At 48.9% G+C, this 71,294-nt stretch overlaps 1 protein-coding gene across 2 annotated transcripts; it reads left to right on the forward strand.

The window, feature by feature from the left end:
* Positions 1–35,974: 35,974 nt before the first annotated feature.
* IRX6 (iroquois homeobox 6) lies at positions 35,975–41,470 on the forward strand. 2 transcript variants are annotated; one of them, XM_042969558.1, is made up of 6 exons: positions 35,975–36,029; positions 36,991–37,248; positions 37,958–38,067; positions 38,267–38,574; positions 39,447–40,070; positions 41,009–41,470. In XM_042969558.1, exons 1-6 carry the CDS (start codon positions 35,985–35,987, stop codon positions 41,014–41,016), a joined length of 1,353 nt encoding a protein of 450 aa, XP_042825492.1. In that variant the 5' UTR covers positions 35,975–35,984; the 3' UTR covers positions 41,017–41,470. The 2 variants fall into 2 exon arrangements, with proteins under 2 accessions (XP_042825492.1, XP_042825494.1); XM_042969560.1 differs by having other exon boundaries at positions 41,012–41,470.
* Positions 41,471–71,294: the final 29,824 nt, after the last annotated feature.

Below are 71,294 nucleotides of genomic sequence, written 5' to 3' on the forward strand. Positions count from 1 at the left end.
TCTTTTGATTTCTATTTGGCTGGCAAAGTATTACCTGCAACAGAGCACTGGAATGGTCAGCTGAATTTAAGACCTAGCCAAACTATTAACTTGCTGTGTGACCTCAGGCAAGTGCATTCCCCTCTCTGGGCTTCAGCTTCCTGAATTAAAAGGAGACAGGGGACTATGCCACAGGGTTTTCCATTTTCCTGTGCAGTCTTTTGCTCCCATGAGGTTGTTCTTGCAGAAACTGCTAGTGCAGGTTAGGGAAGGGAATGAGGATTGACCTGGAAGCATAAAAGCACCCCCCACAACAATTCTGCTTTTATCTGCTTTGTTCTCCTGCAGGGGTGCCTCTCAAAGTATTGTCTTTTGTTTGATTTCCTTCTGTCAGACCCTTCTCACGGGCTACTTTTCACTCCCCCAGTTGATAACTAAAGCAGAAAAAGATTCCTGGTTTGGGGGTACATTTTTCCGCTCTAAAGACTAAAGAAGGGGTGGGGGAAGGAAAGGAGAAGCCAGATGGTGATTCAGGTAGAAGGTGTTCACTTGGGGTGTCTGGGTGGTTCAGTCGGTTGAGCGTCTGACTTTGGCTCAGGTCATGATCTCGCCGTTGATGAGTTCGAGCCCTGCGTCAGGCTCTGTGCGGACAGCCCAGTGTAGACACTTCCACCCCTAATACCCCCAATATCTGCCACCCATGCAGAATCCCAAACTGAGGGTGGAGAACTCAGCCCCTGTGGGCCCCGGGACATGAAGGGAAAGCTTCACCCCACACCCAAGTGGCCCTGATCTGAACCGGTTGGAGATTTGCCCATAAGCCTGGGCAACTATGAGTTGGTATTGAACTTCCCTGTAAGACTTAATTTTAAAAGGGTTCCCTGTACCAGATAATGTTGATGTTGTGTGAGATGCTCTAATTGAGTCATTAAATGAATTCACCACTTGACCAAGGAATTGAAAAACCAGAGGCATAAGATTCTGTTTCTGAAATTTTGGTTTGTTAGATTGCACAAGTTTCTTCTCCCCTCTGATACACAAAGGTACATAAGAAAACATGCAGTTTTTCCTGAAGCAGTTTTCTCTGAGTGCTTTCCTAGAGAGCAGTCACCTCATTACCCAGGTCTCTGTTTTCACATGTGAACATTAAGTAAACATTAAATAACCTCAAAAGTTCTTCCCGGCTCTGAAGTTTTGCAGACTTTGAGAATGTTGTTGCTTTGTCACTTTGCTAGAAAACATCTTTAAATTTTAAAATTTATGAGTAGAGAAGCAGCACACTGAAGTAAAAAAGTAAAACGAAACACTGAGAGAAGACTGGGCAACAGAGTAATGCCCTTAATATGTAAAGAACACCTACAAATAAATGAGAAAAGCATGAACATAACATAAAATCATTGTCAAAAGACACGAACAGGTAACTAACCAAAGGAGCCATGCAAATGGCTTAAAGATACAGAAAAATGTTTGGCTTCGCTATACAACAGAGAAACAATTTTTTTTTAATAATTTATTTTTTAACTACTAAACGGCAGCATGTTAGAGGAGTTGAGAGTGTAGAATCAGACAAGGCTGGATTCAAATCAGTGTGTGACTTCAGGCATACAATTTAATCTTCCTGAAGTCTGGTTTCCTTTTATTTATTTATTTATTTATTTATTTATTTTAGATTTTATTTTAAGTAATCTCCACGCCCAACATGGGGCTCGAGCTCACGACCTTGAGATCGAGTTGTGTGCTCCACGACTGAGCCAGCCAGGCGCCCAAAGTTTCCTTTTTGAAGAAATAGACCCGATCGGGGGGGGGGGGGGGGGGGGGGGGGGGGGGGGGGGGGGGGGGGGGGGGGGGAGGCGGCTGGGTGGCTCCATCAGTCAAGCATCAGACTCTCGGTTTCGACTCAGGTTATGATCTCATGGTTTATGGGTTCCAGTGCCTCAGGGGCCTCTGCACGGGTGGCGTGGAGCCTGCTTGGGATCCTCTCTCTCCATCCCTCTCTGTTCCGCCCCTGCTCGCTCGCCCTGTCTCTCAAAACAAATAAATAAACTTCAAAATAAAACCTAAAAAATAAGTAAAGTAGACCCAGTGATTAAATGGACGTCCTTGAGTTGTTAGCCTGACAGTGCAAACATGAGTCCTAAAATCCCATCACTGATGCACAGTAGTGGCTGTGACATGGATATGAATAATAACAATATTTATAGCGCAGAAAATTTGGAAGCCAAACTAAATATTCAATATGAAATTGGTTGCCTAAATCATAGTCTATCCATAACACGAATTTTCGGTGCAACCACTAGAAGTCCCGTTGAAAAAATGTTTTATCACATGGAAAAGGTTCACGACGTACTCAGTGAGAAGGACAAATGACACAGCAGGAAGCCCAGGATGATCTCAGGTTTGTTAAGAAAAAGAAACGGGGAAAGACCTGGAGAGACAAATAAAAAATATAGTGGTAAGCTTTAGGTAGAAGACCATTTCTTTTTTGTGCTTTTTTGCATCCTTCCAATTCACTATGTTGATATTGATATACTGGTATAAATCAGAAAGAAAGAGGGAAGGAAGGAGGGAAGGAAGGAAGGAAGGAAGGAAGGAAGGAAGGAAGGAAGAAGGGAAGGAAGGAAGGAAAGAGGGAAGGAAAGAAGAAAGGAAAGAGGGAAGGAAGGAAGGAAGGAAGGAAGGAAAGAGGGAGGGAAGGAAGGAAGGAAGGAAGGAAGGAAGGAAGGAAAGAGGGAAGGAAGGAAGGAAGGAAAGAGGGAAGGAAGGGAGGGAGGGAGGAAGGAAGGGAGAAAGAACATAGTATCCAGAGGTGCTATGCAGTTGAGTTTTGGTTATCTGCATGGCACATTTCCCTGGAATTTAAGGACTTAAAACAACATCCAAGTTATTACTGCGTGTGGTTTTATATGTCAGCAATTCAGGCAGAGCTCAGGCGGGAGAGGTTTCTGTTCCATGTGCCATCGAATGGGGCCCGTCCATGGCACTCAGCTGGCAGCTGGATGGTCTGGAGGGACCGAGGAGCGTGACTGTGGAGTGTGAGTGAACACTCACAGGTCTGGCCCTTCGCAGGGTGGTTGCGAGGCTGGTGCAGCCCGACCTGCCCCTCTGCATGCAAAGTCCAGCTTCTCCCCATGTCCTGTCTCCAGCTGGCTGGTCAGACGTGTCACAAAGCAGCCCAAGACTCCAAGAAAGAAGAAGCAGAAACCACCAGTCCACACTTGCAACCCCCCCCCCTCCCCGCCCCAGAGCTAGCCTGGCGTCAGTCTCACTGCGCCCTGTGGGTCGGAGTAGTTCCAGACCGACCCAGATGCGGGGCGAGGGGGAGAGGGACCTATCGCTGATGGGAAAGGCGTCCCCAGATTTCCAGCCATCCCCAGTGCCCCGCGGTTGCATATCCAAACGGCAGAGAAGAAACCAAAGCATGTTCCGCTTGGAGAAAGAATTTAGGCTTGGGATTCCCGCCCCGCCTCTTTTGACCACACAGGTAGTCGCTAAATAAGCTCATCCTCGCCTGTAAAACGAAAGTGTTCCCTGCGCCTCTCGTGTTCCCTGCGCCTCCCACGCGACCGGGAAGGCGTATTTGTGTCACCGGGCCTCACACCCCACCTAAGGGGGCAGACCGTTTACAGATGTAAATGCCAAATAGGTATCAAGTTTTGGAGATCGCTTTGATGATGGGGAAGAGCGTTTGCAAACTGCGCCTCTAGTGGTCTCCGGGCATGTTTCCTGCGGCTGTGGCATCACGGGAAAGCTCCTAATTCCTGCCTGGGCCCAGCACATTCCTGCCTGGGGGCCGCTGACCGAGCTCGGCAATGGTTTGTTCTCCGATGGGGAGGCAGGGCCTCCTGCTTGGCCAAGGCCCCGCCTCCCACGAAACGCCTGCAGGTCCTGAAGCCCGGCCCACTTCACCCCCATTACTCGATGGCCCCGTGGGCGTTTTCACCAGAGACACCTGAAACGTAACATGCCAACGTCATTAATGAGTCACAGGAAAGGAGCAACGCCGGCTTTCTCCTGTATCATAGTTGTTTTCAGCGTTGGCCCCGCTATCTCGCGGCGGATCCGTTCCTCCCGCGATCCGGGACTTGTTTGACGAGTCGGGTGATGTGGCTCCAGGGCTAATGGAACAGAAGGTGCGAGTGGAAAATGCCGGCCGCTGTTCGGCCGATTGGCGATCTAGGAACCAAGGAGAGAGAGGCAAACCAGCCTCCAAGAAATCCATCCGCCCAGATCCTCCCGTGAGTGGCGGGGGGCTTCCTGGACCCCGCCTTGGCCGGCACGGGCCTCCGTGGCACGTGAGATGCCGCCCCTGCCTAGGATTCTCCCCGCAAACCTGGAGGGCAGGGCCTGGCGTATTTGGAAAAGCTTCAGGATATTTTCCCTCCCAGATGTTAAACATTAAATGGCAGAGCTGATGGAGACGGACGCAGGGTGACTTTGATTTTTTGCAAGCGCCCGGATGCTCTGCTGGAAGGGGTCCTTGGGGAAGCGGGTCCTTCGCGGGATATTCACGAGCCCCCCCCCCCCCCACCCCCCCATCCGCCCAGGAGAAGCCCATGACCCTCTCAACAACCAGCCGGCACAACTGCTTTTAATTCCAATGGATTGTTTTCCTTTATCATTAATTTTGGCAGTAGAAAAATACGCCTTTGATATCAAAGAAGGCAGGCCTACTAGAATGATTATTAGATTAGTAATAGTGGTGGTAATAAATTGGACCAAACAAGAGTTGATGTAATGGATCCTCTTGACCCCGAGCACAGGGCTGTCAGGCCTACTTAGCTCTGTCTTCTTTCTGCCCTGGGTTAGAAGTCCTTGTGCGTCTGTCTCTCTCCCCGCTGGAGTTGTCAGCACCCGCAGGGCACAGGCCTCCTCCTGCTCACTTTTTTTACCTCCCAGCCCTCCGTCGCGGCGCAGAGCATATAGGGGCGCTTAATCAATGCATCACATAGGATAGTCAGGAAAGCCTCAATTAGCTGGAAACCTTGTTGGGCTGAATTTTACAAACGACCCTCTATGCGAAGGAGGACAAGGCGAGTGAGAGGGAAAGAGCCTGAGGACGAGACGCTTTCTCTTCCGTTTCGGCCTGTGTCTCTGAGGCGTGTGAAAGGGCTGGCCTGGGGTCTGCTCTCATTCAACTCCCTCTCCACGCTTCGGACTTCCCCGCCCCAGGCCTGGAGAGTAAGTCAGAAAGAAGGCCCCATCGAAACGGGTCTCCAGTCTCCGGGATGGAGATTCATCCTGAATCATGACGGGCAGAGACAGGGAAATAATTGCAGACGTTGAACAAATGTTATCCTGGGGCCCAAGCATTCGTTCGTGCGTCCCTGCCTTCCTTCCTTCCTTCCTTCCCTTCCTTCCTTCCTCCCTTCCTGCCTTCCTTCCTTCCTCCCTTCCTGCCTTCCTTCCTTCCTCCCTTCCTCCATCCCTTCCTCCCTTCCTTCCTCCCTTCCTCCCTTCCTTCCTCCCTCCCTTCCTTCCTTCCTTCCTCCCTTCCTTCCTCCCTTCCTTCCTTCCTCCCTTCCTTCCTCCCTTCCTTCCTTCCTTCCTTCCTCCCTCCCTTCCTTCCTTCCTCCCTCCCTTCCTTCCTTCCTTCCTTCCTTCCTTCCCTTCCTTCCTTCCTGCCTCCCTTCCTGCCTTCCTTCCTTCCTCCCTTCCTCCCTCCCTTCCTCCCTCCCTTCCTCCCTCCCTTCCTCCCTCCCTTCCTCCCTCCCTTCCTCCCTTCCTCCCTCCCTCCCTCCCTTCCTTCCTTCCTTCCTCCTTTCCTCCCTTCCTCCCTTCCTTCCTTCCTTCCTCCCTTCCTTCCTTCCTTCCTCCCTTCCTTCCTCCCTTCCTCCCTTCCTCCCTTCCTTCCTTCCTTCCTTCCCTTCCTTCCTTCCTCCCTTCCTGCCTTCCTTCCTTCCTCCCTTCCTGCCTTCCTTCCTTCCTCCCTTCCTGCCTTCCTTCCTTCCTCCCTTCCTCCATCCCTTCCTCCCTTCCTTCCTCCCTTCCTCCCTTCCTTCCTCCCTCCCTTCCTTCCTTCCTTCCTCCCTTCCTTCCTCCCTTCCTTCCTTCCTCCCTTCCTTCCTCCCTTCCTTCCTTCCTTCCTCCCTCCCTTCCTTCCTCCCTCCCTTCCTTCCTTCCTTCCTTCCTTCCCTTCCTTCCTTCCTGCCTCCCTTCCTGCCTTCCTTCCTTCCTCCCTTCCTCCCTCCCTTCCTCCCTCCCTTCCTCCCTCCCTTCCTCCCTCCCTTCCTCCCTCCCTTCCTCCCTTCCTCCCTCCCTCCCTCCCTCCCTTCCTTCCTTCCTCCTTTCCTCCCTTCCTCCCTTCCTTCCTTCCTTCCTCCCTTCCTTCCTTCCTTCCTCCCTTCCTTCCTCCCTTCCTCCCTTCCTCCCTTCCTTCCTCCCTTCCTCCCTTCCTTCCTTCCTTCCTCCCTTCCTCCCTTCCTCCCTTCCTCCCTTCCTTCCTCCCTTCCTGCCTTCCTTCCTTCCTCCCTTCCTCCCTCCTGCCCTCCCTTCCTCCCTTCCTTCCTTCCTTCCTCCCTTCCTTCCTCCCTTCCTCCCTTCCTCCCTTCCTCCCTTCCTTCCTCCCTTCCTCCCTTCCTCCCTTCCTGCCTTCCTTCCTGCCTCCCTTCCTCCCTCCCTCCCTCCCTCCCTCCCTTCCTTCCTCCCTTCCTCCCTCCCTTCCTCCCTTCCTCCCTCCCTTCCTCCCTTCCTCCCTTCCTCCCTTCCTCCCTTCCTCCCTTCCTTCCTTCCTTCCTTCCTTCCTTCCTTCCTTCCTTCAACAGTGGTCATCCAACCCTTACAGTGTATACCTCTCTAGGCAGTGAGCACGGAGCCCCCATATCCTAGTGAAGAAGTCAGGCAGACAATAAACAAGGAAATTCTAAACATGTACTCTGCCAAGTGACTCTAAGTGCTCCGAAGAAAAATAAAACAGCTTCGGGGCACAGGGTAGGGAGAGGCATTCCCCGGGATGGGACTGAAAGTGGAAGAGAAGGGGAAGAGAGCCCCAGGCAGGGAGGGAAAGGCGCGTGGACAGTGGGCGAGTGCATGCGAGTTTGAAGGAGACCCGGACCCTAGCCAGGCTGCCCTAAGGACTTAGGAGTTCGCTCTGAATGAGATGGGTTTTGTGCAGAGGCATAATGTGATCTGATTTGCATCTAAAAACACCACTCTGGCTTCTGCTCCGGGGACTGGAGGGACCAAGGGGAACAGAGTGAGAAGGGCAAGGCAGGTGGGAGGCTACCGCAAGATCCAGGCTGCATGAGGTGGCAAACTGGAGGCTTGGACGGGGCGGGAAGTGGTCAGCTTCCAGACAGACTCCCGCGGTGGGGCCAGCAGGATTTGTTGATGTGTGAGTGTGGGTGCGGGGGTGGGTGCATGCTGGGAGGGTGCAGGGGGAGAGACAGAGTCCAGGATGATGGCCAGGTTGGGGCGCAAGCACCTGGAGACCCAGTGCGGGACGTGGAGGTGCGGGGCGGGACAGGGGAGCTCACCTGTGATTCGAGGCAGCTTCCCTTATAAAATAATGAGGCTATTCTTGACCTTGAGGGGCTGCTTGTTGAATAAACAGACGTGGGTAGAGGCAGATTTAAAACGTAGCAGTTTATCCCTTCATCATTTTTGTTGAGAGTCTGTGCCACATTCTTTCAGGATTTCTTGCCCGATTGTTTTAGAATCCTAGTTTTAGAATCTCGGCGGGGAGTGGGGGGACAATCAGAATTACAAGGGGAGCGTTTTCGTGACACAGATGCCAGGGTGCGGCCCTCAGTTGTGCAGGGGAGTCCCCCGCCTAGAGCAGGGAGCTTGCGTTGGTCACAAAAGTCTCCAGGTACATCTCAGGCATGCTCTGATCCAGAACAGGAGGTGTGGAAGGAAGCATGCAGAGGTGTGAAGGTAAGAGACGGAGAGGAGAGGCAGTGTCCTGTCTTAGAAGGATCTCTGACCTCGGGGGTTGAGACCTGAGCCGAAAGAAGTATTAGTATGTTTATTATCATTAGCGTAACTTACTAAGTGAGAGTTACCCTAATTCTCCAGAGAAGAAAATTTGGAGGAAGATGAAGAAATTGAGTACTTTTACTGTTTCTATATTAAAAGTGAAATTAAGGGGCTCTTGGGTGGCTCGGTTGGTTAAGTGTCTGACTTCAGCTCAGGTCACGCTGTCCCGGTTTGTTGAGTTCAAGTCCCGCATCGGGCTCCGTGCTGACCGATCCTCTGTCTCCCCCCTGTCCCCCACCCCTCCCTGCCTTGCACTCTCTCTCCCTCTCTCAAAAATAAATACTAAAGTGACTCTACAAGGGAGGGAATATTTTTATAATTTCACTGTTTTGTGTGTTATTATCACACAGTAGACTGCGTATTGGAATCAGTAGAAAATCATAATGTCTGGATAGTCAGCAATGGTCAGCTCTTTCAAAAGTATGAAATGGCACAGCTTTAAGAATTACATATACACGTATACACACACATATATGCATTTGTATATATTACATATACATATGTGTGTACACACATAAATATTACATACACATATATAACATATATACATATACGTAATACACATACACACACATCAGCGAATCCAAAAAATAGCAGAAGCAATTCGAACTCCAGTCAGCCATATGGCCTGAGGTCGGGTTTTTTCTTTGTTACGTTGTTCTGTTTTGTTTTTTGTTTTTTAAATTTATGAAGTAAAAATTTACCAACCACTACCGCTGTCAAAAGGCAATGGCGCACTCTCTTATCTTTGCTGTGAAGTTCTGAATTACCTAACTCCACCACTAGGGGGTAGCATCTTCCATTACTTTCTTCAACTCTCATTTCTACCTGGATTATGGGCACATTGGACGCAGGGTTTTAAGAGCGTGGCGGAAAAGGGGGCAGACGTATCTTCCATGCCAGGACATTTAGTGGGTCTTTTTATCATCTCCATTGGAAAGACCAGGAAAGTGATGCTCAGAGAGGTTACGTGATTTACAGGAGGCCACACAGCTGGAACTATGCAAAGCCAATGCTGAAATTCAGTTCTAACTGCAGGAACCAATTTGCTAACCACAGCACTAAATACCTCTCTGTGTCCAATGAAATTATTTCAATCTACTGTCAAAAGAGTCCTAAGGGATCAGTGGGTCCCACAACTTGAAAAGTTTCTGTAAACTACAAAGTGCTATACAGATAGAAGAAGTTTTATTGGTAATAAAATTGTATCCTGCCTGTTCCAAATTGCCCTACAACGTGACAGACTCCTTGAGAACGAAGAGCTCTGCTTTTCCTCGTCTTTTTTTTTTTTTTTTTAAGGGCCCCACTGCTGGAGCCCAGCACCCACCGGGCGCCCCCGCACATGCTCGCTGAACTGTTCATCTGAATTTGTCTGCTCTGTGAAATCAGAGAAGCCACAATTAATTTGGTTGCACTGTATTATTAATGTTGCTGAGATTGATATCAGTGTTGAATGCCAGAGAAGCATTCCAGCTGCCTGTCCTCTTGAATAGGCAGAGAGAGAGAGAGATGAAAGTTTCAAGTTTCCCCAGTGAGGCCCCGCGCAGCTCTGATTCATGACTTCTGTTCAGACTCCGTACCGGAGCGGGCGGCAGACGCCAGGCGCGGTTTCCCACCAACAGCATCTATGGCAACAGCCGACGCTACGGGGCGTCTACCGGATGCCAGACGCCGTGCTAAGCATTTCTCACGCACGGGCTTCCTGAGTCTCGCCCACCGCCCTGGGAGACAGGAACTACCAAGTCCGATCCTCATTTGACAGCTGCGGTTCAGAGAGGTCAAGTAACTTGCCCGTGGTCCAACAGTTGTCAGGCACAGGGCTGCGTTTCAAAGCCTAAATCGTTGTTCGGGACGCTTTCTGACCTCTGAACGTCAAGGGCGAGTCAGCGCACGGTACCTGACCAGTTCTCCAAATTCTGGCAGCACAACAGGAAGCCCACGATGTAAAGCAATATGCGACCCCTTAAAAAAAAAAAAAAAAGTCAAGGGAGGGAGAACTGATACCACAATCAGTCAATCAAACGGTCTCTCTCTCTCTCTCTCTCTCTCTCACACACACACGCACGTGCACACACGCGCACACAATCTCTTTCTCCTTCAGACACAAGTATTTCTTCTATGTCTTCTGTATGGGGACAATTTGATACATCGAGTCCGGCGCTTTCTGCAGGGACGCCAGGACAGATAAATCACTGTCGGGCAGGCAATCACTGTGACTTCCACAAATAACAAATTAAAAAACATGGGACGTCCTTTGGGTTGCCGGGGTGCAAAAGTATCCCAGAGAGCGTTTACCGTTGAGTTAGGCCTCAGCCCTCTTGGGAAACAACGCCCAGGTAATTATTTTAAATGAGCATTAATTATGTCATTATTAGAAATGGGGAGAAAATGCAATTTCCTTCTGTCACTTCTTGATATCTTAACTAGAAGAATATTTGCCGTGCTATTATAACAAGCCACCGTGCGCATAATGGTGCCCCGGCAATAACAGGAAGGCATGTACATTTTCATATGAATATATCATGCCTAACTAATGAGATTGCTCATTTCATAACTTCAGTTCCATTTTTATTATTTCATAAAACTGGAAGTCCTTATCCATTTTATGAAAAACACCAAACCTTTGTGAAATTCATTAAATAAGCATAAAAAATTCATTAAACAAGTGAATTGCATTCAGGGCTGCTTTGATGCAAATGCCCTTTAAGCAATGTAAAACTCCATATTGATTTAACCTTTCATGTTCTGATATTTCCGTGTGGATATAAAAAAAAAAATTCTTTATTCAGGGAATGAAATTAAGTGCTGATCCCTTGATCTCCAGCCGGGCAAGATAGATTGGTCAATTTAAGTAGAGCAGAGCTGCTGATCAGCAAACAACTGAATTTAAAAGTATTAAGGCATGTCGATATTTTAAGTATTGTCACCTGCACATCAAGTAAAGGGGGAAAAATTATTATTCCAGCTCAATTAACTTTGTGTTTGCTGTGAAGCTGACCTTGAAAGGGCTAGCCCATCGGGCCATGGCTTCATGCCCTTGGAAGTTGACAAGGGCAACTGTGGCAAGATGTAAAACACCAACAATAGCCTGAATATTTTGAATGGTGTGGTCAGAGCAACCACAAAATAATTAGCCTGGAGACACAGTCCCCTTGGGTTGTGTCCCCTCATTAGTGGGGGACAGCCAGTAAAGCAAACACTAGTTCAGAGGAAGAGAAAGGGGTTTGCCCTTCACCCAAGAAATCTTCTGGGAGCCCTCATTAGGCTAAGAGCATAAGGCAGGTTTCAAAGAACTTTAGGGCCGCGTGAGCTCCCGAAATTCATCTCGCCACTCATTCATTCATTCATTCATTCATTCAAACAATATGTATTAGATGTCTACGTTTTGCCGACTATTACGCTTGGTGCTGGGAGAATAAAGTATGAATGACAGCGGTGGCCCCAGCCCTCCTAGACCATGAGAGGGGTTTTACCATGAAGAAGCTGGTCTCTAAAAAAGAAAAAAAAAAAAATCAGGGTCCATCGTGTTAGATGCCTGAAGTAAATCTCAGCTCTGTTATTTACCGGTTGTGCTGCGTGGCCTTAAAGAAGTGATTCAATCTCTCTGGGCATCAGCTGCCTCGTGTTACCACTTCCTGAGGCTGCTGCCCCAACTCAATGAGATGTTGCATATACAAACCCTCAGCAGAGCAGATGAGCAGGTGGCAAGCAGAACATGCCTGATAAGTGGTAATCGTGACCATCATCCTCATCATTACTGCCATTTCTATCTGAATGTCTCATGTTACAGATAAAGAAACTGAGACCTGGAGAAGAGAGGTCACGAAAAGACTGTGTGGCAAACTGGGACTCGGAAGAGACTTTCCCAAACCACCAGTGGCCCCCGCAGCCTCCTGAGCTATAAGCTCCGTCTTCCAGTGGACGCCTGACTCAAACTGACTTTTGTGACTGTAAAATCCAGGGCTGGATCTGCTTCAGGTGAGGCATGATCCAGGAGCCCAGTGAGGTCACCAGGATCCGGCTTCTCTCTTCGCTTTTCCGCTCCATGTGCCTGGTGATGACTCTAACGTCAGCAAACATTTCCTCTCCCAGTCCCAAAAGGACTTTCAGCAGCTTGGACCGCTTCCTGTGTCTTTGTTCATGCCCCTGAGGGGAAGAAAGAGAATCTTGTGTTAGCACTCCCAGACAAAACGTGAAAACCAATATGATCAGACCCGCCGCCGTCCCGGAGCTATAGCCACAAACGTCCTCGTCCTCGCACAAACTCAAAAACCACACACCGCTCCAGGTAACTGGTATTCATAAAACTGGTGTTCTCACCTAACTGGTATTCATAAAAACAATGGCACGAGAAAGAGTGAAATCTACATTCTTATCAACACACACTGGAGTGTGAGCTTCGGAAGGGCAAGGGTCACTTTTGTCCCAGCCTCTCCCCAGGGCATGGCGCTGTGCGTTGGGAGCCACGATGTCGATGTCGCGGTAATGAGCATCAGATGACTTGGCAAAAGTCGGAATCCCAGCTCTGCCACTTACACACGTGAACTCTCATGTGAAAGGGGAACGAATTCAGGATCTGTCTGCAGAGTGCCGGGAGCATCCAACGAAGGAGTATCTGTAAATCAAGTAAGAGAATTCTGGCAAATAAGAACTCGAGTAATGTTACGTGTTATTACTATCAGTAGGGACAGACCCCAATCTGTCCCTCAGTGATGTTGCACGTTGAACATGCTCATACAGGGATGTCACTGCCTCCAGTCTACCCGGCACTGTCCTGACCAGAACCTCTGTCACCGATGTGCCCTTCTCCTCGAGACCCAGAGCAAAGCCACCTTCCCTGTGAACCCTTTCCTAAGACCCCGAGCTGGAAGCAATCCTCTTTCCTTTACAATCCCCCAGATCTTTCTCTGCCCTCTCTTTAGGAGCCCTCGATAGGCTGTATTGCTGTTTGCCTCTTACTTTGCTAGAGGCACTCAGGAAATGTTTGAGACAATGAGTTCTTTTCTGCCTACAGATCAACCTGATCCAACGTGGTATTTCAGTAAAACATGGTGGGGTGGGGGTGGGGCAACAGGGAAGGGATCCATCTCTGGTGTTGGAATTAGGGAGCAGATGTATCTAAATGTAGGGCTCCCTTGGTTACAAAGGCTAAAACCCCAACTCAAACTAGTTAGCAGGGGGTACGGAAAGAAAATAATAGCATGCTTGTCACAATGGGAAAGTGGTATTTTTTTTTTAAGTTTATTTATTTTGAGAGAGACAGACAGTGCAAGTTGGGGAGGAACAGAGAAAGAGGGAAAGAGAGAGCATCCCGGGCAGGCTCCATGCTTCTAGCACGGAGCCCGACGCGGGGCTCAAACCCACAAAGTCGTGAGATCATAACCTGAGCCAAAACCACGAGTTGGACGCTTAACCGACTGAGCCACCCGGACGTCCCAGAAGGTGGTATTCTGGATAAAAAGATGCTCACAGGTTCAGAGACTGTTAAGATTTCGTAATACCAAGGGACTCGGGAATGTGTAGAGACACTAGGCCGAGCAGAAGATAACAGGGGTGCATTCACTAGGGCCCCCAGAGTCCCCAGCCCCGGACAGGAATCCACCTGCACAGAGTACTGACCAGGTAGAGGGAGCTCCATTTGGCATTTCCACACGGAATGAACTGGGGTCAAGGTGAATACCCTCCTGGCCCTCATCTGCCCTGACTCTCCTGTAGCCTCTGGCCCCCTCCCTGCTAACAGCATCACATTCCTGAATTGAGAGACGGAGTGAAACATGAAGGATGATTTTCCAGGACCAAGTGCTAGAAACTCAGCTCTCCTCAAGCTCTCTGAGACAAGTACCGTTATCGCCCTCCCTCGATCGATGGAAAAACTGAGACATAAGGGGCAACGGACTGACTTGTTCTAAGTCAAGAGTTGGTGGTGACCCTGTCTACATGATTCCAGACCCCAAACCCTCCACTTCCAAGCCACGGTGCCCTGTTGATTGCGCACCACGGAAGGAAGGGTAAGACGGATGGACAAGTGAGGGTTCTGGTTGCCGGTGGAACTTGTCCGCAGTAAAAGCTGAACAGCTGGATCCCGGGGCTTACTCTCTCCTCCTCAGACTCCTCCTCAGCAGGTAGAATTCATTCTCTCACAGCAAAGTGAGTCAGTCCCCCTTGGGGTGGGATACGGCTGAGCCACACTTTCTGCATTTCGTATCTGTGGTTCTATCCGGTGTGAAGGCTGGTCGACTAAGGTCAGCGGGCTGGCGTTCTGCAAGAGCTGGGCGGCCTGAGCCACACGGCTCGAGTGGGGTGAAAGAACTGTGGGGAGGCGTTGAGCCGAGAGCACCACGGAAGTCCAATCGGTAGCCGAAGCCCCAGCTTCTCTATCCTTAAGGGAAACCAAAAGGATGAAACAGACATGGCAAGCATCCAATGTTTAAAAAAAAAAGTGATAGGTGCAAATAGTCACTAGGGCTATTTTTCATCTTTAAATCTGCTTAGTAATAAGTGGTCCTGCTCGCTGCCAGGAAGAATAAAGCAAGAGACGGTAAAGACAGAACGGCATGGATATATATGCACAGCTTCTGCAGGTGGCAAAGCATGGTCGCGGGCAAGGCACCGGCCACCAGAACAGGTTGTCTGCTCTGAATCTTAATAACTAGTGCATGCAAAGCCCTTGGGGGCATTGCCAGTCCCCCTCTGCCCTTAGTGAGCTGTGTGACTTTGCACAAGTCGCTCCCCCTCACTGAGCCTTCCCTCCTTCCTCTGTGACTGGGGGCAAGGGAAGTTAACGGGCAGTGGTTTTAAAATTAGGTTCTGCTGAGCCCTTAGGCGCCCTTCAGAAGCCCTCGTAGGAGGAGGGTCGGGGGCTCGGTGGGTGGGATTCCGAGCCCCCCGAGCCCCACCTTAACCAGACCATCCTGCTTTTATCTCTTTTATAATCAGGGTTCTGCATAATATTTTGAGGGAAGACACAGTTCTGAGGCTCAAAGGAAAATGAAAACCACTTTGCCAACTGATCTCGGAGGCCTTCCAGCGCTCACATCCCAGCAGCCCGGGGAGATGATGGTCTGTGTTTCCTAGTCCTTCGGCCTCTTGCAAATGATTCCGGCACCAAAGAGAAACCACACCCAGACGCCTGTCTGCATGCTGCCTGCTGGGGGGACCAGATGGCTGTCCCCTCCACCACCCACCCCCCTGATGGGAAAAGCTCTCCCTCCGAGTGTGAGACCCATCACAAAGAAAGGGCTTTCTTCTTTGCCAGGACCTCACCCTCCACTGCCTCAGAGAGAGCATCTTCCCTTTGGCCTTTCCTGTTCACGTTCCCCTTAGAAAATCCAGTGGCCTTGCGGTAAGACGGGGCATGGTTTTCCCTCTTGGCTAAATAGTTTCATGTGCCATCTCTTGGTGTCCGTGAGATTGAAACGCAGCTCGTCGAGGCCTGGGCAAGACTATCTTTTCATTTGCGTTAATCACAACTGCTGACAAACAGTATCTTTCCCATCTTGCTGATACATTACGCCTTTCGTGACGGACATTTGATTGCAAAAGCTCTTGACGGTATTTAACTTGAAGGCATTTAACTTAAAACCATTATTAGATTTTTGTTTAGCTGTCCCTTGACACTCTCCCCATCCAAAAATAAGGCCTTCAGGTACCTCTGAGATATTTAAGTACACGTCGTCTTCCGAGACCACCCTCACACCAAAGGCAAATACTTTAAAAGTTGCTTTGTAATATTAAAAGAGAAGAGAGAGCGAGAACGCGCGTGAGAGAGAACCGGGCGGGTTTTCCATGATTACTAATTTAGCAGACTCTCTGTTATGTTTTATTGATAGTTCTAAACATAAATTTGCCTTTGGTATACTTTGCTGCTGATGCCTAAAATAAGACATGTAAGAACACATAATCCTATGCCTACGGCTTTGCAGAATATTGTACAAAGGCTCTTTGTGGTAACCCAAGCAAGAGATATTTAAATGGCGAAGTGCAGGGCTTAGGCGGTTCAGATTTGGGCAGAAAGAGACGTCGCTCGCTGCTCGCTGGTGTCGCTCTGAAAACCCCAGCGTTCATGCAGTTTTAAATACAACATTTCTTCTGGTTTATTCTTGAATTAGGAATCCTGATCTCGCCCACATTTTATTATTTGCAATGGAAGAATCGTGTGTGGGAGGCCCCAAGTTCACAGGAGAAAAATAATACATATCGCGCCGCTTAAGAGGGTGGTTATTTACGACTCCAGCCTGCCGAGGATATCGGCACTGTATGTGTTATGAGATGCCTTTACATGCTCAGAGAAACACAAAACTCTGTGCACGGAGCCCATAAAAAGCAATCCCTTTAAAGGATTTGCTGTCGGGGTTTTTTCTCCCTCCCCCCCCCCCCGCTTCTTCTTCCTTTTTTAAATCACGAGGTGCCGAGGGATAATCAGATGTATACGTTTTAGCTTCCAAATACGAATGGGTTTGAACACGGGGTGAGAGATGGAGGAGGTCATGATGCCAGGATAGACACTATTTTCTTTATAAATAAATGATCTCGATGCAATATTTTATCCACGAGGAGTGCTACCGTGAGCCACTCGGTAGCATCTTCAACGAGAGATGCCGACACCCGGGCATCATCTTCATTCTGGGGGATAACGCTGTCTTCACAAATGACACGTTCAGGATCAAAGCGGTTGGTTTTTCTCCAGCTTGCAAACTGCCGGGGACCGAGGCAGTCAGGAAGACCTCATTTCGTGGTCCCTCAAGGCCCTTTCCGAAGGGCCATGTGTTGTCCCGGCGCCGTTCTGCAGGCAGCCACACAGGGCAGGAGCCGAGGGATGCAAAGCCGTCTCTTAGTATTATTTTAAAGGAGACAAAGTATCTAATAGTGCGCTCTCGGCAAACACACTCTCAGAGACAGATCAGCTTAACACCCTGGTATCCTGGAGCACAAAGCATTTTAATAAAGAAAAGATTTTGGCTGCTGTACGGGTCTGAATCACGGGGCCTCTTTCATAGATAAAGGTCCTCAAAGACAGGCAGCCGGTAACCTATCTGATGTTAACTTGAGCCTCGGGCCCCTCCGCCAACCTTTTTCCTCCCAAAACTCCACCTCGGGCCCTAGGAGGCCAAGTGGAGAGCAAAGAGGAAGCCTCCTCTCTGATCCCCTCAGGGCCACACGAGCCCGGGAGCTTCCCCGGGCCCCCTCTCTCCCCCCAGTCTCCAGCGCAGCCTGGTCCAGCCTTGCCGGCCACCTGTGGGTAGCAGGCTCCTGTTTTCGGCACCAGGCTTTTCTGCACAAGGGCTTGTGAGCTTCTCAGCACCTTTTCTCCAGAGCATCTCTGAGTGACTCGCAGGCTGAGACGGGGGGCGCTGGGTGCTTTGCCCTGGATTCCATTCAGTGTTTTCTGTGCTCCTACTGCGTGCAAGGTGTGGATGCGAGGCCGGCGAAGTCAGACCACGAGGTCCAAAGGGAGAAGTCAAAATAGAGTCTAGATCCATTCATTCATTCATATACTTGGGTTTTTTTTTTTTAATATTTTTATTTATTTTTGAGAGAGAGGGGGGAGGAGAGAGTGAGAGCGGGGGAGGGACAGAGAGAGAGGAGGGGGACAGAGGATCCAAAGCCGGGCTCTGTGCTGATAGTGTAGAGGCTGATGCGGGGCTTAACCTCACGAGCAGTGCGATCATGACCTGAGCCCAAGTCAGACGCTTAACCTACTGGGCCACCCAGGCGCCCCTATTCTTGTTTTTGAAAATGCCTCCACGTGTCACACCCTTTTCTACACGATAGGATATCATAACAGCGAGCGAACGTGATGCCTACTTTCACGGGAAGGACCTAATGGAGTTGCACATAATACACATAACCATCAGGGGCTATGAGATAAAGAGGGCTTGGTTTTGGGTTGGTTGGTCTGTTTGTTTGTTTAAGTAGACCCTTCTGGTGGAAAGCCCAGTGCTATTTGCAAGGCAATTTTGGTCACCGGGGTGCAGGGGGTCCCTCTGAGAAAGGTCGAGAAAAAACGTGCCGTGAGACGCATTGAAGAGTAAGTCCTCCTGGGGTGCCTGACTGGCTGAATCATCAGAAGAGCCACTCGTGATGTGAGGTTGTGAGTTTGAGCCCCACAGTGGGTGTGGAGATTACTTAAAAACATACACTTGGGGTGCCTGGGTGGTTCGGTCCATTAGGCATCCGGCCCTGGATTTCAGCTCAGCTCAAGATCTCACAGTCCATGAGATTGAGCCCCGCAAGGGGCTCTGCACTGACAGTGTAAAGCTTGCTTGGGATTCTCTCTCTCCCTCTCTCTCTCTGCCCTCCCCTGCTTGTACTCTCTCTCTCTCAAAATAAATAGATTTTAAAACAAAGAAAGAAACAAACAAAAAACCCAATTACTAGCACCTTCACTGACCATTGGAGTCACCCGGGGAACAGATCTAAGGGCCAGGGCGAGCAGAGCGAGGTGCCCAGGGGGCACTCTCAGGGCCCTGCAAGCTGGCGGCACCTGACTGTGGGGTTCCCCCTTACATTGTGCACACGAGGCGGCCCGTTCGCCTTCCCCTGGTCCCAACCCTATCGGGGAGCTTTTACAAATACCCGTCGCTGGGCCACACCCCAGAGGTTCTGATGGCATCGATGGGCCTGGGTAGTGAGATCTTTTAAAGTTCCCCAAACGATTGTAACACGCGGCCAGTCTCGAGAACCCACCGATGCAGCAGGTGTCCCCAAGCAGGGCACAGTGAGCAGAACTTTAATGATCAAATATTAACTCTGAAAGCAGTGAGGAGTGGTCTGATTCCTTGCATAGGCTTGGCTCTGTCCTGGGCGGCGTGGCCAGGTGCCGATTTCCCTCTTCTGATGATGCAGGGCCGCTCCTGATCACAATGGCTGTCGGTAGGACTTCCACACCCCCGATCGCTGAATTCTGCTGACGACTCTAAAAAGTAGATGTTACCATCTTCATGTATGAAGAGGAAACCAAGGCCCCGAGAGGTCAAGGCCCATGTCTAAGATACACACAGAAAGGAAACGGGGTGTATATACGTTCTTAACCTCTTTTTCAAAGCACGTTCTCGTAACCTTCCACCAAGCTTCACAGACTCTCTCCTAGGCCAGGGGCCACCTTGTAATTAATGGTAAACATGGCTCAGAATCTGTGATCTGAGAGCAATCTTACTTAGAAAAGGTCCGTTGTCCTTGACCTGGGAGAAAATCAAGCCACTGTTTGGCTTTATGCGTCCAGTCACCAGAATTAGCAGGTCTCTGGTTCGGGAGCCCAGGTCCGATCAACGTTGGATTTCTGGCTTGCGTCTGGCTCCAGGAGGGGTCCCATGCTGCCCTGCCTCGACCTCCAGCCAATGACAAGTAAGGCAGCTGGGATACTGGGTCCATGCTAATTGTCCATTCTCCAAAGCACTCAGCCAATGGCGGCTCCATGCGGCGCTCTTACGTAACTACCTGCAGCGACGCAACCTGCAGCGACGCAAGTCCAGAGCAGGGACTCAGATGTCCGCGAATGTCATTCAGTTTTAAAACTTCTTCTGTGAAACAGACAAAAATGACACCATACTACATTCCTCTAGTATGTCTAACTGTTAGCTCATCTTACTCCCACGACAACCTGTTTTATTATTTTCTGCCTGACAGCAGAGTTTGGACGGCTTGGCTGACATCACTCAGTTAGCAAGAGGCAGAACCCAAACTCGAATGCGGATCACCTGCCTCTAAACCCAAGGCTTTTACCGTGGGATACGAATTGTCCTAATTGACATCATAGCCCCGAGTTTATATTTTCATGCACCACAGAAATTCACTTCAATTATGCAAATTGGAATATTTATTTAAAACACAGAAAAGGACAATATAGCCCAAAGCACGCATGCACATGTTCATGTGTACACACAGCATAGAGCCATAAAAAAATCAAACGACTTGCTTTTAGCTCTTTCCTACCGTAATTTCCTGCCATAATTCTTGGTGTGGGCAAGCAGGCATGTGCCATTGTTATCGCTGTAATAGCATCATAAGGTCGCAATTTAGTGAGTGATTTACTCGGTGCAAAATGAAGATAATATTTCTCATATAGCAGTCTTGGCTGGGGGATAAAGATGTTCTGGCAAATCCAATTTTCTGGTTAATAAAAAGTGACTCCCTGGAATATTATATAGTAGTGAGGAACGATAAATTAGAAGTACTTACAAGAATGTCAACAGGTCACAAAAACAGAATGCTTCGTGAAGAAAGAAGAAAAGTGAGACACCTGGGTGGCTCAGTCGGTTAAGCATCTGACTCTTGATTTCAGCTCAGGTCATAATCCCAGGGTTGTGAGATCTGAGCCCCACGTTAGGCTCCATGCGGAGGTGTGGAGCCTGCTTAGGATTCTCCCCTTTCTCTCTCTCTCTCTCTCTCTCTCTCTGCCCTTCCCCCTCTCGCTTGCATAGTCTCTCTCAAAAAAAAAAAAAAAGAAGAAGAAAAGAAGATCAGATTTTCAGTACAGTCCAATTCATGTAAGTTAAAAACACACACACAGAGCCACACTACACCTTTGACATTATGCTTATCGGGGGAAGGGGAGTGGAGAGGGAAATCACCAAAAGAGGAAAAAATAAAGTTAGCAGGAAGGGGCTTGACTCAAACAATGATGGCAATTGGCTGAGAAGTCAAAAAAGTGAGTAATATAATCCATGACAGAGGTCCAAATTTTATTAATTAAAAATAAATTAATTGGGGCACCTGGGTGGCTCAGTCAGTTAAGCGTCTGACTTCGGCTCAGGTCATAATCTGCCTGTCCATGGGTTCAAGCCCTGCGTCGGGCTCTGTGCGGACAGCTCAGAGCCTGGAGCCTGCTTCGGATTCTGTGTCTCCCTCTCTCTTTTTTCCCCTCCCCTGCTCACACTCTGTCGCTCCCGCTCTCAAAAGTAAGTAAACATTTGAAAAAATCTTTTAAAAATTAATTAATTAAAATTTCTGTATAAACTACAGGGCGCCTGGGTGGCTCAGTCGGTTAAGCGTCCAACTTCAGCTCAGTTCATTCACGGCTTGGGAGTTCGAGCCCCGCGTCGGGCTCTGTGCTGACAGCTCAGAGCCTGGAGTCTGCTTCGGATTCTGTGTCCCCGTCTTTCTCTGCCCCTCCCCGGCTTGGTCTCTCTCTCTTTCAAAAATAAAGAAATATTAAAAAAATTTTCTGCATAAGCTAAAGTGGATTTGAAATATACAAATACTTCAACTATCATCACAAGTATTTCCTCCCAAAAGTACTTCCCTGTGGACAATAATTTTCTCTGCCTGCCATCCCATAAATACATAAAGAGCACTCTTTATGGTCCAGATGTTGGGACTACAGAATAACGTAGAATCTCCAGGAAGGGCTAATATTTATCAAGCACCTATTACATGCTAAGCTCTGTCCAAGGGGTGTTACATGTATCATAGTTAATTCTCATAACATGATAGCAATCATTTCCCCCTTTTTATTTTTTTTTAATTTTTTTTTCTTAACGTTTATTTATTTTTGAGACAGAGAGAGACAGAGCATGAACGGGGGAGGGTCAGAGAGAGAGGGAGACACAGAATCTGAAACAGGCTCCGGGCTCTGAGCTGTCAGCACAGAGCCCGACGCGGGGCTCGAACTCACGGACCGCGAGATCATGACCCGAGCCGAAGTCAGATGCTTAACCGACTGAGCCACCCAGGTGCCCCATTTCTCCCTTTTTAAAGATAAAGAAGCCAAGGCTAACAGGTCAAGAATTTTATCCAAGGGCACGGCTAGAAAATGGCAGAGACCGCGTTCAGACTCATCCCTCTGTCCACAAAGCCCAAGCTCCTTCCACGGCATCACGCTACCCTACAAGCTGGCATTGAGGCAAAGTGGGGGGTGGAGACATGAGACGTATTGTCGTACAGTAGCTCAGCGGCATCATGATAAGCACTGGAAGGACTGCAAGCTCCTTGAGGCCACACACCCGTTCTCATTCATCCCTACAGAGGCGATGTTGAGCACGATGCCCGGCTTCACAGTCTTGGCAAAGAAGAAAAGTAACTAACAGCCCTGGGAATAGAAGTGTGCTTTGCTGGCCGTGCTCTCTACCGAAGAGCTTTCCCAAGAAGGCAAATGTTACTGTATTTATCCTTTTGCACAGAGGCCGGGAAGTTGCGGAGACAGGCACAGATCCCGGCACCATATTAGCATCTCAAAATGCAATTCACCGCACACCAGCCTGGGCCAGAGCAAGTTCTCACCCACTCCCCAGGGTTGGAGATTGTGCGGGTTCTTCTACTTAAATAGAAGGATATGAATCCAGCCACCACCCCCCAGCTTCCGAATCGCCAGCAGCGATCGCCGTCACCATCATCCCACTACACCCTCGTCATCGCTACTGCCACTGTCCGTCGAACATCTTCTGTGTGCCAAAGCCAGGGCTAAGCACTTTGCATGAGTCCTCTCCTTTAACCACCTTGGAAGTCAGTGCTAGTACGATTCTATGTTACAGCTAAACCAATGAAGACTCACGCTACTTGCCCAAGACCACATAGATGAGAAGCAATAATAGCACATTCGTTAGGAGAGGTTACGGTATGCTTCAATGACAAACATCTCCCAAACCTCGAAGGCTTGACTTTTGCAAAGTTTGCTGCAGGGCTGAGGATCTCAGGGCCAACCGTTCGCCAGGCGGTGACTCCGACGCCGGGGGCTTTCCCACGTCAGCATGAGTTCTGCGTGTTTGCAGAGGCAAGGGAGAGAAAACCGGGCATCTCCTATAGAGATTTCTCATTTCCTCGGCCCACGAGTGATTCACCTGACTCCTATCCCTGTGGCCCAGTCTAACTCTAAGGAGGCTTGGAAGTGTTCTTTCTAGCCAGCATGCCCAGGAAGGAAAGGAGAAGTGTATGTAGGTGAGCACGAGAAAATTCTACCACAAATAGGGACTCCAAAGCCATCTTAGTCCGTGGAGAGAACTGCGTCCCCCATGAATGTTATTTTGGCTTCTTGAATACTTTTGTGGGAGACAAGGACAATTATCATGCGCTGTGCCTTGACCTGTGCTCAGACCCTTACAAGACCATTTGCACGCGTTATCATTTAACCTCCACAACAACACCACGTGGTTTATAGATGAGGAAACCCTGGTTCCGAGAGGCAAGGCAACTTTCCCAAGCCAGAGCTGGGACCCAAAGTAATGTTTTTCCACCTCCAAAACCGAACTCCATCCAACAAGATCACAACATAGCTGCATTCACTCATTTGTTACTTTACAAAATCCACTCGAATGTGGTCTGGACTTTGCATTCATGACGGTCCTACGAGGTTGGTAAGAACACCTCCATTTCACAGGGGACGACACTAGAGCTCAGCAAGTTTAAGTACATCACTCAAGAGGCCATGGAGCCAACTCCATCCATGGGCAGAGATGAAACACCCTCGAGGCAAAGAGTTCCAAGCCAACGAGAATGAAAGGTGATAGGGCCCCCAGCCTCATCTTGGCAGCCCAATCCCTGGAGGGAGAGAAGGCAAGAGAAATTCCAACCCCTGCAGAGTTCATGCTCTTAAACACTTATAAAAGCTTTAAGATCCAGACAAAATCCAGACCTAAGTGCAAAGGTTACTGGAGTTGGGATTTTATTGCCAGATGTAAATCCATCTTCTCTAAGACCTGCTCCGGGTCCCTTGTGCCTCGCTTGAAATATTTCATGTGCGCTGAATGGATTTGTTGGCTCCCTGTTGCCTTCGTAAATTATGAAGTCCAAGTTTCTTAGGGCCTGGATCCAGCAGGGGTAGCTCTAACTGCCCCGCTCCAAGCACGGAATGGAACACAGCTTTGCTTCATTTGTGGGGTTGCCCTGATTTAGTCTTCCGTCCACCATTTTGGATTGAAGCTTTTAGCGGGACTGCTTGGCTCACAATAGGTCCCCCTGACCCAGAGCTGATTGGTCCGGTCACAAAGATACTAGACCAGAGATGGACCAATTAAATTCTCTCCCTCCCCCGCACCCCTTTCTCTGTCTCTCTTTCTTAGAAATATGACACTTATTAAAAGAGACAGTGTTGGAGGCCAAGACTCTTTACTGGCAGCCCCTGGAAAGAAATTCCCCCCAGCCTCTTGCTCTCAATCTCTGAATGTGTCTCCCCAAGTTTAGGTGTCTATATCCTACCTCCCTCTTACCCTTCTGTCCCACTTAACTGAGCCAGTGTCCATCTGTTCCAATAACAAAAGAATCTTGACTAACTTGTTAGCCCAACCACCCTCAAGACAGAGGCACCTCCTCTTCAGCCTTCCCATTAGCTATTTTTTCTGTATTTCTCCCCAAAACCCAGCAACTTCACCTACTTTCTTTTGGAACCCTACGGAACGGTACAGCTGGGTGGGTGAAACAGAGAAGCAGCTGAGAGTACGGGCCTGGGCAAGAGTTAGATCTCTAGAAGTTTCTACGTCTCATCAACATTGCTCTGCCTGACCCTGCCAGGACCCAGAGGCACCAATCACAGACTCAGTGGGACCCACCCTCCTTCTTAGTCTGCCCCTGACCGCTTTCTCTGGCCCCCTCCCATTCATGCCCTCCCATCGCTTGTATTATGATCCCCAAAGAGCTCCTTCCATGTTTCTGCATGTGCCATTTCCTCTCTTACCTGGAACCCCCCCTCCGCCCCTCATTAAAAACCCAGCTTGTCGGTCACAGCCAGATTATGGCTTGATCTTCTGCATATAGCCACAAGGCACGATTAGTTAAGATTAGTTACCCCCATTGCCCGTTACACTTATTTTCTCTCATTGCACTTAACATGCTGTATTATTATTATCTGGTTTATTTCACGTCTGTGCCCCCCATCGGACTACTTGGTATTTACCCCCTCGTTCATAGGATGAATGCCGCCAAATTAGCTATCATTGCCTCTGTACAAAGTGGACTTTGGGGGTTTGTTTCCTTTTTTTTTTTTTAAGTCCTTCCTAAAGAGATGCAGCCTCATGGGAGAAAAGTCTACAAAGATCTAGCTCTTAAATGTTGAAGTAGGATGTATCATAAATGCTGCCCCCTGAGCGTGCATGATGGCCCCGTATAGAACTAAAGGGGAAACTGTACGGATGTGGGGGGAGCTGAGTGCGCAGGAGACAGCAAGCTGTGTAAAGGGAAAGAAAGCGAACAAAGAAGGAAAGAAGGCCAATCTCGGCAGATTCTCCTTTTGCCGTGAGCCAGCTCTGAGGGCGCACAGATCTTTTTAGAACATGGTCCTCCATCAAGGGTGCTCATCGGCATGTCCCATGGATAGTAAGAGGGGAAAAAAAAATGCTACAGATCTCCTCCACGCTGAGAAATACTACCCAGGTGTCAAAAAAAGGAGAAACATCTCCGGGCATTTGAAAGACGTGCCGTCGATGGTTAAGCGAGCACAGTGGTGTTCGTTGCACGGGGTTCGAGCCACTATGCAGCCGGACTCTGTGTCATGCTATACTACGGAGCTGTGGGCACACGGGCCCTCAGCCACCATGCTGTGTTGTCATGAATTACGTGTGGGTGGGTGTGTACGTGTATATGACGGAGAGAGAGAGACAGAGACAGAGGGAGAGCCAGAGGGAGAGATTGTATATAGAGCTTATGTTTATATGGCTTGTATTAACATAGAACGTTTCTGGAAGGCAGCCAAGAAACTGTTAGGAGTCCACGCCGCTGGAGAGTGGGGATGAAATAATCAGATGACTTATGTGTCTCTTTCACCCCCACTACACTGTCTTAGGAATTCATTCAGCTGTAAGTAATAGAAAACTCAATTAACAGAGACTTAAACAAAACCAGTTTATTTGTCTGACGCAAACTAGAAGCCCAGAGCCAGGGGTTTATTGGCTCCCTGATATGACGGCTACTTTTGCGCGATCGTCTTGACCCTGTGCTCATGGAAACTCCTCTCCCTTGCTTCATTTATTTACTTATCTACTTACTTACTGACTTACTTACTTGTATCCTCATCGGACATTTCTGTATTTTACCTGCGTGCCTTGCACACTGTCCGTCTTCGGCTCTACAACGTCAGCTCGATGAGGATGGGGCTGTATCCCAGCATCTCCGAATCCTACTTGGTGCAGAGTAAATACTCAATAAATGTGTGTTGAACCAATGAATGAACGAACGTTGCGGCGTCAGTCATCACATCCACGTTCACGGACTCAAAAGACGAGGCGGGGCAGCCCTGCCTCGGACCTCTTTTATCCTGAAAATAAATGTTTTCCCAGAATCCTCCATGCACATTTCCTCTAAGCCTTATTAACCAAAATTGGTTCACATGGTATACTCCGCTCCCCCATCACCCGCCCCCCCCCCCAAGTAAAAGATGCTAGAAAGCCAGCAGCAAGTGGCCATGACTCTGCATGGCCATCCCAGACAACATCCGGATGTGCTTAGGCGGGAAGAAGCAGCATGGGTATCAGACAATCCATCATTTCTCCCACAGGTAGTTTGACTTTTTACCAGGTGCATGTTCTCCTTTTATTATATATTTTTCTTGAAATACAAACGTCCAGGCCTGCTGAGAATCTCATGGCGTGAGGCTGGGGGTGTGTGGGTTTTTAAAGATGCTCCAAAGATTTCGATGCACCATCCATGATTGAAAAAAAAGAACTTTCAGAGTCTTCCCAGGTATCAGGGAGATTTTAGAGTCCTGGAAAAGGAAATGTGACCTGATTCCCATAAAGATGTAAGCCCAGGAGTCCTAGATCACTGAGCTCAAGCTCTCCATTTTTCAGATGGGTACACTGAGGCTCCCAGAGGCAGAGGGAGAGTCTTGTCCAAAGCCTCCCAGGCAAACGGTGGTAGGTTCAGGCTAGGTCCCAGCCTTGTCTCTCAAACCAGCGTCTTGCTCTCTTCAGCTCTTGGCCACCTTAGTCTCCATCATCAGGTGTTTAAAGCCAGGGGCAGGACCCTCCCATTACTCACATTTAACTTTTACAGAAAAACAGCCACCTATCAATTTTTCCTTTCTCTGTTAACTGCATAATCTAGAGTAATAAATTAGTCCCAAGGCAAAAAGATGTCCTTAATCCCCATGCTGCTTTTCCATATCCCTGTGGTGTTTATAACGTAAAAGGAGTTTTAGTGGTTAACATCTACCCTCAGCCTTTCCCTTTATATATGTATAAATTTATATTTCGTAATTATAGTTGCAGGCTTCCCCTCTGCTCTGCCCCTGCCCTTGAGCTGGAGAGTGGCACAGGAAATGGTTTATGTTCTCCGGTCTACACTGACAGTCTAATCCTGCTCATGTATTTCATGCTGTCTCTGTCAAGTCCATTTTCCCTCTACCACAAGTTAGACGCTGGGTCCAGTGCTCCCATCTCCACAGACTCAAAGCAGTTTGTGCCTGGAGCAAACCTAGGCACCCCACCCCTCTGAAAGATCTTATGAGCCCATTTTGGGACAGACAGTTTCAGAAATGAGGGCGAGAAGACTCACACCAAGGTCCTGTTGATGGATTTATTATTGTTGATGACGTGCGTCGTTCTCAGCATCTGGCCTGTGTGATTGCTGTGGACACGGCAAACTTTCTCTTCTGAGCTCATGGTCAGAGCCAACCTGGACCACCACAAAGCAGAGGCACGTGGGGCTTTAAAACTGCGGGGGGAGATCCAATCACAAAACCAAAATGGAAGAACAAGGTGTCACCATCCCAGAGATGGAAAGACCCGCCAGGCTGTACCTCCCAACGCCCGCCCGTATAGAGCACCAAGGTCAGACTTGATGCTTTCTCGCGAAAGGTCCTGGGGCCCAGAAGTGGACCACACAACCATTCAAAGACCCGGTGGCTCTTGGGAGTTGTCTCAAATGCTAATCGGCTATGTCACCTGAGCCAGTGGGTTAATCCCTCTGAAACTCAGCTGCTCATCTGTGGAAAGAGGGTAAGAAAACGCACCTATTTAACCCCCCGTGTAGTTGGGAAAGTGAAAGAGAGCAAATTATGAATGTACGATACATTAGCCGGTAATGTGGGTAGATTTGAACCAACTGAGTCACTGAGGTCCTAAATTTCCAACCCAGCTGTGTCCCATCCCCTGTCCCCATCAACCAGTATCTCTGAGACGCATTCCCCTGTTGTTCAGACAATATGACCCTAGTCTCAACTGTGAAATATACCAGCTGAGAATTCTAGGTGTTAGCATCGAAGAGACCAAGACGTCTATCTGAGTGCCCTGATTTTTTTTTTTCATTTCTATGCCGATACACGGTATTGTGTAGACATCAAAGGGTAAGGGGACCCAACCCACACAAATAGACCAGAAACAAAGCCGCTCGGATCCGCTACATGTTGGGTGAGGTGGTTATTTCCTGAAACTGCATCGTCTCGACAATTCAATGTGGCAATCTGAATGCGTTGCTCTCCCACCACTTTGTGGCCGGCAGCTTGAGTCCAGTACGAGCTCCATTACACTAGGCAAGGTAAACTCTCATAGGCTCTAGATTCTATAAAATGAAACAAGTGCTATCCAATTTGGGGCAGACATTATAGCGAAACTCTAAGCCCCGTGGGTTCAGAGATTTTAATGGCGTTGCCACTAAATGCACATTGCGCTAGCGATAAATGATTTCAGGATGTCTTGAAAGTATTTAACTTCTTAGAATGTAGCCTGCATGAGGGCAGGAAAGTCTTTAGTTCAGTGCTCAACCCTTGCCTCCTAACCATCATGCCCAACGTTCAGTACACACAGTGTGTGTCTGTTGAGCAAATCATATATGTTGCTTTTCCTAGACAGGCCTGTGTGCCACTTGAATAGAAGGGCCAGCACCCTCGGATTTTCTTCTGTCCTCACTGGCACCCTGTCCTGTGTGTGCACCGAAGATATTCTACCATTCATAGTACGTTAGGACTATGGACTATCAGGGGCACGAGATTGCTCAGGACCACGGTGATCTGTCAGGAACACCCAATGTGATGGGGGCCATACCATAGCTTTGACTCCAAGATACCAGAATCACCTCGATTGCCCTTGAAACTCTTCCTGTGGACAGAATTTCAAGAGACCACTGCAATAGAAAATATTCACTCCCAAATTCCACGACTTCTGTCACTATGAAAAATGCCACGGAAGGAGATTTTTCTTACAAAACAGCAACATGCAAAAGTAATCAGTGCTGGAAGACTCGAAGATAGATGAAAAAAACAAGAGGCACAGATTCAATAGCTCTGGTTTTATGAATAGACTGTTCCAGAACCCCACTCATTTGTAAGACCCTCATGAGATCTTTTTTTACGGCAGGTTATGAATCATCTTCATGATATCTTTAAATGGATGATCAATACTATATTTTCCCATAAAATGTTTGGTTTGAAATCCGATTTTAAGTGCATTAGAGTTTTTGTGCACCGAATCGGTGAACGCCATAATAAATTGTCATCAGATATGAAAGAAATATAGCACGGATTAATTGCCGTATTTATTTATGAGTCTATAAAATACCTTGTGAAAGTCCTGGCACATTTTTGGGATACCAATTTGAACCTTCAGGAAAGTTAAAAGCATTGAAAGAGCCTGCAAGGAGATTTATTATCAGAATGTTTTTAATTGCAGACCCAAGCAGACAAGCAGGTATTAGAATGGTTTTGCCCTTAATGGGCATGTCTCATGTGTTTCTCTTTTTTTTCCCCTTTAAAAATGATATACTTCCCATATTTTTATTGATTTGCGACGATTTGCCGTAAATTACTGGGGCCAGCACGTGACATCACAAATGGTCTCAGCTTCCCTCAAGTAGTGGGCCCCGGGTGGCACAAAAAAGAAGGCTCCTGGCCCGTTCTAATGCTCGGCGTTACAAGTAGGAGAAGCCACGGTGACAGAGAAAACCAGGGAATGTCACCAGTGGGACAAATATGGCTATGGCTTGGAGCTGCACGTTTTAACCGAAGCCTTAAAAGTCTCCGGCAACGAAATCCTAAAGCAGGAAGGATAACCAAGGACCCACCTTATCGCCTGCCTGGTCACAGTGTCCTAGTCAGAGAGCTGTAGGCCAACTCTGCACCGTCCCTGGCTCTCGTCCGAGTCAGCGCTTCGGCAGCAACCTTCCCCATCGGTCCAGGCCACGAGTCTGTTCCCGAACTGCACACTCAGGACCGCCCCTAGGCCCTGTCACGAAGGGGGAAAGGCCATGGCATCTTAGCCCAGTGGATCCTAACATGCAGTCCTTTTCAGGTGCTTATTTCTTACATGCGTTTCTCTCCATTACACTTTGTCTTCAGAAGCTGTCCTCTGGGGCGCCTGGGCGGCTCAGTGAGTTAAGCTTCCGACTCCAGCTCAGGTCATGACCTTGTGGTTCGTGGATTCGAGCTCCGCATTGGGCTCTCCGCTATGAGCACGGAGCCCGCTTAGGATCCTCTGTGCCCGTCTCTCTCTGCCCCACCCTCCCCTCCCCAAAATAAATAAAAACATTTAAAAAAAAATTTTTTTTAAGTTGTTCTCTGGTTTTCTAATCCACACGTCTGTCGTTTACTTTCCATTTTAATTCCTTGAAAACACTAGATGCCTTAAGCTTATCATGAGGAAGATGTTACCATCCACAGGATAAAAATCATCAAGACTTTCTATATACAAAAACTGCTTTACAAGCAAGAAGTTAATGCACCGAACTGCACCCCCCCTCCGAGGCCAAAGCTTAAAATATATATATATTTTATATATATACACATATATTATTTAATATAATTATTTAATGTATATATATTATTTAAGCAAAGCTTAAAAAGTGTATATATATCCTACCCTGACAGTAGTCAGTAACTAAATTCCATTCATTGCTTTTTTTTTTTTTTTTTTTTAAACCAGTGTAGGTATACAGACCCGAACTTGGCTAGATTTTCTGGAGTGTTTTTGTTGTTGTTATTTTGATTCATATATTTATCAGTCACAGCTGGGGCTGCTTGCTGTTCTCTATTTTAGTTAATGATCCACGTCAAATTTCTAAAACTCCCCAAATATTGTGTAAGTGCTTTCATAATACAGGCTGATAGAAAAGCATGTGGTAAAGATCGAGAATTTGTTTGTGTATACCGGTCCCTCTTTTGATATTTTCTCTGCTAAATCACACTGTGTGTGGACACGACATGTGAATTCTCTGGGTCCAGTTGGAGTTAGACCACATCTCCTGGCTGTGTCTGCCTTTATGTGTGTTTGAAATACGGGCTTGTGGAAAGACCCAAAGTCTGGGGGTCTGGATTCTGGTCCCCCCCTCTGCCATCTCCTGGGTTCCATGATCTTGGATTTGCTTCCCACCTTCTCCAATTTCCTTACCCTAAACCTTAAAAGAGATAAAGCAGAGGTGTTTGGGATAGCTCCCAAGCATGCTACGAATGCAAGGGAATTTTATTATCTACATGCCACGATTTGTAACTAAGCTCAGGTGTACCCGGTCTGTGGACACACCAGGACCTCTGCACTGAGTGTCTTTTTTTTTTTTTTTTTTACTTTATTCAGAAATTCATTCTAGTTGCCACCTTCTTGACAAACGGCATTAGCACCCTCATCTGGGAATTCTTGCCTTTTTATTTTTTTCCTCCTGATGCCAAGGTTGCTGTTGACAGTGTGTATTCAGGCCAGGCAGGGGCTCCCTGTGTTTCCCAATCAGATGCCACGCACGGTACTTGAGTCAGAACAATTAGTGTTCATTTCGGCTTTACTCGGGTAGACCTGAGATGACTGATCAGTATAAATTATAGATGCATCTGTCCAGATGCACTTGTTCATTCATGCATAGATTTGAGGAAATTTCATCCTTCTCAGTGCAAAAACAGTCACTAAAAAAAAAAAAATCCATACTTAAAAAATATAACTTTAACCCGTCTTCATCTATGTTATTATGCCCATACACTCACACATTGCATCTGTGATTTGAGGCATTTGAACTTGATTTGGGCATTTCTGGGCTGTTACTCACCCCAGCCCTTGTAAAGTCTTCTGTCTTTATAAAATATTAGGAAATGATGGATATTTAAGCCCAAATAATGCAATAAGATTCGTGTGTGTGCATGTTGCATTTCAGTTTATTGTCAAAGACACGTCCTTTTTTTAAAAGTTTTGATTTTAATTTCAGTTAGGTAACACACAGTGCGATGTTAGTTTCAGGTGTGCAATACAGTGATTCAACAGTTCCGTACGTCACCCTGTGCTGGTCAGGACAAGTGCCCTCCTTGATCCCCATCCCCTATTTCCCCCATCCCCCACCCACCCGCCCTCTGGTAACCATCAGTTTCTTCTCTCTAGTTAAGAGTCTGTTTCTTGCTCAAAGACACATCCTTCTCTTTGTCTGCTCGGGACCTTCAGCGAATTTAAAGCAAAGCAACATGAACTTCAAATAAACAATGCGGACGAGGACTCGCCCTGCTCCAAATAGGCTTTTGACTCTTCATACTTGTTTTAATGAGCAGCTAAAGGACATATGGGGGCATATTGCATAATACAACAAAAGAGTCTGGCCCACTTGTAGAAAATACTTTGGGTGGAGTGTCCCCCTCGAATAGAACAGGGAGGGTCTGCATTGCATAGGTTTGTCTACTAGCTTCAGACACATACGCACAATCACACACATGAAATTCACACACATACGCACAATCGGGCATTTTTCCCAAAACTGAATTAATCAGTGCTAAACAAAGCAATGAGAAGCCAGAGCACTCGGCTGCCAAAGTGAGGGTCTGTCAACAGTCAGGAGGTTGAGAGCAGATCCCACGGCCGCTTCCCTCATTCAGGCCCTCGAAGAGAGACTTCCTTGTCTTCCCCCCCACCCCCATCCCCCAGGTCTCTGCCAGACAAAGGTTGATGTTGGTTGAACCCACCGGCTGTGTTTTGTTACGAGGCTCTGAAAATCGCCGGAAGAGAACACAGTTCCTAAGAACTATTTTTTAGGGAGCCCCACCTAATGCTGGTGGTGGTCACAGTCAAATCACAAGGGTACCTGGCAGGCATAGCAATAGAAGGAAATATGAAACCAAGGTTCCCCCGTGTCTAGAAGTGGCAGCCTCCCTCCCCAAGACACTCTGATACTGTCAAGTAACTTTGGAGACAATAGAAAGGTGCCTTAATATAAAACCTGCTCTTTTGCTTGTCCTTTTCTATGTAAGAAGAAAAGCGCTGAGGGACCTTCATTGCCTTAGCCTCCAATGTACTTCACCAGTGTTCTTCCTCCTTTTTTCTTTTTTCTCTTGAAAACTCTTGTTGCTTTTCTCTAATCCTAGAGCGCAAAGACAAGAGATAGGCCTGGAGGCCCTGCACACGGCATTGCTCCCGCAGAGGTCTTATAAATCAGCTAAAAAATCAATACGTTCTATATGGCAGCTTCTCCTTTGCAACCAGATCGCCAGGGGACAGAACTAATGCTTTTCTTCACCACCATCCCCATCTTTCTGTCATAAAAAAAATCTGCTTAGGAACGAAGGGGCAATCAAAGTTGCTGAGTAAGTATTTCAACTATCTAATGTTATTACTTTACAATTGACATACCTTCCCTCTGGAAATGTTTGCAATTAATTAATTAGCAGTAATCTTCCCCAAGGGACTAATTGAATGAATTCTCTCCAATGCTCCCTTTAAAAAAAAAGATAGCTTAGATGTATCCAAGCTGCAAATGTGTGGATAGCTCCAAAGAGCGTTTTGAAAAAATCAAGGGATGTATCTATTACAGGGAATTTTTATCACTAAATCAATCTGGCGAGGACTATGATTCTTTTTCTAACTGGGAGTTTCCCGGGGTTGAATGCAAGGTTTCTCCAAGGTAACGGACCAGGCAACCCAGCTGGGTTCGTTAGTATTAAGAATGGAGCTTGTCCTCATAATAATCATCCCAGGCAGAGGGGTCTGCGGTTGGCGGCTTCTTCTGTGCCTTGCGCGTTCTGCAGAATCTGTTTGGGGAGGTGGGCGAGCCTATGTTGTTCCAAACAGGTAGCTGGCTTCTGGGCCTACCAGTTCCCTCTGCGAGAGTCCAGAGGGAAGCCCGCTGCCAGGGATCCCGGGCCAGGGCCCTAGACCTTGCATGGTCTTTGGGCTTCCTCCTCGCCTCGCAAAATCCCAGGGCAGAGTCCCGGGTTGTTCCTAACATCCGAGCCACACGTTCTTGCGTTTCAACTAGAAAATAAAACTGGGTCCTTGAACCAACCCCCTGGATTCCTCTGAGGAGGTGCAGAGAGAACCTGGGAGGGCGTTTTGTAACCCTGTGAGTGAAAGGCGAGACTTTCTGAGGTTTCTGGCCTGCAAGCCCCAGAGCCTGAGTTCCACTGGGATATCGGCAGCATCCCCCGAAGACCTTCCCCCATTAGACTGGACGCCCCGTCCTTCCCCTCTCCCCGCCCCTCCCCCTTCCCCAACGTCGCGGTTTGGTGGCCCTCGGTGGGTATGCTCCAGGCCTGGGGAATTGAGCCTTGAGTGCGCAGGATCTACAGTGCTCACAAACTGGCGGCCGCTGGTCTCGTGCCAGGCCTAGAGCACGCAGCCCCCTCCCGGGCACAAACGAGCTCCTCCGCCCATCAGCGCCCCTTTGAGGACCCCTGGGATAGAGGGAGGTGGTCAGATCTCTGGGCCCAACCCGGCGTCGCGGCGGAGCGCCGGGCTTGGGCCTCAGTCCCCGAGAGCTGAACCGCGGCTCGCCAGCGCCACCCCCAGCGGAGCGCAGCGGCTGCAGCTCGGCCCCGGCACCTTCCTGTGGGGCTCCCCGGCTCCCCCGTGGACACAGCGGTCTGTGCGCAGGAAGCAACCAAGCGTCGTCTTCGGAGGAGATGCCCAGGGGTGTTCGCCAGCTGTCTGCGGATGCCAAGGGTCAGTTTTACCGCGTTTCCAGGCCGAGTCCAAGCGGAACTGAATCTTGGCCTCGAGGGGGCGCTATTCGCTCCGTTCGGAGGCCAGAGGCTGCAGAGAAGCCCCTGGGTCGAGACCCTGGCAAAGACCCGGGCCCCGAGAGCCTGAATCTAGCTAGAGTCCTGGGGAGGCTGGGGTGGGGAACCAGATTCCGAAGCACAAAGACGGGCGGGCCAGTGGGAACCACCGACGCTCCCCGGCCGCGGCCCCAACCAGTGCCCGGCCTGTGGCGAGAACAAACTTTCCTGCAGCGGAGGGGCGGGGGAGCCGGGCTGGAGGCTAGTCCCCCGAGCCGCCGCTCTCCTCCACCTGCCTGTGTTCAACCTGCGCCCAGCCTTCGCCCACCCCAGTTCCCTCCCCTCCCCCGCGCGCCTCTGTTCGCTTGGACTCATCTCTCTCCTCTCCCCTCCTCCTTCTCCCTCTTGCCTTTCTCCCCTACTTTTCTCCTCTCTTTTTTTCTCCTATCTCTTCTTTTGTATTCTCTCCCCCCTCGCCGCCTGGCTTGCTTCTCTCCTCCTCCGGGCCGCAGGGGAGGAGGTAAACGCGCTGCGCCCGGGGCCTGCGCGGCACAGAGGGAGGCGTTTCTCCTACTTCTCCCGGGTAATTTGGAGAGGTTGTGTGTGTGTGTGTGTGTGTGTGTGTGTGCGCGCGCGCGCGCGCGCGCGTGAGTTTAAGGCGAAAAGGGGTAGGATCCAGCGCCAAACACAGAGGGTCAGGGTCTTTGACGTTCCTCACCAGCTGCACAAACCTCCCGGAACAAGTGTGAGCGTGGGTGAGAGTGCGCGCGCGCGCACGGGCTGGCTGCGCTTGGCACGCTTGGTGGCCCGGGGCCCCAGGGCCCGGGGGCCCGCCTGGCGGCCCGGGATTACCGTGACGTCACATTGAGCCTCTGGCCACCTTGGACTGGGACACCTCTGAAGCCTCACAGCCCGGCGCCGCGCCTCACCTTGCCTCGCCACCGCGCGACTTTGGGAACCCGCATCTTCTCCCTTTCCTTGCCCATCCATGGGCCCTTCTGTCTTCCGGACCACGCGGGCCGGAGGGGCGCCTTCTGGAGCGCAGGGCTCGGCAGCCGGACTGCCCTCGGCTCTGCCTCCAGTCGTGCCAAGCGGGCGGAGGACCGGGCGCTGGGCACCAGCAGCCGTGTAAGGAACCGAGGCGGCGCACGGCTGGAGGCGCAGAATCGCGGAGCTGAGGCGGGAACTCGCAAGGGAAGGAGGAGGGCCAGGGACAGCTACCATGTCCTTCCCGCACTTTGGACACCCTTACGGCAGCGCTTCCCAGGTAAGAAGGGCCTCCATGGGGGATGGGGGCTGACACAGAGGAGGGGGTGCCCAGTGCACGCGCCTGCAGCTGAGCGCCCCCCTTTCGCACGAGTCTCCGGAGAAGACAGAGAGAGCAGGGACCAGGGTAATGTACCACAGACCCCTCCGACATCCCCAACCTCTGGCCGAGAACCTTCCACTCCCCCAGTGCAAGCCGGAAGATCGTGTGACCCGAAACTTGGGCACTAACCACGCGCTAAGTGAGGTGGGTGGGATCTCAGAGATCTTCCAGACAGGCCTCCTTATTGTACAGATATCCGAGGTGACCCGGATCTCTCCACCTCACCATTGTTCAGTGGTTTGCTTGTCGACTTCTGTACTTATCCTGTCCCTCCTTTGACCGGGTCCAAGCTCTCTGTTTCCGGCTCCTTGGATTTTCCAGATTACGGTGGGTGTTGTGCAGTGACAAGGATTTCCTGGGGACCCCCACCGCTGTTCTCCAGTTTCTGCCTAGATTGTGGGGTCTAGTTCCCACTTGACCTCTGACCCGCTTTGGGATCTTGGACAAGTCTCCCTGGTGCTCGTGCCCGATCTATAAAAAAGGGAGCTGGAGTAAGAGGTGATGGTGGTCGCTAAGCCTAACTTCTAGCTCTGCCTTTGTAAGATCCTGTGATGGGGGCGGAGGAGGGGTGGGCGAGGGAACAAGAGCAATTTGGCTTCTGTAATTCGGGTTTCAGACAGTGCCATCGCCTCGACCCCCGGGGCCTCTGGAGCCTGAGCAACGTTTTAGAAGTACCTATAAGGGCAGTTTGGCTAAATTACGTCTTCAGATCATTTCCATCGCAGCAGAGTGCTCGCTCAGCTCTGGGTGGCATTTAGTTCATGTTGAATGAGGGAGCGATCGGGCTGTTCTGCCGCTGGGTCCCGCCAGCCTGAGGCGCCGATCTCTGACCTCCGGTGCGCCTCTCTCACCCCCGTAGTTTCTGGTGTCTACAAGTTCCAGCGCCACTTGCTGCGAATCCGCCCCGCGCTCGGTCCCAGACGTGGCCTCAGGCTCCACCCCGGCGGCCGCTCTCTGCTGCGCGCCCTACGACGGTCGGCTGCTGGGCAGTGCGCGGCCCGAGCTGGGCGCGGCCTTGGGCATCTACGGAGCCCCCTACGCGGCCGCCGCAGCTGCCCAGAGCTACCCAGGCTACCTGCCCTACAGCCCAGAGCCGCCCGCGCTGTACGGGGCGCTGGTGAGTACCCCGGGTGGAGCCTGGGTCTGTTCGCCAAAACCCATCCGGCCCGGGGGAGGGGCGGGGGGGGGGGGCATGAACAAGGCAGCAGCGGGTGAAATCCAGTAAGATGTCTGGGGGAGGGGGAGGTGGGGGGGGGACATCGAGGAAGGAGGCGAAACTCCGAGGAAGGGAAACGGGTAGGATTATAAAGCGTGGGGGGGGCAGTTTGACCCTTTGCAGAACTCCGTCCAGATTATAAAACATCTGTGCTTCTGTTCACTCGTGAGGTAGGGAGCCTCAGTTTACAGACGAGGAAACTGAAATGAAGAGGGGCTCAAACCCCTTGCCCAAAGCCACGAAGATACAGAGGGTCAGAGAATAGCTCTGGAAGGAGAGTGAGGCCGGGAAGGTCCCCAGCTGGTAGGGAGGGGGGATTGGGAGTAGTCACAAGTGGTGACAGTAATAAGGAGAGCTCGCGTTTAACCACTCCTTATTCTGCACCAGGGATTCTGCCAAGGGTGCTTCTTCCATACCCTAGAGGTACTGTTGTTATTCCCAGTTACCAAGGGGAAACTGAGGCACAGAGTAAACAACTGTGCCCAAGGTCGCATAGCCAGTAGGAGTGGTAGGACCCGACTGGACTCCAGAGGTCACGCCCTTAGCAACTATACTGCCTCTTCCCCAAACGGCGTCCTGAATTCTCTCTTCCCACCCCAACCCCCACCAGAATCCACAGTATGAATTTAAAGAGGCCGCAGGGAACTTTACACCTGGCCTGGCACAAGCAGGAGCCTATTACCCCTATGAGCCGACTCTGGGGCAGTACCAGTACGACCGGTAAGGCATGGGGTGCCTTGGTAGCTGGCGTTACAGGTCCTTCCCCGCCTCCCGCCATAGGGCCATCTGGGAACAGCCTGGGAAGGAGGGCGTGTGAGGAGGGGGGAGCACGGAACCTCATTTCCCGGCCTCAGACTGTCTCCTGCCTGCAGCCCCAGGTTCTCAGACCCAGAACTGTGAGCCAGGTTCTCCCCCCCAGGTATGGAGCGGTGGAGTTGAGTGGCACAGGCCGCCGGAAGAACGCCACCCGGGAGACCACCAGCACGCTCAAGGCCTGGCTGAACGAGCACCGCAAGAACCCCTACCCCACCAAGGGCGAGAAGATCATGCTGGCCATCATCACCAAGATGACCCTCACCCAGGTGTCCACCTGGTTCGCCAACGCGCGCCGGCGCCTCAAGAAGGAGAACAAGATGACTTGGGCGCCCAAGAGCAAAGGCGGGGAGGAGAGGAGGGCTGAGAGTGGAGCAGAGGAGTCCCTGGGCTGCCTGAATGGTGACGCCAAAGGTACCCAGAATGTCCACCACCCCACCTTTGGGCTTTCCCAGCTAGATAGCGGGCTGATGGCACTTTTGCGAGCTGCCTTGGACAACAGCGTCTTTGGAGGCGCTCCCTGACTTACCCTTGCACTTGTGTTCCTCCCCCACCACACACACACACCTCTGAGCCTTTGCCTGTACAGTTCCCTCTGCCTGGAATTCCCTACATAACTGGCTTCTTCTTGACTTCTATAGTGTGGGCTGGACAAAGCCTTCCCTGGCCACCCAAGCTCACTTAGCCCCTCAGTTATTCTCTATCACATCGGCCTATTGTATTTCCTCTGCCATACCTATCACTGTGGGAAGGCGGTCCGGTCCGTGTCTGCCTCCCCCTGCCAGAACATCACCTCCACCAGAGAGTGTCTCTTACTCGCTGCTGTATTCCCTAAATTCTTAATACCCAAGTGCCTAAATGACGTCTGGCCCATAGATGGCACTCCATAAATATTTGCTGAATTAAATAATACACACCAGCTACCTGTGGATGTTGGGATTGGAGGGGAAAATGTCCCCTTGGGTGTATGTCTGTTTGCTTTACGGTGGAGACACTGACATCCAGGTCGTAGGCAGGAAAAAGCGTTAGTTTCTTTGCACCAGAGAGGAGTCTTCCCAGGAGTGGGGGCAGGGCTGGGGCCTAAATTCTTTCCCGGGGGGGGGGGGGCAAGCCGGTGCGCTGGGACGACTGTAAGAGACGGTTTGGCCAGCCTGGTGAGCAACCCCGAGAATGCCCTCAGTCACAGCCATCTTGCTAAAAGCTTCTTGGGGGGGGGGGGGGTGGGCACTCCCGCGGATTTCCCTTGGGGCCTGGGGCTTTTCTCACTCGGTCCTGATTTCCCGCAGATGCTTCTGCAAGCCAGGAGGCCCGAGGGCTCCGGCTGAGTGACCTGGAAGACCTGGAGGAAGAGGAGGAGGAGGAAGAGGAGGAGGCCGAAGAAGAGGAGGCGGTGGCCACCGCTACGGACAGGCTGGCTGAGTTCCATAAAGACTCGCAGGCGCAGCCAGCACCATACGCCGCCGCGGCGGCTCGAGAGGCCCGGCTGGAGCGCCGGGAGTGCGGCCTGGCGGCGCGCCCCTTCTCGTTCATTGAGCCCCCCGGGTCGGGAGAAGCGGATTTCCTCCGGGCGGAGCCTGGGGGCCCCACGTTGACCCTGCACTACCCGTGCCGCGAGAAACCGCGCATCTGGTCCCTGGCGCACACTGCGGCAGCCAGCGCTGTCGACGGGGCAGCGCCACCCCCTCCCAGGCCACGAAGTCCCGAGTGCCGTCTGATTCCGGGACCGCCTCCGGGCTCCGGCGGCCCACCCGCCGCCGTCCCCAGAGACTCCGCGGGCGAAGAGTCTTCCCGCGCAGCCAAAGCCTTTGGAAACCACCCGTTCGCCCTGCAGGGGCCGCCGATGAACTGTGCGCCCTGCCCGCGGCGGAGGGAGCCTGCAGTGCGGTGCCAGTACCCGTCTGGAGCAGAAGGTAGTGGGTCCCCAACGGCGTTGGGTGTGTCTGTCCAAAGGACAGGGCTGCCCACGGTGCTGCCTGGCCACTGTCCAGCCTCTCGGCCTCTGGGGCACGGCCACGTTGGGACCTGGAGCGGGCTTGTCCCACGGCGCTTCCTGAAACAGCAGCTTAGGAACCAAAGCACTAATTCCGCCTCCTTTTGAAACTTAATAGTAATGGGCTCAGAGTGAGAGAGTAACTTGCCTAGGGGCACTGAGCAAGTCGTCAACCTAGACCTCTGCGCCCCGGTGCCCAATGTGCTGGCAAATGTGCCAGGTGGGCTCCATCACGGCCTTCTGGCAGAGACACCCTTGCCCCCTGCCCGCCCCTCGGGGGAGGCCAGCTGGCCCCTGCTGTGCTTGCACCAAGAGTTTGCTAAGGCTGGGCCGGAACCAAGGCCTTCCAAGAAGCCTGAAAGGACGGGCCAGATACATGCACTTGGTTTAAGGCCAGCGCTTACGTCCAGCTGGAGCCCTGCCTTGGGCCGGCTGAAACCCCTGGGGAGGGTAGCCGAGGGTTGGGGCTGTCCCTGGAGAGCGCTCACCCCCAAGGGCTCAGCCCCAGCCGGGTGTGACTGCCAATCACTGTCTACTGGCCCTGGCTGGTTCTCTGGCTGTGCCTGGCGGAAGGGAATCGCACCCCACAAAGGGACATTCCCCCCAGCATCAGGCAGCTTCGGGCAATTACTGTCAGATTCTGCTTTGTAGTAATTTCTCTCAGGATTAGCTACTGGCTTAGAAAACTGGGTTACGCTGTTATTTGAATTTGCACATAACGGGGTCCGAATGTTCTTTCTAGCAAGCAAATTGCCTCTAGACCTTTGATTCCCTTCGGATGGGACACCACCGACCTTCCATTTCCTAGGAATCAGCGCCAAGCGGCCTTCGGGTTTTAATCAACCTTTCCTCTCTCAGCAGGTTAGCGCAATGGCTGCGATTTGCGGAAGAATCTCGGAAATACGGCCTACTTTTGGAACTCACCTCCACGCTCGGAAGCTGGGAGACCTTGCCAGGGACTGGGGGCTCTCACTTCGCCTAAGAGACAGACACACAGAAACCCTTACCCCGGCCCTTCTTGCACGCAGAGCTGGGAGTGGCGGGCGGACGTGCATCTCGCCAGACCCGCTGGAGGAGGTGGCGCGGGGCACCCGGGGGAGGGCCGGGTGGGACAGCCGGGCGAGTCTGTCCTGTGCACCCACTCGGGACACCGAGTCGGCCTCCCTCCTCTTGATTCAGGGTCTGCAGCAACTCCTTCTCTCCCTCACCCCCACCCTACCCCCTTTCACTTTGTAACTTCAGCGCCGACCTGGTCCCTAAGGACCACCTGCGTCTTCTCCTCGCCCTTATTCCTTGTGTCCTCAAAAATAATCACATCAAACCCGACCCGTGTGGCGTGTCTGTGCCAGGGGCGCTGGGAGAGGCCAGGGCGGAGGGGAGGATGGAATGAGGCCAGGGATCCGGGGCCAGGGCGGCGTGAGCTGCAGACCTCAGTCCCTCTCACAGCAAGGAGAGAGGCTGGCGAGGTTAAGGCCGAGGCCGTGAGGGCGCCTCACTCTGTCTACCTGACGCTGCGTGTACCTAACTGGCCGAGCAGGGTGACGCGCGGCGGCGGGGTCTTGTGCACTGGGGCCACGCGGCGGAAATGGTGAGGTCGGAGGTCGGGGAGCTGTCAGCATATTTGGAAGCTGCATTTGTTTTCGGGCTCGTACTTGGGTTTTAGTTTCTTGGGAGGACTGGGGATGCGGATAACCTTGGCCGTCCCTTGGCACGCAGCGGGGATCCCCGCGCTCCTCCCGTCGTACAAAACGGCCAAGTGTGACAGCTTGCTGTGTCCCGGGGAGGCAAGAGGTGACATTCTTTTATGGAACCAAGTGTCGGCAATCACTTCCGGTACAGGCCGACCAATGGGAGCCGGTGGGCAGGGAACCGGACTCGGTGCCCCGCGGGGAGCCGCGTCTGGAGCAGGGGCGGGGGGCGGAGAGATGGAAAGCCGCCCGCGCCCGGCCTGAGTTCGCGTCCCGGGCCTCTTGGCCTCGGCTGGAGCCAGCCAGGGAGCTGGCCGCTGCCCACGGAGAGAGGGGGAGGTGAACCCGGGACGGGGCCCCAGAGGGGAGCTGCGGGGAGCTGATGCGGGCGGGAAGTCAGGAGAAGGGCAGCCGGGGTGTGCGCCCAAGGACCGGATCCTGGGGGAGCTGCGTCTCCACCGCTGGGCTCGGCCCGGGCCCCCGAGACCGGGTGGCGGCTGCTAAATCAGCGCCTGGCACTGCAGCGGGGGGGCGGGGGGGGGCAGGAAGCCCCCTCCCCCCCCCCCCCGCCCCGCCCGCATCATCGCATCCTGGGGGGTCGGAGGCGGGGAGATTGTCAAACCTTCCGGAGGCTGCGGAGAAGAAGCGGTTGGAAAAACCGGGGAACAGGCGGCAGACCCCCTCCCAGCCCCCCACCTTGTCTTCTTTTTTATAGAATGACCCTGGGTCGGAAGGGGCTTTAGCGATCATGGCTTACAAAGGACAAACCTCTTCCCCAGATGAGCAAACTGAGGCCAAGTGGCAGGGCAGGGGACTGGCTCAGGGTCACACGGAATCCGTGGCGGAGAGGGGACCCCAGCTTTCCACTCAGGGTCCATTGCCTCTTTCCGGTTCATGCTCCTTTCCCTCGCTTCCGCCGGATGATCCCTTCCCTGCTTTCACTTTGCTCTGGGCACCAGCTGCTCCCACCCCCAGCCTCCCCGGGGGACCTCCGGTCGCCCTCACTGACCCGCGGCTTAGGGTCCGGGAAATTAAACTGCGAAAAGATAAACATTATTTCCAGTCGGCTTTGCGGGATTAACGCTTGTAATAAAGAGCATTAGCTGGAGGTTTCTTTCAAGGCGCTCTCGACCCCACCCCCTCCTGGGGGGCCAGGTAGACCCCTCCAGAGGCTGCGGAGTCAGCAGAAGCGCCTTCTGAGGGCCTCGGCTGGGAGTGAGTGGGGCTCCGGCGAGCCTTTTTGTGGAGGGTAGAGGGACCCTTAGCATCACACCGAGACACTTGGAGACAGGAAAAGTGAAGGCCAGAGAGCAGAGAGGCACCTGAGCCCCAGGTCGTGTGGCTGATCCAGAGAGTGCAGGAGCCCCCCCCCTGCCCCCGGGGCGGGGGAGGGGGGGGGCAGGGGGGAGAAGGGAGTTCTCCCAGCCATACAGCCTTTTATGGAACCGTGAGTCCTGGGAAGAGAGGCCCAGGTATCTGCCTGCCTTCCCACTCAGGAACTCAGGAAGTTGTCTCCCCAGCTCCTGTCTGTGAGGCCTAGTTTCTCCTCACCTCCCCCGACCCAGAGCGCCACCAGCAGGCAGCCCAGGGGTTGCCCCAGGATCCAGGCCTAGATCCTGGCTGGAGATGGTGGGTGTAGGAAGGGCAGAAAAGAGCGGCTGGAATCCCAGAAAAGAGCTTTAGCATCTCAACGCCGTGGCTACTTGGCTGGGGCTGTGGACAAGCGCCTTCCCCCCCTCAGTTTCCCCGGCTGTAATATATGGGGAATGATCTAGTTCTCCATCCCGGTGTGCTGGCCGCTCCAGGGCTGGGGGTGGGCTCCAGGAGTGCGGGTGAAGGCCTGAGAAAGGCACGTCTGAGCCTCCGATTATCCCAGCCTTGGGCCCCCAGTGGCAATCTGTTCCCACCGTCGCTGCCCCCACTGAGAGCCTCCCGCAAATCTCCCAATATAATCTCCCAGAATCATATTTTGAATACTGTCTTGATTAAATACCAGAGCAAGGGGAGGGAGGACACAGCCCCGCTCTCCTCGGCTGATGCTGGTGCCCACCGACGGGAGGCGTGCGAGCTCTGCAAGGCAGGTGTCAGGAAACAAGGAAAGGCGGTGGGTGTCAGGTTGGGACGGTCTCCAGGAGATGGGCCTCCAAACTTCCTTTCTTTCCTCGGCTGGACAACACCCACCACCACTAGGTTGAGAGGAGAGGCTGGACCAAGGGAGCCTCGCACAACAGTGGCTTCTTCTGTTATTGATTCATCTCCAATGGGAGTCACTCTCTGCATGGCCCCTGGACTCACTAGATAATCTCTGTGATCACCTTTGGTGCTAAGATCCTATGACCTTGGCAACGATAATAAGAGTTTCTGGACCCCTTCCCCTGTAGCACCCTCAACGCCATGTCCTTTAAACGCTCTGACTCATGTATATGTCAGAACCGTGCGAGAGGGCATTATATTATACTCCCTAGGAGGCCCATCTAATGAAGGAGGAAGCAGAAGCTCAGAAAGATGAAGTAACTCAGTGTCAGCTATTCAGCTAATGAAGTAAAGAAGTTAAACTCTGAATACAACTTATTCTTAACGGCTGAGATCGACTGCTAATGCATCCTATTTTTTTTTTTATTATTTTTACTTATTTATTTATTTTTAAGTAGGCTCCATGCCTAGCGTGGGGCTTGAACTCCCAACCCTGAGGGCAAGAGTCACATGCTGTACCAACTGAGCCATCCAGGGGCCCTGCAGCTCTATTATTTTAAGATGCTTTTATTCCATTATGAATAAGAGCCTGTGTTTCTGAGATTCTAAGTGCCTGTGCGTCTATTATCTCAGGCCACTGGAGCTCCTTCCGTCTCAGGAATGTCCAATGGGGAAGAACTCTTGGTGCTTCCTGGGCACAGCCCGCATATCCTGGCTGAGAGCATCCATCACCTTTCCCCCCTGTCCACATGTCCCCGGGACGCAGCTGAGACACCCCAGGTCAGTGTTTGGCAAAATGTAGCCCCTGGATCTCTACCATGAGAGTCAGCCCAAGGCTAAAGAATCACGCTGGGAGATCTGCCTTTGTAACAAGCACCCTATGTGGTCTGGTGGGCTTTTAACCTGGGTAGCACTGGCCAAGCCCTAAGCTCAGCATGAGTGCTTAGAGTCCCTGCTGCTGGCCACAAGTAAATCACATCCCAATAACAGATGCCAACATTTCCTCCCGGATTTAATCTGGATTCACATTCATTCTCCTCATCTGATTCAGTCACCCACACCCATACCCTCACCCCCACCATCCTGAAGCTCAAGGCGTGTAGTGATTGGAGGGGGAAGAGGCCACTCCCAGCTGTCTGAAGACCCGCTAGGATTTCAGGGTGCAAGCAGCATAGGAGTCGCTTGTAACCTCGGTGCGGGAGACAATTCTGTCCCCAAACATGAACATGTGGTCTAGAATCCCTACATACTCGGGAAAAGCCAACACCAAGCATGGAAGACTCCATCTCAGGCAAATAAAAGAGCCAATGGGGGGGGGGCGGGGTTGGCTGGCCTGCCGCTGTCTTTTGGCGTAGCCATTTGCAGCCTTGGCATTAGAAAGTTCTTCCTTTTTGAACCAATTTCTTCTCCACGTAACTTCTGAAATTTGTCTCCTACCCTCTGTGCCTCCCCTTCCTCTCTCCCCATCTCGTTTGGAGCTTCTTTGGCCCTTATTCTGAGACCAGAGTAAAGATGGAGTCTAATGGGGGTGCCTGAGTGTCTCAGTCTTGATTTCAGCTCAGGTCATAATCCCAGGGTCTGTGGGATCGAGCCCCATGTGGGGCTCCATGCGGAGCATGCTTAAGATTCTCTCTCTTCCTCTGCCCCTCCCCTACTCATGCTCATGTGCTCTCTCACTCTCTCTAAAGAAAAAAAAAATGGAGTCTAATGGCTATTTACCAGTTATATGGCAGAGGACCCCTCTAGTGATGTCATTTTTCTTCATTAAATGTTAAGTTGAAGATGGGGGAGAAACAGTGACCCAAGTCCTTGGGCAAGTCACCAAGTGTCTCGGAGACTCAGCTTTCTGGGATGGTCATAAACCATGTGGCTCTTTCATGATTTCTCTGGTTCTCTCACTTAGTTGTTGTGGGAACAAGGACTTATTAGATCGGTGTTTCTTGAATTTTGGTTGGTGGCACACCAACTCCCTGATTTCTGCCACGAGTTAGAGAGATGTTGAAGCCAAGGTGGCGCCATGTTGGAAATTTTTCAACCCCTTTAATTTCTCACCACCTCCACATTGTCTTCACTCCTGACACTTCTAGTCACCAGCCATGTGTGACGTTTCTCCACACCAAGTGATATTCTGTGACGCCAGCTGGCTATCCCACAGTTTACCTCAGGTCTGACACTGTCTACGTGGAGACTGCATCAGATCCCGCAGGTTAAGGGCTCAGTCCCACGAGACCTCCCTCTTTTTAGGTGCCAGTCACAAGCAGTGGGTCCTCAAGTTACCCACAACATCTGGCGACTGAGCTACAAATCAGGGGTTCCCACAAACCCATCTTCGGGTCCAATTAATCTGCTGGAGCAGCTCACAGAACTCACAGTCACATTTACGTTTACCAGTTCATTAAAGGGCATGATTAAGGGTACAGATGAACAGCCAAATGAGGAGGTAATGGGATGAGGTCTGGGAGAGCCCAGAGCACAGAAACTTCTTCTTCTTCTTTTTTAAATTTTTATTTATTTTGGGGACAGTGCAAGCAGGGGGAGGGGCACAGAGATGGGGACAGAGGATCCTGAGCGGGAGCCCACCAAGAATCAACTCATTAAAATAAAAGACACTCCTATCACCCAGGAAATTCTAAGGGATTTAGGAGCGCTGTGTCAGGAACTGAGAGGTCAAAGACAAAATATTGGAACAAAAGATATTCCTAGTGTTCTTATCACTTAGGAAATTACATGGCTTTTAGGAGCTCTGTGCCTTGGGGCGCCTGGGTGGCTCAGTCAGTTAAGCATCCGACTTCGGCTCAGGTCATGATCTCACTGCTTGTGAGTTCGAGCACCACATCAGGCTTTGTGCTGACAGCTCAGAGCCTGGAGCCTGCTTCAGATACTGTGTCTCCCCCTCTCTCTGCCCCTCCCATGCTCATTCTCTGTCTCTCTGTCTCTCAATAATAAATAAATGTTTAAAAAAAAATAATAAAAATAGGAGCTCTGTGCCAGGAACCAGGGGCAGATATATATATATATATATATATATATATATATATATACACACACTATATATATGTATACATATACATATATACTATATATATGTACATATATACACTATATTATATATGTACATATATACTATATATATGTACATATATACACTATATTATATATGTACATATATAAATATATACATACATATATATACATACATATATACATACATATATGTGTATGTATACATATATACATGCATATATACATATACATATACATATGTATACATATATACATATACATATACACATATATACATATATATACTATATTATATACACTATAATATAATATAGTATATATATATACACTATACTACTATATATATATATATACACTATACTACTATATATATAGTATATTATATTATAGTGTGTATATATTATAGTGTGTATATAGTATGGTGTATTATCCCATATGTATATGATCTGTTATCTTTGTGTAATCAGAGGATTGAAATATATAGTGTATTATATTGTATGTAAATATAATATGTATACTGTATACATTATACTATATATATTGTATATATATACTATACATATATAATACATGTATATATATTGTATATATACTACATACATACTATATATTATACTATATATAATGTATACAGTATACATATTATATAGAGAATAAATATTATACAGTATACATATTATATTTAGTATAATATATATAGTAATATATAGTATATATATAGTGTATATACCTATATTATAGTGTAATATAGAATGATGTATTATCCCCATATATATAGTGTGATGTATTATCCCCATATATATATGATCTGTCACCTTTGTGTCATCAGAGGATTGAAAGAGAATTGAAAAGTGGATAGTTGGGGTCACTCTGAGATCCAGCATTATTTAACGCTGTGACCAGCATTAGTGGTATGCTGGTGGGTGCCCATTCCACTCTTTGGTGAATTAATCCGTATTCGTGTGGAGGGTGACTATTACTTACGAGACCACGAGAGACTGACATCTTCTCTCGTTGCCTGGGACCATCTCCAAACGCCAACGTAGCTTTATTTAAGACATTAGAGAGTGGCCTAGAACATTGATGCCAACCGTGATAATGGTGACGAGTCTAGAGCAATAGTCCTCAACCTCTGTGGTTCATTAACTAAGCTAGAAAGGTCTTTTGCTGTGTTTCAGTTTTTTATACCAAAACCTGGGCTATGTACCCCAGGCCACTAAAATCCCAAACATCGGCAGTCGCTGATTTTGTTGACGGATCTGCCTCTCGGGTAGGGTTAAGCGAGGATGGTTTGTCTCTGATCCGTGCGGTAGGAGAAGGGGCAGCTCGACTGGAGCTCAAGGATCCACTTCCAAGGAGGGTCTGGGGCTCTGCCCCCTGCAGAGGTTTCTACTGTCTCCAAGGGATGCTTGAGGTGCCTCACTTCATGGCAGCTAGGTTCCAAGAGCAAGTAATCCACGAGGTCTGGGTGGAAGTCACAAGGTCTCACAACCACCTCAGGATGGTCACGAGCATCAGGCAGTTACCACGTGAACATTAGCGTTGTGCCTGGTCCCTGGTGATCATTAGCTAAAACGCCCACCACAACTCCTCTTCCCCCACTACCCTCCAGCTTCCCTGGCCTCCCCACGCGGCCTGAAATCACTGTGGTGTCCCCACCCCCAGCAGCCCTGCCTGCGTCGACCGTTATCCCCGGTCCGTGTCGGAACTCACTCGTGTCCCTCTTACCTAGAGCAAAGACATGGGGTCATTCAGCCGGGTGTCCATTTAGGGAGAAACCTCACCAAGTAGATTTTATGAATTGTGCACACTTCCCCTTATCAAGATTAATGGCACCATTGCCCACGGTCGGTCCTTCTGTGGTCACAGCTAATGACTTCAACCCTCAACACGTTTCCTCTGCATTTGCCTCAGAAAATCATTCTGAACAGCAAGACTGCTTTAATAGCCACTTGGTACTAATGATGCCTTTTAAGTGCATAAAGAGAATCTCTAAGTACCAAAAGGGAGGCCCATTGACTGGTGACTACAGCTATTGACATTGACATTCGAGGCAAGGTCAGAAAGCTGCCGACCACGGGGGGATGTTACTGCGGGCCTGACAGTGGGGATTTTTTTAGTACATTGGAAAATTCCTCATCATGCCCGATCGCTCCTCAAACGCACACGCTACCAGCACCATTAACTGAGGCCTGTTACGTACACGTCGGAGCTTTCCAGCCTCTGCTACTTTTCATTTCGCCTTCGAGATCCAGGCCGTTTTCGAACTTGTATCGTGTTCCATTGATACTTCTCTTTAAGTAGACTCGCTGTCGTGTTTTTAAGTAAATGTTTTTGAAAGGAAGCCTCAGATTGCTATCGGCTCGTTATTTCTACCCTTCCCTTACTGTGAGGTCACTGTGACACGCTCAGCTGTTCAGGAGGCAGCTTGGTGGGGCGACTGAGAATGTGGAAACAGGCCGAGCAAACTGAGTTCACGGGGTGGCCCCACGGCTTGGTACCCGGGTGATGGTACCCAAGTGCCTTAAGCTCTCTGAGCCTCGGCGTTTTTGTAAATAAAATGCGGTCAAGCTAGAACTTGGGGCGCCTGGGGGGCTCAGTCGGTTAAGCGTCTGACTCTCCATCTCAGCTCGGGTCTTGATCTCAGGGTCGTGAGTTCAAACCCCGACTCGGGTTCCACCCTGAGCACGACGCCTGCTTTAGCAACAACCACAACAAGAACTTGGGTCAGGGGGTGTCGGTGAGGACTCACTCCGTTGATGAACGTTAACGATTTAGCTCAGAAGCTGCTGCACGCGCTCCATAAATGTTGGCTATTCCTGTGTTAACGCGTTCCAGGGCGGGTGACCTTCCTGGGGAGTGTCACAGAGCCTCAGCTTGCCAGTCGTGTCCGCGCAGAGATCGTGACGCAGACTACAGTCCCAGGCGTCCGCTGCGAGGTCCCAATTCTGTCAGCAGAGAGCCGCTCCGGAAGACGGAATTCTGGCGTGCGGGGTGGCTCTGTGACCAAAGCTTTGTTTGGCTACCCCACTTTTCTTGTCCTTGGAAACCGACCTCCTCCCTCACCTCAGCGTGTGCTCCTTTTCATTACCGGCTGTTGTCCCCACGCCAGGCTCCCATCTCTGGGACAGAAAGATCCAGTATGTGGCACCTGCCGTCTTGTCTGGGCCTTGGCCATTCATCTCCTTATTTCGCGGAAGGCCTCCGGTTCTGCAATGCATTGGTTCTTGGTCTCGCTTTCTGCTAACTTTTTTGGTGCTGGTCTCTTAGTGCTCAACATCGGTGGGCTTTCCTTAATGGGCAGCGTGCTGGGCATTGAACACAGGGGGCCGAAGGGAGTCTGGCGTTTTTACATTTGTTAGGAACTGATTTCCCAGACACACATTCAAACTGAAGCACAGATACTTCACATCCGGGGTGGGGGCAGCGGCCCTTTGACTGTGGGCAGAGGAGGCAGCGCGGGGTGGGTGGGGAAGGAAGCTCCTTGCATGGTTCCCCACGCACTCTCCACGGCTCGTCCTCAGCTCCTGTTCAGCCCCCTCCCATAACTGTGACATTTGACATATGACACCCATGAGTTTCACTTGACCCCTTTGTCGGGTGCCATTAAATGGCCCGAAGTTAAAATGTTAATTATCATTAATCATTTTTTATGAAATGGCTTTGCCAAGCCATAAATTCAGCCGAGAGAGGCCTCTCATGAAGCTGCCAATTCATGGAGTACTGACCGGCAGAGAAGGCACCCGCCTACGGGGATGTTTCTAGAGGTGTAAGTTACAAGAGAAAGCTGAATGCCTGCAGGTAGGATGTGGTGACAGCGACCAGGCACTGAAAAGAAAGAGACGGCAGAATGAAATCGACCTGGGAGGAGACACCGAAAGTGGCCGCAGCTGGGAACAGGCAGTTTTGTCCACCGTGCTCTCTGCCCCAAGCTCAGTGACTGGTTCGAGGTAGACGTCCCAGAAAACCCAATGTGGAAAAGTGAATGAATGAGAACGGAGAGAGGAAGGTCAGAAAAGGAAGAGAGGAAAGGATCCAGGGAAGGGAATGTTTTGCAGAAAGTTGGACAATAAACCAAAGCCATATGAAGAAAAATGAGCCCCAGATTCTGCCCTGGATTCAAGATCCTGGGCACCTGAGTGTTTATGGATAGGCTTATTTATTTTTGGTTATATATGCTGAAGTGTGATTTATCTGCCTTATTCCTATTTAAGAAAAACCTGCCCATGGTTAACAATGCTGTGCCGTGCACTTGAAAGTTTGTTGGGAGAATAGATCTCACGTGAAGGGTTCTTACCACAAAAACAAAAAAGAAACAAGCCAACGAAAAAAGGGACACAAGAAAACTTTGGGAGGTGATGGGTATGTCTATTACCTTGAACGTGATTATGGTTTCACTCCTGCACATATATGTCTAAACTCGTCAAGTTGTATCCATTAACTATGTGCAGTTTTTGTATATCAATTATGTCTCAATAAAGCCGTTAAAAATAATCTCGTTGAGGGTGCCCGAGTGGCTCAGTCAGTTAAGCGTCCGACTTCATCTCACGTTATGATCTTGCGGCCTGTGAGTTCGAGCCCCACGTTAGGTTCTGTGCTGACAGCTCAGAGCCTGGAGCCTGCTTTGGATTCTGTCTCCCTCTCTCTCTCTCTGCCCCTTCTCCACTCACACTCTGTCTCTCTCTCTCTCAAAATTAAATAAACATTAAAAAAATTAAAAGGTGCATATTACCATTGGTAAATTTTTTCAGAGGTGCACCCCAAATACAGGTGCATTTGTTTGTTCCTAAATTACATGTACATACTATGATAGGAGTGTATACGATGTGAATATATAAAAAATATTTATTTCAAAAAGATAGAAAGTAAGCAGAAACTCTAACATGTGCATCTGGTATCCCAGAGGATCATATCCAACTGCCCCCCGCCCCCGCCTCGGAAAGCACTGGGTACTTTTTGGAGAAAGCCAGCTCTAGAATCAACATGGGGCGCCCCACTCTGCCCCCCCTCTGCCCCGGGGGCCGCCAAGTTCCAAGAGCTGGAAATAAGAACTCCAGGGTCAAATCCGACATCCGTGGAACACTGCACAGCATTGTGAAGGTATCGATGTACAACCTCCTGGCATCGTTTTTCTAGCACCTGCCGCTTCCTGGCTAAAGTCTTCGCATCTCCAGAGCTGCACTGCGGTCTTGGCTTTAAACTCAAACAGCAGTGGTTTTACTTTTCGGGTTTAATCTAATCAGACAGATGGGGATCACAGTATGGATGAGCATCCAGAGTATATTTACCTCAACCCCACCCTGAAATGACCATGGCTCTCACCTTCCTGACAGATGCCAGGTCCCTGTTAATTTCAGACCATCAGAGGGGCACCGACAACTTCGCCATTCATCACTAGTCAATCATTCGCCATTACTACATGGATACGCACAGAAAAGTTACTAGATGAAGTCGATTTGGACCCGCCTCTGTTGGCACCTCTCTGGACTTAATGTTGTGTGGTTTCATTTTTCCCTGGGATTCTGGTACCCACATTAGAGATGATGACAAAGGCTTGGCCACTTTGCCCCAGTTTGGGATAACTCTAACGGTCCATCCCAGCTCCGCATGGAATCCACTGAGGTCTTTTCCAACCACATCACAATCCAACTTCTCCCTCTGCCCAGTCCTGCTTCCTTCACTTCCCACCTGTCAAGAACACTCCCCAGTCAACCTCAGAGTCTCAGAGTCTGCTTCTCGGGGAACTCACCCTAAACGTTCACTCTTTTTTACGGGCCAGGAAACCGAGACCCAAGGAAGGGAAGTGATTTACTCAAGGCCCCACGGGTGGTGGAATCAAGAGTTAGGACTGGAACTCAGCTTTCTTGACTCATGACCTTCTACAAGAATGGAGAGTGATTGTTTTTTTTGGCTGGTGCCTGGCAGGACTCTACCTGAAGCCGTAAGGGATCCAGAAAAGCACCCACGGTCACTCACATAGAATCCTAAGTCCTTCTTAGATAGGATTTGCTCTCATTCCATCTTTCTTGGAAAACCTAATTGCACAAGTGATACGTGAATGCACTCTTCTTTTTTAAAAAGTAAAAACACTTGAATTAACACTAAAATCGTGATGTGGGTTTGCGTAAAGCTAGTTCCCAGCACAGATGAACACTAAAATCTCAGTGGCTTAACAGAGTAGCAATCTATTTCTTGCTTTCATGAAATCCAATCCGGTGTTCCTGACCTGCGAGCAGTTGTCTCCCAGGCAGAGAGGTCCAGGAACTTAGCTTCCTCATCTGTGGCTCCGCCATCTTGAAATGTAGCTTCCAGGTTGGAGAGGAAGGAAAAGGCAGGAAGGGTTGCCTGTTGGAAGGTGGTAACGCCTTCTTCACCCCCTTTCCGCTGGCCAGATTTTAATCACACGGCCACACTTAACTGCAAGGAAAATGCTGTGTAGCTGGGTTATCAGAAAGGAGAGGAATAGGTTTGACCATGAGTCAGCCAGTCTTTGCCACAGTCCCCTTTGACCACATGCCCCACTCCTCAAAAAATCCTGGTCTCTTCTTCCCCAGAGGTAGGCACTTCTGTCAGTTTGATGTGATACCTTCTAAGCCTTTCTTTGCATGACATAAATATGTATAAGTCCATGCAGACCTACGGAGGTACCGTTGGTGTTTGCGTGTTTCTTTCATAAATGGTATCAACCTTATGATTGAGCTGCACCCAGTCATGAGTAGAAATATAGCCCATTCTTCTTAATTGCTCACCAGTGATCCAAAAGGTGAATTTCTCAAGGTGCATTTAGCCCATCTTCCAGCTGACGAACATTTGTATATTTGTTTTCAATCCCCCCCAACCAAATTTAATCTTTATAAACACTGATGGATTAAACATCTTATACGCACCTCCTTGGGCACATAGGCAAGCGTGTCTATTCGAGTGGGATCTGAACAGTACACTAGATGGATCATGGGAATGTGCTTTAACATTTTAATAGATGAAACTGTCCCCTAAAGTGACGCTAACTGGACATGTCCCCTCTCTGCAGTATATGAAACTGCTCATATCCCACACTCTGAACACAGTATTGACAGATGTTTAAAGGTTGACCACACTGCTGTCACTACCAGACTTGGTTGCCCCCAACATTTTAAAAATATCTGTCTAAAAGCCAACCACACCCTTACATTTCAAACCTAACATGTGTGCCCACATTCAAATTGTGTCATGCTGATAGCATTTCCTGAGCCAGCTTTATACTTAAGAGTCACAGATGTCAACTAATTTGAGGCACGGTTTTAAAACATTGGGCAATTTTTGATAGGGCTCCGGTCTGGAGATCCTGTACCATTATAAACAGGAATCACAGGCAAAACCCAACAACTACAAAAGGTGGGGTAATTCGGGAAATATCAAAAGAAGTTACTGTGATAGACTATGGGTGCACATGTAAATAGGAAGGAGGAAGCTCTCAGAAGTCAGCGAGTAGCAGGTGCAGTAACTGAAAGCAGGTAAAAGGATCATTTTCCCCCAACAGGGGCCAAGGGGAAGGCCCCTAAGCCATACGGATGCTTGGGGAAGGCGAGTCTTGGAAAAAGTGGCTTCAGAGATGCATCAGTGAAGATTCTCTGGGGCGAAGCAACAGAAACCTATACTGGTTCACTTTGAGCAAAATAAGGAATTGATTGGAAGGTTCTGGAAGGGCTCAGAGGATGGAGGGGAAGGTTGCAGAACTAGGCCTGGAAAAGTCACCCACCAGAGCAGCTCTGGAAGTCTGAGCGATAGGAATTGCTCCTCAGCCCCTTCGGTCGGGCTGCCGGAGGAATGTGGCTTCTCTGCTGTCGGTTGAAGTCCCAGGGAGACAGAATCCCTTTTGGACTTGCTTGGACCATGTGTTCCTCTGCACCCTCCTTGTTCGGGCTGAGGAAAGGCAGGGCACCTTGATTATGATGTCTCACTACCTCTATCCCGTGGGACAAAGGTAAGTTCTCAAAGGGAAACTGGAGTGCTGTCTCAGCCATCGGGAAGCAGAGGGTCCCCTTGAAGCGGTGACTGCAGAGAGGTTAATACAGCACTATTTACAGAGGTGCAGACTAAGGGAGCCGAGGAGGGGGGTTGTTGCACCCAGAGACCAGCAACAATGGAAAGTCATTACCACCCCTCGCTGGAAGTCCCTAGGAAGGGAGTTATCAGTAGAACAAGAGAGAGCTGTAGGAGAGGGGCTGCCTGAATGAGCCGGCGTGGTAGATAGAGGAACAAGGAAGCCTCTGCTGAAGAGTAATTCAACAGGAGTGTACAGAGAAGCTGAACACCCAATCCTCCCTCGTCAGATTCTCCGGGTTCCTGCTAATCCTCTCCAGTGGAAAGCCAGAGAAGGGAGCCTGGTGATGCAGACTGTAGAAGTCAACCTCCAGGGACACAGAGCAGGGGAAAGAATGGGAGCATGAGTGTGGAGGGGTGGCTGGGAAATACCCAACACAGGTGCTATGTTCAGAAGAAGAAGGCTGCAGCACAGCCCTACTGCGGGAGGTCACAACAAGGCCAGAAGAATAGCATCAAACAAGTGACAGGAGTTAGAAGAATGGGGTCCACAGTTTCCCAGCCTGGAAGTCAAGAAAAACAACAACAACAGCAACAACAACAACAACAACAACAACAACAACGAGAAGAAACTGCAGGCCATATTAGATGAGAATTTCAACTGCATGGAAATAGATGACTTTGCTTCTTATTTTTCAAAGCCTGGCTTCATTAAGGTGATTGTACCCAATACATCGATGTGCCCTTTTTTTCTTCCTATGGAGAAAATGAAACCAGGGAGTAAAGATGTTTGGGGCAGTCCCAAGTGTCTCCGGCTGAGTACCTGCGACAGAGAATGAACTGTTAATCTTTGTCAATGTACCGAATATTGAAAACTCTAATGCAACAGTGTGGACCATTTTGTCACCACCACCCCTTTCTCTAAAGAATAATAGCTAATTGGAATCCTAGTGGAGTAACAGCCATAAAAGCAAGGCTCTTAGCTGAGATTGAGGGGAAATACCACTTTAGCAATTACACTTCCTTTATTTGTCAAAGGAAGGGATCTCTGCCCAAAGACCTAGTCCCTGGCAAGTATGTGCGAAATTACAGAAATGGAATCCAAACTGATGGGTTGGGGGAAAAGGCACGTGGTGTTTTCCAGCCCACGTTACCCCTGTGTCTTTAATGTTTTGCGTTTTGCAACATGTTTTCATGGATGTTTTTTCACTGGCCCTCCCAACTGGCCTACCTGATGAAGGTTGGTATCTCCCTTCCACAGCTCGAAGAAATGAAGGTAAGGAGGCTCTCATAGCCAGCATCACAGGCTGCGTTGCCCTCGGAAGCTAATTCTAAAGCAAGACTTGAACACAAGTGATTTATTCGGAAGGTGGTCCCAGAAGACATGGGGAAGCAAGACAGAGAAGGCAAGGCAAGGACCTCAAGGTGTATTGACAGATGAGCTACCTCTGTGGGCAACTGGGTCCTTGCCCCATCAGGAACCCCTGGGAACAGATGTGAAATATGCCTTCAACTTGTCCCACTCAAGGGGGAGCCAGCTGGGGTATAAACCCTCTGTCTCCCATTTGTCCTTCACTTCCAGCTTGCACACAGGGGGTACAAGTCCCCAGCACCCAGGCCTTGCCAACTTGCAGCCAAGAGAAAGCCCTCAGCCGCTCCCAGTAGAACACAGCAATGGCAGGTACACAGAAGGGTGAATGTCAAGGGGGAAAGGATCCGGGCATTCCCCAGGCAGCAGCGTGCCCAACCCCTTCGTCCTTGCCCGCCTCTCAGCAAGAAGGCGTCTTTAGCCTCCTCTGCAGCTAAGGGTGGCTTTGTTGTAGCCAAAGAGGGGCTTCTGGGAAAGACTTGTTTCCTGATTCAGGGAAAGACATATATAAGGAGACCCCTCACCTCCTGGCCTCCCTGTGTTTCCTGCATTTGGATGGGTCATGTGACATCATGCGGCATGGGGTGACGGCGCCCGCTATCAGCACAACTGCGACCCCAACGTCATTTATATTCCGAACAATACTGTGACCGCACACATCCAGACTTCATGCGACGTAGGCGATGACTGGTCCTGTGGTTTAAGCCATTATCGGTGGGGTTTCCTGTGACTTGCAGCCCAAACGCATTCCTAACCCGCACAAAATTTGATTTTGTCTCTGAATACAAAGCCTGCACCCTTGTCCGTGTAACTCTGTTTCCTCGCCCGCTAGGTGTTGTAAAATATGAAGGTACATCTTTGCCTTACATTTTTTTTAACAGTCAAAACGAGGGTGATGGTTTAAGCGGATAGAAACGTCAAAACTTTTTGAGTTGTGTAATTGAAAGAATTCAAATAGAAAGCATGTTGTTGTTTTAATAAATTAATTGATGTTGTTGTTGTGGTCAAAGTTCTTTTCAGCTTTTCTACCTCAGACTTCATCCCAGATGTGATAGACTCTGTCTCCCTCGATGCACCCCCTTCTCTTTACCCCCCTCCCTGGAAACAGTTCACGAATCAGATGTAATACAGACCAGTCATCTGTGGTGGGCAGAAGGGGCAGAGGGTGACTTTTAGAAGAAATCAAGTCCAGGGGCGCCTGGGTGGCTCAGTCGGATAAGCGTCGGACTTTGGCTCAGGTCATGACCTCTCGGTTTGTGAGTTCGAGCCCCGAGTCGGGCTCTGTGCTGACAGCTCAGAGCCTGGAGCCTGCTTCAGATTCTGTGTCTCCCTCTCTCTCTGCCCCTCCCCAGCTTGTGCTCTGTCTCTCAAAAATAAACATTTTAGGGGCGCCTGGGTGGCTCAGTCGGTTGAGCGTCTGACTTCAGCTCAGGTCACGATCTTGCGGTCCGTGAGTTCGAGCCCCGCGTCAGGCTCTGGGCTGATGGCCCAGAGCCTGGAGCCTGCTTCCGATTCTGTGTCTCCCTCTCTCTCTGCCCCTCCCCCGTTCATGCTCTGTCTCTCTCTGTCTCAAAAATAAATAAATGTTAAAAAAAATTAAAAAAAAATTAAAAAAAAATAAACATTTTAAAAAGTTAAAAAAACGAAAAGAAGAAATCAAGTCCAAGGTGAACAGAAAACAGCCAGAAGTATACACAGAGCCTTACCAATAAACAGAAAAGTGTTGGCTGCTTAAGGAATATAGGGCAAGCCTTGGCACGAGAGGGGGCTAGTGGACAGAATAGGGAGTCTTGGATTTGGCTAGAAGCACAGCCAACTACAGACCCCGGGCCCTTGGATAAGTCACCGCTCGGTTCTCACCTCGGCGAAATCAAAGGCCTCTGCAGTCCATCTCTGATACACTGGGATTCTGGTAACGCCCTGATTTATCTTTAGCTTCAGGTTCGGTTTTTAGAGATCTGTTTTCCTCCAAACAGAGTGCCTCCGTAATTAGAAGTTGCCACCAAAGACATCACATGCCACTTCCCAATCTGTATTCCAAATATTAGTTGGGGGAAAGGTGCTAGAGACACAAAAATGAATCAACCGTGCCAGAAATGGCATCCGAATATTTTAAAATCTTTGGGTGCTACAAAGGCAAGCAGCATGTTAATATGACATTTACAAATCACCCCCAACCACTCTCTAATTAACTTATTGTGTGCCTTCTCTAAACTAACATACACAGAATTAGAGGAGAAACACTTATTTGTTCTGTTGCTAGGGAACCAATATCATTTGCATAGTGAAAAAAAATCATTAGTATACTTAAGCTGAAATTCTATTTATAACAGCCAGATTGAAAACACGAGATCAAAGTCTCAGCCTTATTTTTTTTCCTCCATTCTTAAGGAAGCAGCCCAAAGCAGCAGTGTGGTTGTACCTAATACATAATATTAGCAAGAAGTTCTGGAGCCTTGGCTGCTCATAAGGGCTCCAGAGTTGGTCATCGGGACAAACCCGAGGAAGGTCAGAATTGTACGTGGACGGGTGGCTTCGTTTGACGTGACGCGTTGTGTAATTCAACACGTACCTGGATTCCAAGTGATTTCCTTGGTGACTCTCGATTTAAAAGACGGAATTTTTTCCCCACTTCTCTTAACGAATTCCTTCGTTTATCGTTCTCTGGAGACGGTGGAAAGAGCTCTGGATTTAGAGTCAGAAAACTCTGGGTGTGAACCTTAGGACACCGCCCTGTTTTGGCTGGGTGACTGCAAGCAAGGGCCATCGCTGCTCTGAGCCTCGGGTTTTTTACCTGTAAAGGGAGCCCGGGATTGCCAGCATCAGGATGAGGAATAAAAGAGAAAATGGGTCAGGGGCGCCTGGGTGGCTCCAGGGGCAACTTCAGCTCAGGTGGTGAGCTCGCAGTTTGTGAGTTTGAGCCCCGTGTGGGGCTCTGTGCTGACAGCTTGGAGCCTGGAGCCTGCTTCAGATTCTGTCTCCTCTCTCTCTCTCTTTCTGTCCCTCTCCCACTCGTGCTCTTTCTCTCTCATAAAAATAAATAAACCTTAAAAAATAGCAAAAATTTAAAAAATTTTGAAAAGTCTGGGTGCCTGGGTGGTTCAGTCGGTTGAGCATCCAACTCTTGGTTTCAGTTCAGTCATGATCCTAGCGTTATGGAACTGAGCCCCAAGTTTGGCTTCGCACGGAGCACAGAGACTGTTTAAGATTCTCTCTCTCTTCCAGGGGCGCCTGGGTGGCTCAGTCGGTCAAGCATCGACTTCAGCTCAGGTCATGATCTCACGGTTTGTGAGTTTGAGCCCCGCGTCGGGCTCTGAGCTGACCAGCACAGAGCCTGCTTCAGATTCTGTGTCTCCCCCTCTCTCTGTTCCTCCCCCGTTCGCACTGTCTCTCTCTCTCTCTCTTTCAAAAATAAATAAAATGTTAAAAAAAATTTAAGATTCTCTCTCTCCCTGCCTCTGCCCCTCTCCTCCATTCTTACTTTCGCTCTAAAATAAAAATAAATACAAACATAAGAAATAAAAAGTCACTACTAAAAGAAGTTAAACTGAAAAAACATGGGGATCTTATACGTCATCAAAGTGCCATTTCAAATTGACGGGGAAAGTATGGCTCAATCAAAAAATAGTGCTGACCTTTGGTGGGAATGCAAACTGGTTCAGACGCTCTGGAAAACAGTGTGGAGGTTCCTCAAAAAATTAAAAATAGATCTACCCTACGACCCAGCAATAGCACTACTAGGAATTTACCCAAGGGATACAGGAGGGCTGATGCACAGGGGCACTTGTACCCCAATGTTTATAGCAGCACTTTCAACAATAGCTAAATTGTGGAAAGAGTCTCAATGTCCATCAACTGATGAATGGATAAAGAAATTGTGGTTTATATACACAACGGAATACTACTTGGCAGTGAGAAAGAATGAAATCATGCCATTTGCAGCAACGTGGATGGAACTGGAAGGTATTAGGCTGAGTGAAATAAGTCAGTCACAGAAGGACAGATACCTTCTGTTTTCACTCATGTGTGGATCTTGAGAAACTTAACGAAAGACGATGGGGGAAGGGAAAGAGAAAAATAGTTACAACGGAGGGGGAGGGAGGCAAACCATAAGAGACTCTTAAATACGGAGAACAAACCGAGGGGGATGGGGGGCTGGGGGAGAGGGGAAAATGGGTGATGGGCATTGAGGAAGGCACTTGCTGGGATGAGCACTGGGTGTTGTACGTAAGCGATGAACCACGGGAATCCACCCCAAAAACCAAGATCACACTGTATGTTAGCCAATTTGACAATAAATTATTTAAAAAAAAAAAACCCCAAATCAAAAAATAGTGCTGAGAAAATTGGCTAAATATTTGGGAAAAAAATGAAATTCATCATTAATGCTCTCTTTACAACTATTACAGAGGTCTCAAATATTTGGATATAAAATGTAAAACCCTAAAAGAACTTAAAGGGAACCTAAATAATTTTGTTTTTCCAAAAGGGCAATCCAAGTCTATTCTCCATGTGGCATACCACCCAGAAACCATTGAATAAAAGATGGATCCATTTGAATACGTACAAATATTTTGTGTGGCCAAAAAGAAAAGACAAGCTGCAAAAATATGGAGAGTAAAATACAGGAACACTTCGTCTTTTGACGAAGAAACGCTAATGGATAACGCAAGTATGAATAGCTAGTTAAACTTCTTGGAAAGTTAGAAAACGCAGAGTAAGCGCTCAAGCACGACTTTTCCCTCTCTGCATTGGCAACACGAAAGGTTGGCTAACGCGTTTGAAATGCAGTAGGGCGTTCGCACATTCTGTTGGGAGAGCGTGTATTTGTTTCAACCTGATTTGGAGTCACTGGCCATAGCTACCAAATTCTGAGCCAGAAGTCTCCATTCCGGGAATTTTTCTCATGAATAAACTCAGACAATTGTGCAAATATATTCACATGAGTATGTAGCAGCCAAAAAAAAAAAAAAAAAAAAGGAAATAATCTCAATATTAGGGAAGCTACTTAAGTGTATTTTAGTACGCTTAGAAAATGGAATAGTAAGTGACAAAAAATAAAATGAGAAAAATGATCGGATAGAGGGAAATACCACAGGCTACCTCCTGTGGAATGCTCAACATGTTCCTTAATAGAACGCATGCAAAACCCTAGGGGACAGGTATTTTTACTCTGTTCCCATTTTACAGATTAGGAAACTGCATCGCAGGGGAGGATCTTGTCCCAGGTTATACTGCTGGTGAGCTGGTCAACCAGGACAGTCTGGCTCCATAATGATGGTCTAAACACCAGGCTGCACTGCCCTCTCTGCAGAGCCCGGCGACGTTATTAAGTGGACAAAAATCAACAACAAAAAAAGGCAACTTACTGACCAACACATAGTGAGTTGGAAGGGGGAAAGAGATGTGGCACTGTGTAGAAAGGTCTGGAAGGCATACAAAGCCACAGCTGGGGAGTGGATGGAGAAAGAAAGGATTCTACTTTTCCCTTCTCATCAATCTTGGTTTCAAAGTTCTTAAGCCATGTGCATGAATGAATGAATGAGTGAATATTTGTTTAAGTAGTGGTTCTTGAAATTCCCCAGGGTGAGTTGGACACAAACCTCTACAAGAACTGAACTGTAGGGGCGCCTGAGTGGCTCAGTCGGTTGAGCGTCCGACTTCGGCCCAGGTCATGATCTGGCGGTCCGTGGGTTCGAGCCCCGCGTCGGGCTCTGTGCTGACAGCTCGGAGCCCGGAGCCCGTTTCAGATTCTGTGTCTCCCTCTCTCTCTGACCCTCCCCTGTTCATGCTCTATCACTGTCTCAAAAATAAATAAACATTAAAAAAAAAAAAAAAGAACTGAACTGTAACCCCTCTGATTGGCTCTCCCATGGCAGTCAACCGACTGACCTGACGGAGTGATTCAACGGCCACCCAGAGTGAGTAGCTCCGAAGGGGAAGCGGTTGCACTGGTCTAACAACTGGCTGGCTCCCAGGGCGGAGAAAAAGGGGAGCCCTGCTCTCTAGTGTTGGCTAATTCCTGTGGTGTAAATACTCCCGTGACCGATTTCAAGTCCCCAGTATATGCCTTCGCCAAGTGAGAAGTTGGGAAGAGGCACACAGTTGGAATAACACATCCGCGTATGGCATTTCCAAGATGCGCACGCAACGGACGTGACTAATCTCAAGACCATCAGTATAGTACAAGTAACTAAGAAGTGATGCTTCGGGTATCTATCGCCTCTGTTTCTAATGATTTACTTAAACCGAAAGGTTGTATGGTTTAATTTTTAATAATGGTTGCCTTTCACAACCAATGCAGAAACTTCCTGAAAATTCAGCCATTACTTCTTGTGAGCCGTGCGAGGTGGCCCAAGCTGGAACGGGAGCAAGTTTCCCGATCGTGAACAGAGATTATTTCACGCTTGAGTTATTTTCTTTGGGATTTTCCATTCATCTAAAATCAGATGAGACCACGGCCATTATGTTCTAAGGCATCACGAGCCAAAACTGCCAAGTTTCCTTTCCATTCTCAGCAACATTATCACCTCCTCCAGGAAGCTTTCCTGACCCACACACTCATAGTACCACCCTGTTCTCTTCATGGCACTCACCCCTGTGCCAATATTATGCCAATAATATGAATGTGTTATTGGAGTTTCTACATATTGGTATAATATACATTATAATATGTATCCATTGTATTTATGTGTTTCATTAATTATCGTCCCCTGACCCCTGACTACACTATAAACACGTTAAGACCAGAATATTTAGTTTGGTTCGGCTTTGCTTTCAGTGAGGTTAGGGAAGCCTTGTTGTTTTGTCCCCAGGTCCTACCCTAGTTGCCTGGCACAGAAAAGGGATCTAAGTAACATTTGCTGAATGCCTTCTCAGAAAAATATATCAGGGCTGACCCCACTAGGAAGGGTTTCCGAAATGGGCACAGATGCAAGTTGGGGGCGCCGTGAGTTCGTGCTTGTTTTTACGTTTGTCTTATTGGTTTTATTTGTCATTGGTTTTGGTTTGTTGATTTGTTTAATTTACAGTTGCCAGAGATGGCAGGGGCCATGTCCGCTTACCGCCCATTTCAGAGCCTGAGAAATGGAGGCCAGAGCCTCTCGAGGATGCCATTTAGCAAGGGTGCCCAGATCTCCCGGGTCTCAGTCTGGCGCTATTCTGTCACAGTGCGTTGTCTCAAGCGAGTTATTTATCCTAGTCCTGGTCATGAGATAAGAATCATAAAAATAAAGGCAGCGGTAAGGGTACCTCTTCCCATAAGACATTTGGGCTAAGGAATATTCTGAAACTTGGATATATTTGAATAGAACTTTAATGATTCCCAATGGCAACTGTGATTCTTGGGTTTGATTTGGGGGATTTTTTTTAATGTTTTCCTCACAATGCCCACTTAAGTGCATTTCTCACCTCCCCTTTCCTTGCACTGAGAAGAAAGCAATCATGCTTTTCCCCAGGACACGAAGACTGGCCTGTGCTTGGCTAACCTCACTTTTCAGAGGCATGGTCTGAGTTCAGGTGTAGGAGAGAGCAAGGAGGAAGGAGGTTTGGGTTTGCTGGACAGTCTCTGCATTTGGTGTCTTAAAAATGAGACAGTATAGTTACAGCACCAGGAGAATCACACAGGCGTCTCTTAAAATCCAGATTCCTGGGCCCCACCCAAGAACTACTGACTCTTGATGGACGGAGGGACACCTGAGAATCTGTATTTCTTCAGGACCACATGGGTTTCTTATTATTGAGTGTGTTTGGGAGACCGGCACAGTGGCCAAGGGTGTGGACTTAGGAGCAGCCAGTGCTGGATTTTACTAGGTGCGTAAACCTGGGAAAGTTGCTTACCTTCTCCGGGTCTCAGTTTCCTTTTTTTTTTTTTTAATTTATTTTTGAGAAAGAGGGAGAGTGAGAAAGAGAGAGACAGACAGAGGGCATGAGTGGGGGAGGAGCAGAGAGAGAGGGAGACACAGAATCCAAAGCAGGCTCCGGGCTCGGAGCTGTCAGCACAGAGCCGGACATGGGGCTTGAACTCATGAGCTGTGAGATCATGACCTGAGCCGAAGTCAGAAGTTTAACCGACTGAGCTACCCAGGTGCCCCTGGAAAATGCTTTTTAAAACCACAAAATCTGGGGCACCTACATGGCTCAGTCAGTTAGGCATCTGACTTCAGCTCAGGTTATGAGTTCATGGTTCATGGGTTCAAGCCCCGCATCGGGCTCTGTGGTGACAGCTCAGAGCCTAGAGCCTGCTTCCGATTCTGTGTCTCCCTCTGTCTCTGCCCCTCCCTCGCTCGCACTCTGTCTCTCTCTCTCTCAAAAATAAATAGTAAAAAAAAAAAAAAAAAAAAACCCACAAAATGTAACGCAAGGGTATCAGGGACTGGTTTCAGCTCACGTTTACCAAGTTCTGCCTGGAGCAGGCACAGGACTGTACTAAGTGCCCTGGGAATAACTCACAGAGCAGCCTGGAATCCTTGTGTCAATCCTAAAGACACTAATAAGTTAATAGGGATCACAGAGATGAAATCAGCAGAAACCCAGCCCTCGAGGAGCTCTCCCTATGGAGAGCTCCACAACGTCTCCATAAACTCCATCACCACATCAAAGTTTTGCTGAACCCTTTACCAAGCTGTGCTACCTCGGGCAAGATGCTCTCTTTCTCTGGGCCCCTACTCCCCCCTAAAAATGAGAGCCTCCATCCAGACGATCTTTCAGATTTTTCCAGCTCTGGAAATTCTGATTCTGCCCCAGTTGTGGTCCGTGTCTTCGGGCAGGGATCCCGAATAACTCGATGCCGCTCGGACTGACTGCTCACAGCTAGAGCACGTGTAGGATGATCCTGACAAAGCAGGGCGAGCAGATGACCCGGCCGCTGCTCCAGACTTGGGACAAGCCGCCGTACCCTGGGGGAGGGCAGGTTTGTCTGGGGAAAATACACTCGGTCTTCAGACTCTGGGTCCAAGGTCTCTCTCTGCCAAAGCAGAAGCTCAGTTCTCCGGGCTTTTTTTTCCACGACCATGCTGCTTTCTTTCCTAACTTCGGAGTGAATCTTACCAAAGTGAAATCCACTGTATACCATCAAGGAAAGAAGAGGGAAACCCCATCCAGGCCCCAGATGAAAATATTTCCGTGCCTGGAAGTGAAGCGTATTTAAACTGACATGACGTAAATGATTTCACTAATATTTTTTTTTTTTTTTTTTGCTTTTAAAACACTCTAAAGCAGGACAAAATCAATCTCCAAAGTCGCTAGTGTAAACGTAAGCCTGTGTTCATCGGCGACATCTAATTTCAGTTACAGCGAAGGGATGAGGGGCGCCTGGGTGGCTCGGGTAGGTTAGTCCGACTCTTGATTTCAGCTCAGGTCACGATTTCACGGTTTGTGGTTTGGAGCCCCGCCTTGGGCTCCGTGCTGACAATTTGAAGCCCACTGGGGATTCTCTGTCTCCCTCTCTCTCGGCCCCTCTCCTGCTTGCCCGTGCACGTGCTCTCTGCCTCTCTCTCAAAAATAAATAAATAAACTTAAAAAAAAAAAAAAACAATGAAGGGCTGAATCCAAAATACCTCCATAGTAACTTCTTTAAACATTTTTATTGGGCTGCTTTTTTAACTCAAGTAAGATATCTTGTTCTCCGTGGAGTTCGATAACTCCCTTGTTTACGTGAAAAAAGCATCAAGAAAATCTCACTGATCCTGACCCCATTGATTTTGCAGAGTGGGAGGCGGGCTAGGCGGGAGTCAGGAAATCTGGGTCTGTTCCTCCCCCTACCACTCATTCAATGCTTTGACCTGGAAAAGACATTTCCTCTCCTTGGACTTTTCTCTCCTTGGAGTTTCTTCAGGTTGGAGACCAAGAGAGCTGCAGTAGAGACACTTAGGAACTACAACATCCACCTATCTGTAGCCCGATTTCTTGCAACTGATGGGGGAAGGGGTGGAGGTTGGACTGAGATACTTCTTGTATTTGAAAAGACCAGCAAGAAACCGACAAAGTCGTAACTACAAACAAGAGGGAGAGATACTTCTGCGCTTCAAAAGAAGGAATAGATTCTGCATCAGGGGCCCTCCCTGTGTCCCATGCCCTTCGTCATATAGTTATGGTATACTTCCCTTCCCTTCGACTTTGAGCTCGGCCCTGTGATTTGCTCTGGCCGATGGAAGGTTCACCAGCCATGCTGTGACTAGAGGCTTGAAATGGGCTGTGGGCCTGTGCTTGCAAAGATAGGCTGACTCTTTTGCTTCTCTGCCATCGTTCTGAAATCATATCCCGGCTAGCCTACTCGTCCCAGGAAAAGGATGAGGGACCCTTGAAGCAGAGCCGCCCAGGCGGAACCTCTCCAGCTGGCTCGCTAACCCACCAGCAATGACAAATGATTGCTGTTTCAACCCGCTGAGGTCTGGCCAAGCTTGTTATACAGGTTTGTGGCGGCCATAACTAACCGATACAAAGGGCGGGTGTTTTTCTAGAAGGGAGCATATATTTTTCCATCGACAAAATACCAAATATCAATTAAACTTTATTTTACGGTAAAAACAAAGACGTTGAGACACTTCCTAGGCCGTAGGCAGCCTAATTGGGTTGTCACCTGTGTGCCTCTGGGCCACTTAACTTCTCTTGGCCTCAGTTTCCACATCTGAGGTAATGTGGGCTACCTGTGCCATTGGATTTGGCGCGAGGCTTACATATGAGAGCACATGCGAAACGTTTAGCTCCGTGCCTGTGCTCAACAAGCACTCAGTAAATAGTAGCTGTTAATTAGCTAACGATTTTCCAAATTCCTCCGGAGCATAGGTGCGTACTACAAAATGCAATAATGAAGAAAGGGAAGGCCTGAGGCTCAGGGAGCCTGGGCAAACGACAATTATTTTAATGGTTACTCTGTACAGGTGGTAAGAGACATTGTTGGGTTTTTTTGTGAGTTGTTTTTTTTTTCCATTCATGGAAGTGATATGTAAACTTTCTTCTTAAAACAAATGCAGGCGATTGAAACAGTAAGTCTGTTTGAACAGAAAAATAGATAAATGGTAGTACAAGAGCTACTCGGACACGAGAAGCCATACCTGTGTGAAGTTTGGAAATGACTGAGTTAATACAGAAATACTTAACCGATTAAAGCAGACGTTCTGTTGACACATGGAAATCAGAAATATCTGCCCTGCTCAAGCATTCACTAATTCCAGCTTGATTCCTCTGCTGGTTGGCTCTATTTTCCCCATCCCCGAATTTAGCCCAGATAACTAAGTTTTTGGTGTCATTGGTCTATAAGTGGAAGAAACACGTCTAAAAAAATCAGCATAATATTTCTCATTTCAACACCCAGGGCACTGACAACCAGCCCCTTTCAATAGTCTGAAGGAAAAAAAAAATACACACATTTTGTGTTTTCCAATCTGATTGAACCTGGCAGGAACCATCTGCGCACGTGCAGACATGTCGGGTGATCACCCGTGACTCCAATAGGCTGGCAAATTAGGCCAAGTGTATCTTTGTGTCTACAATTATCAATTTCAAATCCTGGAAAGATGTCTATGGAACAGAATCAGAGGGAAACGGGACCCTGCCTCATGTCTCGGTGCAAACAGCCATCGTTCAAGACCGGTTAGCATTACTGGTGGTCCCTTCTTCCTGACGCTTCCACTCCTAGGCTGGGAGCATCTGCTGTGTATTTTGCATTTCTTTCCCATTTTGAGCAATTTGGTTTGTAAGCTCCATTTCCTTGTGGCTTCCTGGAGTTCCGATGACAAACCGCCACACTTTGTTCCTGTCCTTTAAGGTCTGAAAGGCACTGGAGAAACACACGAAATTTGTTTCCAATTTTGCGTCTGCCAAAGCATTCCTGGGGTGACAATACAAGCCTGTAAAAATAGGAGGCACCATCCCTCTAATTCCACAAAATGAACAAATCCGAAAGGAAATCAAGCACCGTCCTCGAAAACGCAGCATAAATATTTTTACACCCACCCCCTCTCTTTCTTTAGCTGCTGAAAACTTGTTTCTGAATTACGATTTGAGATCGCGTATTTATCCGTGTATGTTTCCAACAGATAATCATGACATAAGCAAATGAAAAGAAACACGAGGGCTTTCTTCTTTTTTCCTGGGTTCATGTTTTATAAAACCAACGTCCCTAAAGACAATTTAAGAGAATGCGGAATCCAATTTCCTCACGGGTGTTAAGAGTTTTATTTTTAACTCGACTACTCAAAATAATAGACGTCCCCCACGTGCTCTGATCCACAGTTGGAGGAAACGCACCCACAAAGCAGAATCATCTTTCCAGTTTCGTTTTTAGACGATTCAGAGTAACTTAGAGTTCTGAATTCCTGAATCCTGGCCAAGGTGATGTCATTAAATCTATAATGAAAACAGTGTCACTGAGAGAATTAATTCATTATGGTGGAATTAAGTTAAATCCTTTATGATATGCCATTAAGCACCCATACTAACACGCCTGCATCCATCTAAATGGAGCACATTCAAATACAAAAAAGAAAAACAGGCTCCAGTCTCAAATCTCATAGAATATTGGGTAACTTCCAAAGTGAAATTCATGTAACTACTAAAAATATTGATAAATCTCATGGTATTTAAGCATCGTAAGGTATTTTAAATGTTGCAGTGGCCAAATACTTTGTGGTTTGTATAACGTCTTCGCCCGAGGGAGTAAACTTACCGTATAAATCATTATTATGTATTCGATAAATGGTTTTGCCTTGTTGCTCTGTCTCCACAACGGCCAAACAGCCCAAGGACTACCCAACATTTCAATAATCTTCAAAATAGCATTACCCTCAGTCCGGACACGATAAAACAGTGATGCCAGAGTCTGAAGTAACTCAGTCAAGATCTTAAGGACATTTCTCATCCCCGAACTTAGCATGCAATGGACAAATACTTATTTTGTTAGGTCCTGCAGACAGAAATGGACAATGTCACCTCTTCCCCGTCCACTAGGATTTTAGACTTCGGTCCACAGCCATAGCATCATCTTGTCAAAATCTATCCCCTAGAACCTGGGCAGAAAAGGAGGAACTACATAACTATTAGCCAGGCACTTACAAGGGGTTATTTCTGCTTCTAACACCAAATTTCTGCTGAGTCCAGGGAAACTTCCAGCTTCCTCTCTATATCCTGGCTCACCATATACTTATCTAGAATAATGACTGCTCGTGAAGGGGGTTGGGTTCCTTAGAGAGAAAAAAAATTAAGACGGTATTCGACACGAAAACTTGGATGTTAATAGGTTTTTTTTAAATAAAGGTTAAAAAATTAGGTCATTTCCTACTAGTGAAAGAACATGCATTTTTAGAAGGTAACAAAAAAAAAATCACAAATCGCGTTCAAAGCATCTTGCTTCTGACACATGGCTGCTAAGTGACAAATGGAAATTTCCTGAGCTCAGTAAAATGACTTGACAATAGGCTACATATAGTTTCTACCGAAGCTGGCTGTCAAAAAAGTTGTAGCAATCACGCTTATCGTTAATGATGACCAGCCAAGCTCTTTGTCTGCAAAGACCATGGGCCAAATATTGTCATAGCCCGTCACTGGCTGTGCAAACCTTTTTTGTTACCACCTGGCAAAGAAAGAAATTTTATTTTCACGGATTGGCTCTCTTTACAACGAATATCACCCCAAACCCTTGAAATAACAGAAAGAATCCAAAGGCCTAGCCAATGACCTGCTCGCTTTATACAATATTGATAGGACAACCCCTAGGCAACAAAGGAATTCTGATGGTGCCTTGGTTCTCTTTGTAATGGGATTTGGCCAGGATCAGGAAAAGCATGTATTTATTTTTTATTTATTTACAGGGTATACCCTGCCTGCTTCTCAAAAGGTTTAGGATGGCTTACAAAAACAGAAGCCAAAGCAAAACAGGAAAACCATATGCATTAAGACTGGTGCAGATATAAAAATAGAATTTTTTTTAAGCAAAAAAAGAAAAAGGAAGGAAGGAAAGAAGGAAGGAGGAAAGAAAGAAAGAAAGAAAGAAAGAAAGAAAGAAAGAAAGAAAGGAGGGAGGAAGTAAGGAAAGAAAGAAAGAAAGAAAGAAAGAAAGAAAAGAAAATTAGCCTAAGTAAATCCAGGCAAATATAGGTTCCATAATTGGGTGGTAAACGGACTTTGATGTAACATTTCCTGCTCAAGAAAAAGCAGGACAGAAACTCAGCTGGAATACCAGGAAGACTTACCAGCTTTGTTTTCGGCTGACATCTACTCTAACTGCTTGATGCCCATGCTGTATTAGTTGCTAAGTAATGTTATCATCATCCCAGGAGCCACGCAGAGAATAGGCACTCATTAAATGGTGGCAGTTTCCAATATTTTGTCCATTCCCAGCAACCATATCACCTGCGGCATTCAGTTAATATATACTGTGTTTGAACTATGCAGAACATATATTCCTGTTTCGCCTTTAGGCACCTGCCTGCTAAGTGCCCTCCACCAGCCAAAAGGAAGCAAGGGGTTGATCTTTCTTTGGGCTCTATTTTGCCCAATAGGAGAAATGAGACCACAGCTCAGCTGATGTTCACCAAAAAGCCGATTCTCGTTCCCAGCAGAGACTTTGCAACCACATGATAAATCAATCGAATACCGCACTGGGTGCCCCAATTCTGGTGTATTTGCTGAAAAGCATGCACTCTATGGAGTTTCTCTCAACTTTGGAAAAAAAAAAAAAAGTAGGGGTGGGGCATTTCTCTCCTTTCCTCTAAATTTTTTTTTTCCCTAATTTTTGTTTTGTCTTTATATGTAAGCCTCCCACCTTTGGAAGGGTTCATGTAGCGACCTGTGCATTTTCCCTTGTGTGAGTAAAGGACAAAGTGTCTGCTTTCACTTCAAATTGCTTGGT

Source organism: Panthera tigris, chromosome E2 (genome assembly GCF_018350195.1).
Source record: "Panthera tigris isolate Pti1 chromosome E2, P.tigris_Pti1_mat1.1, whole genome shotgun sequence".
Lineage (NCBI taxonomy): Eukaryota > Metazoa > Chordata > Mammalia > Carnivora > Felidae > Panthera > Panthera tigris.

Bases quoted from the DNA above. Each gene is read 5' to 3' on its own strand.
- IRX6 (XM_042969558.1), top strand. From the start codon at position 35,985: ATGTCCTTCCCGCACTTTGGACACCCTTACGGCAGCGCTTCCCAG. The intron at 36,030-36,990 runs GTAAGAAGGGCC...TCACCCCCGTAG, and splicing joins CTTACGGCAGCGCTTCCCAG to TTTCTGGTGTCTACAAGTTC. The intron at 38,068-38,266 runs GTAAGGCATGGG...TCTCCCCCCCAG, and splicing joins GGGCAGTACCAGTACGACCG to GTATGGAGCGGTGGAGTTGA.